At 32.2% G+C, this 72,089-nt stretch overlaps 3 protein-coding genes, 2 long non-coding RNA genes, 1 other non-coding gene and 1 pseudogene across 6 annotated transcripts; 5 read left to right on the forward strand and 2 right to left on the reverse strand.

Moving 5' to 3' along the window:
- Positions 1 to 2,944: 2,944 nt before the first annotated feature.
- On the forward strand, positions 2,945 to 6,512 carry LOC107954162 (UDP-D-apiose/UDP-D-xylose synthase 2). The gene is made up of 9 exons (XM_041097577.1): positions 2,945 to 3,468; positions 3,792 to 3,884; positions 4,105 to 4,212; positions 5,052 to 5,166; positions 5,248 to 5,381; positions 5,504 to 5,605; positions 5,697 to 5,789; positions 5,904 to 6,039; positions 6,131 to 6,512. Exons 1-9 carry the CDS (start codon positions 3,199 to 3,201, stop codon positions 6,241 to 6,243), a joined length of 1,164 nt encoding a protein of 387 aa, XP_040953511.1. The 5' UTR covers positions 2,945 to 3,198; the 3' UTR covers positions 6,244 to 6,512.
- A 7,998-nt stretch (positions 6,513 to 14,510) lies between these two features.
- Positions 14,511 to 16,038, reverse strand: LOC107956650 (uncharacterized). The gene is made up of 4 exons (XR_001700185.2): positions 15,954 to 16,038; positions 15,395 to 15,479; positions 14,940 to 15,224; positions 14,511 to 14,719 (listed from the first exon to the last, which is right to left on the reverse strand). It is a non-coding gene; the product is annotated as an uncharacterized lncRNA (long non-coding RNA).
- Positions 16,039 to 24,766: 8,728 nt separating this feature from the next.
- On the forward strand, positions 24,767 to 28,343 carry LOC107954160 (BTB/POZ domain-containing protein At3g44820). Its single transcript, XM_016889639.2, has 4 exons — positions 24,767 to 25,546; positions 25,875 to 25,944; positions 26,403 to 27,611; positions 27,692 to 28,343. The coding sequence occupies exons 1-4, from the start codon at positions 25,500 to 25,502 to the stop codon at positions 28,262 to 28,264; spliced, it is 1,899 nt and encodes a 632-aa protein (XP_016745128.2). The 5' UTR covers positions 24,767 to 25,499; the 3' UTR covers positions 28,265 to 28,343.
- LOC121219426 (uncharacterized) lies at positions 26,198 to 28,573 on the reverse strand. The gene is made up of 2 exons (XR_005916161.1): positions 28,406 to 28,573; positions 26,198 to 28,255 (listed from the first exon to the last, which is right to left on the reverse strand). It is a non-coding gene; the product is annotated as an uncharacterized lncRNA (long non-coding RNA).
- A 324-nt stretch (positions 28,574 to 28,897) lies between these two features.
- On the forward strand, positions 28,898 to 28,979 carry TRNAS-GCU (transfer RNA serine (anticodon GCU)). Its single transcript has one exon. It is a non-coding gene; the product is annotated as a tRNA-Ser (tRNA).
- Positions 28,980 to 48,635: 19,656 nt separating this feature from the next.
- Positions 48,636 to 50,841, forward strand: LOC107956649 (AT-hook motif nuclear-localized protein 7). Its single transcript, XM_016892237.2, has 6 exons — positions 48,636 to 48,711; positions 48,828 to 49,167; positions 49,371 to 49,435; positions 49,529 to 49,660; positions 49,819 to 49,986; positions 50,127 to 50,841. The coding sequence occupies exons 2-6, from the start codon at positions 48,849 to 48,851 to the stop codon at positions 50,535 to 50,537; spliced, it is 1,095 nt and encodes a 364-aa protein (XP_016747726.1). The 5' UTR covers positions 48,636 to 48,711; positions 48,828 to 48,848; the 3' UTR covers positions 50,538 to 50,841.
- Positions 50,842 to 56,711: 5,870 nt separating this feature from the next.
- LOC121219142 (splicing factor U2af small subunit B-like) lies at positions 56,712 to 64,102 on the forward strand (annotated as a pseudogene).
- The last annotated feature ends 7,987 nt before the right edge of the window (positions 64,103 to 72,089 follow it).

The raw sequence follows: 72,089 nt of genomic DNA on the forward strand, positions 1-72,089 counted from the left end.
TACACTGAATTCTTGTGGAAAATTTTAGAGAAAAGAGATGAGAGGGTAGCAGCTTATAGAGCAAAAATCATAGACTTCAGGAAGGGGAAGAGAAATCTGCCCTGGGTTTTGCATCAAATTTTGGCATTAAAGTGAAAGCTGGAGTAGCGCGAGCTTCTTGCAGTTCTGCCTTTATTTTCTGATTTGAACTTTATGATTTGTAAACTTGAATGATGATGTTAAATGGTTTTATTTTGGATTTGAATGTCCAATCCATGAGCTAAATCTCATTGGGTTAGAATTATTTAGGTGAATTTTTACTATATATCTTTAATGCCCATGGTCTGATTGAGTAGATTACTGTTTCATTCAGTTTGTGATTATTTTAAATGCATGCATGTAAGCTCTAGACATAGATGATTGTGTGGTATGTTGTTAGATTTGATTTAATTTTGAAAAGATTAAATAACTTGGATTCTTATCTGTTGATACAGGCGAGTATTCAAAAGATAATTTGCAGCACTCTAGACGTAGAAGTTGCGAGCTGTACAGGAAAAGAAAGAACAGTCTAGATATCATTCTTGAGTTGAATGGTCAAGATTTTTCCATGGCATTATTATGATATAAAAATAAAACCTGAGTAATTCTAACATTTATCATTCAACAATACAAATCGTCCCCACTTATTTTCTTTGAGAATTGCCACAACATTTCAATTGTCCTAGCATCTTTCATTCATAATTGATTTTATTATTCCATTCATTAATTCTCTTCATCAATTTGTCATCTGTTTCTTTTGCATAGTTTAGTTAGTGAAATTCATAGTAATAGCATAACCATTTTTAAATCATTTCCGATCCTTGTGGAGACAATACTCTCTCATCACTTTATTACTTGATTCAATGTGTATACTTGCACATTCGCATTACACATTCACACGCGACACGTGTCCATGTTATATATTATAAAAATAATGAACATATTTATAAAAAAATATATAATTTTTGTCATAACTTATTTACAAAAAAAATAACTTTCTAAAATTATGACAAAAATTATATTATTTATAAAATAATGTTACTTTATAAAACTTTTTTTTATAAATGTTATATATTATAAATTTTATATTATTTTTAACATTATTTGTCACACCTAAATTTTTTGATAAAAAACTTGGACATATTGGATTGGCGACCTTGAGTTATTTTATATGTTTTAATTAGATCCTACAAAATCTTGTGTGTATCGAATTGTAAAATTTGGTGGATGAATTGGGAATTAATGATGATATTCAATTTCTTGAGAGGCCTGTTGAGAAATAATGGATTGTTTTCAATATTTTATTTTAATCTTGAATTAGTGCTTGCATGAAAAGGGTTGAACGGTCAATAAGAGAATGACTATTTAAGGAGGGAAAGAAATGGGGTGAACACATTTTTCTTTTCCTTCTCGCAACTTCTTTTCAATTATCATCTTCTCTCTGGATTTTTTTGGAACAAGAGATAGATGAATGAAGGGATCAAGCTACATGTTAGAAATGGAAAAAAATATATGTATTCATAGCAAAGTAGTTAAATCAAATGCGAATTTTGTGAATTGGTAACGTTCCTATACTTTTCCGTGTCTTGTGATTTTGAAAGAAAGAAATAGACTACGACATCCGACTAAATGTTGGTTGTGGATTGTAAGGAAAGAAGCATGTTAAGTAAAGAATTTACTCTAGATGTTGTTAGAATTCGATTGCCTTACTCATAAATGTCTCATGGTTGGTCCTATATGGTTGTTATTGTTTAGTCGGCGAAGATGGAGAATGGCCAAACGACAAGGGGAAAGTCAAGCTAGTAGGTGATGAGTCCTTAAGGTGTTTTGCCGGTGAGTTCCTAAACTCAAATCTTCAGTGTTTGTCTTATATACCTTTTTACTGTGTTGTTTTGGTTATGTGTTATGCTTATGAGGAAGTGATACATTGTCATGGTAAAGTTACCAAAATTGTGGATGTATGTTACGAGATAATGTGCATGTTGTTGTAAGCTCAAGTTTTAGTGTATGATGATATCTAATTTGTCTGCCAGTTACCTTGCATATCTGTGGTTTTGATAAGTTTTCTGTTGATGCATGCTTAATTGGTGTTCAAATGCATGCCCTATTATAAGCATAAGTTTGTTGTATTGATAAGTAGTTTCTGGGTAAATTACTATTTAGGATATATTGCTGAATGCTTGATATATGTTATTTTGATTAAAATAAATGATGTGGAGTAAAGAGGGATGTAATGATGGATGAATGAATAAGATGTCATGTTGTGCACATTCTACCACATAAGTCTAGTGAATCGTCATAGCTTGAATATGCCTATGGCCATGGGACTTGCATACATACATGAGGCTTAGCGCCTAAGACATATACAAATAAGTACGAGATATAATTAGTTTGTTTGATAATAGTAAATTTAGATTTTTTACAAAAAAATTAAAATAAAAGTTAAAAGATAAAATTTGAATATTATTATTTTTAATAAAATGAAGAAATAACTTGTTTTAAAAATAAGATTTGAAAAATAAAACGAATTTAATATTCTTCACATTAAGTGATAAGTAGCTATTTACTTATCATATCCAACATTTTTTGTTGAAAATTTTATGTTAAGTAAAAAGCTAATAAGATTATCAAACACAAATAATAATAAAAGAAGTAGTAAATGTTGAAAATTTTATTTTCAATGAAATAAAAATTTATTTTGAATGTCTTATCAAAACAACCTAAGTTAACAAAAAATGTGATTCATGCTATACTAATACTTTGAGAGCTCAATTATAATATTTTAAAGTTTATAGATAAATTCAAAACATGAGTGATAGTTTGGGGATGTTTGATGAAATTAACCTAAAAGATTCCCAAAACCTTTTACTAAGTAACTAAAATGATTATAATTTATGAAATTTCCCACATGCTCCCTTCTCAATCGAGTACATGCAGTGGCTATACTCGCGAGAGTAGGTTTAATACGGTCCCCTCATTTAATGTAGCACTGTAGAAGGGTCTCTCTCTGCTTCTCATTTCCCTCCATTCCCCATATATACAAGAGGCCTGGCCATTTTTCCCCTCTCCTCTCCTCTCCATCTTCAAATTTCTCTCTCTTTCTATATTTTTTCTTTCTGCTAATAATTACTTTTGTCACCAGCGGCGTCGGAAGACAGGAAAACACCGGTGTTGTTTGAAATGGCAGCTTCGAGAATGGATCTGGACGGGAGACCAATAAAGCCAATTACGATATGCATGATTGGAGCGGGAGGCTTCATTGGCTCTCACCTCTGCGAGAAATTAATGTCGGAAACGCCGCACAAGGTGCTCGCCTTGGACGTTTACAATGACAAGATTAAGCACCTCCTCGAGCCTGACTCTCTCCCTTGGGCTGGCCGTATCCAGTTCCACCGACTTAACATCAAGCACGATTCTAGGCTTGAAGGCCTCATCAAGATGGCAGATCTCGTAATTTCTTCCATTTCTTGCTATTTTCTTACTTTCTCAAAAACAATTGCTGGAGATCAAGGATTTTTTTTCTCTTTATTTCTGTCTAAAATGCTTTCATGTTTTTGTTTGTTCGTTTCTTTAGTGTTTTCTTTGGATTTAATTTCTTAGATCTGGTTAAATTCTGTGTAACTTTAATTTTTTTGTTGAGCTAATTTATCTCATTGTGTTCTCTAGGATTTAGTTTTTTTTTACTGATTTGTTAGTTTTTTTTATATTAAAAGAACTTTTTTACTTGATTTATGTTGACTAATTTAGTTGTTATTGTTTTTGCGACAATACAGACGATAAATCTTGCGGCGATCTGTACTCCGGCAGATTATAATACACGCCCGCTCGATACGATTTACAGCAATTTTATTGATGCACTTCCTGTGGTAAGCAGTTCTTTTATAACGGTTTCATTCTTTCATTCTTTTTTTTTTTTCATTTTAGTTGCTTGATATTGATGAGCTGAGAGATCTGATAAGCGTCTCTTTTTATAACGGTTTTTTTTTTATATTGATGCGAGTGAGGAGGGATTTGATAGTTATTGATGCTTTCGAGATCGAAATTGAAATTAATGTTGTCTTTTTATGTGGATTTATGGTTTGGTAGGTGAAATACTGTTCAGAGAACAACAAGCGTCTCATTCATTTCTCGACTTGTGAAGTGTATGGTAAAACCATCCAAAGCTTTCTGCCTAAAGATTCTCCTCTCCGTCAGGTAACCTTTCGCTGTCTCTATTCTTCATCACTTATATTGAGTATCCTCAAAAGGAAGAAGCTATATCTATAATTTGTTTTTTAACTGGGTGACATGTATGGTATAGTGATATGTTGGTGGTATACATATATTTGAGCTTTTAATATTTTCTGGAAGTTTTTTCTCCTATAGTCAACAAACATCACAAAGGCTTGGGGTTGGAAGGGTGAGGGCGAGGTTATGTTGTTGATGTAATAACAATTTATTGTAGTAGTAAAATGAGTGGTTCATAGCAAGATATGCGGCTTTTATAAATTAGATTTCATTTGAAGTTTTTAGAAAGTTGTCTTTCCTTGCTGGTGGACCTGTTAAATGCTGAATAATAGGCTAGAAAAGCCTCAAGCCTTGCGAATTATTTATCCCATTCCAATTGTTGATATGCCTGTTTTAGGCTGCTAATTTTTGTTGAATATAAATTGTGTTTTCCTTTTTTTTGTTAGTCGTGTTTACTGTACAACTTTAGCTCTAGGAAGATATCTTGCATCGGTTTTAGTTGTAATTGTAGTATATATGCAGGCGTTTTATAAGCTCTTTTGTTTATCCAGTTGCTTCACGTGGGAAATGTTAAAACTAGGTCGTTTACTATTTGAATTTTGTTCTTAAGCAAGCTGTATTCCTTTGTGCACAGATTTTATGCTTCTCTTAATTCACAGAGATGCTGAAATTGGTTTGATGATGTTTCTCATTTTGTTTCTTTGTGGTCTTGGTCCTTTTTCCCTTTTGTATTTTGAGTTGACACTATTGTGTTCTTTGTTTATGAAGTTTAGAATCTTTGTCACTCTCTGCAATTCATGTTATAGGATCCTGCCTACTATGTTCTTAAGGAAGATGTCTCGCCCTGCATTTTTGGCTCTATTGAGAAGCAGAGGTGGTCGTATGCATGTGCGAAGCAGTTGATTGAGAGGCTCATTTATGGTTAGCATCATTTTTAATGATCTGGCCCCTGTTGAGATGCTTTGAACAGGATTTACTGACTTCTCTTCTTATTTATCCCAGCTGAGGGAGCAGAGAATGGCCTCGAGTTCACCATTGTGAGGCCATTTAACTGGATTGGACCAAGGATGGACTTCATTCCCGGCATTGATGGTCCAAGTGAGGGAGTTCCAAGAGTTCTAGCGTGCTTTAGTAATGTATGTCGAACTTGTTTCACGGTTGTAGAGAATATCCTAGAGGCCGTCTAGAATCACTTTTTGATGTTATGACAATCTTAGCTCTAATGGTTTTTTTTTTGGGGGGGGGGGTGGGGGGGCAGAATCTCCTTCGCCGTGAGCCACTTAAGCTTGTTGATGGTGGCCAATCTCAGAGAACTTTTGTTTACATAAAGGATGCTATTGAAGCTGTTCTGTTGATGATTGTCTGTATTAACTCTCCTCTCTCCCTTTTCCTCATCCCCATATCGGCTCAACTACAGAAAGTAACTAAGCTAAGTGGTATCTTCTTTACAGGAAAACCCAGGCAGGGCCAATGGTCACATTTTCAATGTGGGTAACCCGAACAATGAAGTTACAGTTAGGCAACTTGCTGAAATGATGACTAAGGTGAAGGACATGATTGATGCTATATAGTTTATTTAATTCATATCTTCATTAATATGTTTATGGTGATTGATCATCACACACGGTTTGTAACTGTATATGTTTCGGATTCCTCAGGTCTATACCAAGGTTAGTGGAGAATCTGCACTGGAGACTCCAACAATTGACGTCAGCTCCAAGGAATTTTATGGCGAGGGATACGATGATAGTGACAAGAGAATTCCAGACATGACCATAATAAATAAACAACTTGGTATTCTCTTGCTTCCTTCCTTGCTTATATTCTCACTATCTTTAATTTCAAATGTTGGAGCATCTGATTTAAAGTAATAACGTCGCATTAGGTTGGAACCCCAAGACATCGCTTTGGGACTTGCTTGAATCTACACTGACCTACCAACACAGGACTTATGCTGAAGCTATTAAGAAGTCGATGGCAAAACCTACTTCATCCTAAGTAAGCAAACGAACAAACAAAAATTTTAAAGATTTGCCTAAGCAAGGACTCGCATAAAATGTGCTTTATTCGCAAATGTTTCAATTTCTTTTATACTTTCATTTAGGAAGTCTTAAATATATACATATCCAGTTGTTTTTTTTTGTTATATGCCAAATATTATTTGTTGTCTTTCCTTGTGTTGATAGCTCACTGTTAGCTATGTTCTCAGTATGGAATTATGTGGAGACATTATTAGATTTCTATTAGGGAACGATATTTTTTTATTACATTATATTTATTCCAATAGTGTATTGGGATTTGGCACGTTGAGAGGGGGGGGGGTACTAGGGGCTTATCCTACATGTTGTCTCTCGGCTCTCGTGGGTTGTCTTACACTCTATTATTATTTTTATATAACGTAATTTTATTGTTAAATTGTTTTGCCTTATCCATTTAATCACATTACCTGTTTATTTTAAATAATTGGTTTGCTTTTATATATTTTAAAAAACGGTAAGCTAAGGAACATGAAATTTTGGGTTTTTTTTTTTCTATTTAACTGGAAGAACGAAATACATATTATGATTAATTAGTTAGATTTTCAGAAGTAAAAAAATTAACTTGGGCCAATGAGGCTTTGGTTTGATGGTTAAGGTGGAAGTCCTGAGTCTGTGAGACTGCGCGCATTTGCAAACTTCACTTTGTGTGGGTTTTCTCATATTTTTCATTCGGTGCTTTGTGCTGAGTTGATTTTACACGTGTGGGTTTTTGTATTTGTTCTTTGCACAGCACATTGTGCACGAATTATGCTGTCTAAAAAAATATGAACTTGTGGGTTTTTTTTCGTATATATGAAATGTAAAATTTTATTGAAATAGCTTTGAGTATGAAATTATTTATTAAAACGTACGGAGTTTAACAGTGCTTAGGGTGAATTGACTTTCATGGAAGTTAGTTACTGAAATTATCGACTTTGAAGTGGGTTTCTATAGGTGTCAATTTCACTATTCTTTTTCCTTTTCAATTTTCATGCACTTTCGCGTGAAGCTTGTATTTTGTTGATCGGTCAACACACAGGTTCTTTGTAGAGTGATATTTGAAATTTTATACAGAGATTCTTGAATTGATTAGAAGCATTAACTGAAATAAAAATCATTCGGAATTGAAAAGGAAATTCTCTTTTGTTTCTTAAAATAATAAGAGCTATTATATAACTCTGCATTACAAACTAGAAACTGCGTCATCTTCTTACAGTACCTTATAGTTTCTTGGAGTTTGTTGTGTTAGTTGCCAAGTTAATTTTTATGGGAACTCTTTGAGTTGCGTGGTTTCATAGTAACACTCTTATTTTGATAAACACTCGCTCTTTGTAAGTAATTTATTATTCTTTAATTTTTGGGTAAAAATATCGTGGAGAAAAACCGTTCATTGCTACGAGAAATGTTCAGGTGCCAAGAAATCCGTTTTTCGTAGAAAGAGGTTGTTGGAATATTGTTTAGTTTAGCCTAGATATAAAATCTCAAGTTTCTTTCATTCTAGTTTCAGGGTTTTGTCCAAAGCCTCGATTATAGTGTTTGACATTGAAGGAAGAAAGAAAAAAGCTTTTACTTCGTTTTTTTTTTTAAATTTTTTGTGCTCGATGTTTATTACTAAGCTCGTTCAAAATTTGTCTTCTTTATCTTTTTTTTTTCTTTATTTCTTTGGTTTTGTTCAAAAACTAGGGTATTTTTGGGAAAAGATTCGTTTTCTTGGTTTCCCGGTTTCTATTTGTTTTATGGTAATAGATTGCTGGGATTAGATGCCTGAGTTTTATGGGTGAATATGAGGTTTTCTTGGTTTTTTGGGCAAGCATCAATAAGGATGGTAAAATCCGAATCATCTTCATTTTGAATGTAACAGATTTTTTTTAAAAAAAAAACAGTGGATGCGGAAGTGGGGTAAGGTGGATCTTTTCTTTTGGACAGGGTATAGATTTATTATGGTTATTGTTTGTCCCGTTCCATCCTACTATATAAATTTATCATTTATCTTTGTATATAAATAAATATTAAAAGGGTAAAAATGTAGTAACGTGAATTTTTTATATATTTTATGTTACTTTTTTTTTGAAAAATTATGTTTAAATATTTATTTGACTTTAAAAAAATTAAAAATATATAAAAATAAATAGTAAAAAATTAAATTGAGGTAGAGTGAGATAGAATGAGGTAAGGATGGATGCATTCAAAACCTATGGAGGTAATAGTAGTTTTTAAGATTTTACATCCATAGTTGAGTGTTGAAGCATTACCATTCTTAAGGATAAGATAGAATAGATAAATGACAGAAAATAAGAAAAGAAAAGAAAAAGAAAGCAAAAAAAAAAGTGAAAGAAAATGAGAAAATGAGAAAATATAAAAGAAAAAAGAATTGGATTATTTGTATTTTTGGAATAAAATCTGTGAGTTTATATTTTTATTTTATCATTTTTTATTCATTTTTTAAAATTATTTTTTAAAATTAAAAGGAATAAAAGAAAAAAAATTGTGAAAAGAAAAGAATAAATGAAAAAAAAAACAAAAAAAGAGCCTAAAAAGTATTGTCCATTTTTCAGCCATGCATTAGTAAATTTTGTGGCATCATGTGAAAGGAGTTCAGATCTCATATTTGGAAAAAAAAAATTCTTATTTAAGTTTTTTTATAAAATGGATCTAGATCGGGTTGTTAATAGGGCACGTTGGACTTTTAATAATCATCTTTTGGTGTTCTATAGGCTACAGGTAGGGGAAGATCCGGTTAAGGCACCATTACGATTCTCTACTTTTTGGGTGCAAATACATGACCTACTGTTGGGTTCGTTTTCAAAATCTGTTGCTAAGCAATGGAGTGATTTTGTTGGAGAATTTTTGGAGTATGATTCTAAAAGTTTGAGTAAGGGCTTACAAAGTGATGATCACTAAACTAACTATAAATATGATAAAGGCAAGTACACCTATCGAACAATAGTATAGCTATGGTGAGTAGAGAATATCGTATCCACAAGGATTAAAAGTATTAGTAATTATTATTTTTCTATTATTTAGCCGACAAATTGGAGTGATGTGTTTTAATCTAAATTTACTAATCTAAGAACGCAATAGAGAACGAATCAAAGAAATAATCGAATATTAACCAATGAGATAGACAATACCCAGGAAAGAGTCCACCTAAACTTCACCTATTATTTTGAATCTAAATTAAATGATTTATTTACTTGTGTCTTGATTAGAGGTGATCATGGGTTGGGTTACCTGGCCCGGCCCGATGGCTTGCCCGAAAAATGGGAGGGTTCGGGTAAAAATATAGGCTCGAAATATAGGTTTGGGCAAAAAAATGAGGCCCGGGCCCGGCCCGAATTATATATTAAATATATATTTTTGTTTTTAATTATATATTAAATATATATTTTTATTTTTAATCAAATATACTTTTTATTAAATATATATATTTTTTAGACTTTTAATTCGAATTATATATTAAATATATATATTTATTTTTAATCAAATATGGGCCGGGCCGGGTCAGGCTCGGGCTTAGCAATTTTCTTTCGGGCCGGGCTTGGACAAATTTTTAGGCCTATATTTTGGACCAGGTCAGGCTTGGGCCTAGAAAATGGGCTTAAAATTTTGTCTTGGCCCGACCCGAACTCGACCCGGCCCGGCCTATGATCACCTCTAGTCTTGATCTGTAGAAATCTCTAAATTACGTTAATATCTCTTTCGAAAGTAAGAACAATTGACTTTAGGTTGATTAATTGAAATATCTTTCTAATTAAAACCCTTATCGTCGCATTAACTCGATATTTGAATTCCCCTATTAGATTTGGCTATAATCCGATAGATTAATATCGTTCTATTTTTAGGATTGCATGTAACTCCACTCAATTATGCTAGACCTACTCTTAAATAGGGCCTTTTTCTCCACTGAATTAAGCAGATTAAACATGAATTAATATCCCAAAAATATTAAAACAAAAAATAATGATACATAATTGAGAACAAGAATCAAGTATTTATCGCGTAAAAACAGAAATTAAATGAAATGATTCATCATAGGTTTCATCATTCCTAGGTATCTAGGGAATTAGTTCATTATCTTGAATAGAAACATCTCAAAGTCAGAATAACCACAAGACATAAAAAAACTCAATAAAACTTCGGAAGAAATTAAAAGGAGATATTTGATCTTGATGGGGATTCGTTTTTGAATTGATTCCGATGGTGTTCTTCGAGTGTTTTCTTCGATATTCTCTGATGACCCTTTTATGTCTTCTTCTAATGGGTATTTATAGACTTTAGAATGCTCAAAAAGTCTAAAAATTAGATTTTTTTTCGTGTATTTAGGAAGCAGGGTGCAAAATCGACACGGGCTGGCACATGGGCGTGTGTCTAACCCGTGTGGCTTAAATAAGTGTGTACCCAACTCATGTGGCTCTTGAAAATAGCTTCATTTGTCTGATTTTAGCTCGTTTTTCGCTCCCAAATACTCTCTTAAGTGTAGAAACATGAATTTAAAATATTAAGAGCATCAAATTCACTAATTTGCATAATTAACCATCCAAAAACGCATTAAGAATGAGATTAAAATATGTTACTTTTATAGCTTATCGTAAAGTTTTATACAAATTCAAGTTTTGTTGGATATGAGAAGGCCTTTGAAACGAAGAAAGAAGATCATGTGTGTGTCCAGTTCTTGTACTTTTGTGTTTTTTAAGTATGAACAGTTGACTTTGTTTTGTTTTTATTGTGGGCGGTTAGGGCATAGTGATTCTTTTTGCCAAATTAGAATGTCAAAAGAAGAAGAAAATATGGAAATGGGATGGGACCTGTCGATACGAGCACAATCAAAGAGAGAGGTGGCGATGAATAGCTTTTGGTTAAGAGAAGATGGTGAAGAGTGGCCTCAAGGATGTAATGTGGAAAGAGGAAACGGGAAGAGTGGGAGGTAGGGATTAGGTTTGAAAATATACCCTATTTTAGGGGTTAATTTGGATGGGGATGGTAGTGATAATTTTGGTATGGTTGGTAACACGGTTAAGATTAGGGACGGGTTAATATTGATCATGATAGTGAAGAGAACCCAATTGAGGGAGGGGAGGGGAAAAACGCCCAATGAATGATACTTAGAGTCACAATGTTCCTAAAGTGATAGATTCATTGGTACCTATAGAGGATCATCCAGTGGAAATGACTCTTTTTATATTAATGGCTGCTAAGGGGCATGCCGACCGATCACAATAAAAATATTTTGTTGGAATGCCTGTGGTTTGGGGAGGCCACAGGCTGTAAGGAGACTTCTGCATTTGTTGAAGATGTATAATCTTCAAATTGTTTTCTTTATGGAGACTAAATTAAGTTCAAGAAGAATGGAGAATTTTTGTTGAAGATTTGGTTTTTGAATGAGTTTGATGTCGAAGCTGAAGAATCTAAAAGGGGTTTGAGTTTAGCTTGGAGAGGTGATTGTACGATTACTTTGAGGAGTTTTTCGAAACATCATATTGATACTGAAGTTAGGGAGGATGGTGAGGAGGGGAAATTTTGGATATTTATGGGGCCCTAGATTCGCTGTGTAGAAAAGAGACTTGTAATTTTCTAAGGCTTTTAGGTCAATCACATAATCTTTCTTGGATTGTGGGGGATGATTTCAATGAAATTTTGTACTCTTTTGAAAAGAAAGGGTGGTGCCAAGGAAGGAAAGGAGAATAGAAGCTTTCATAAAGGTTATTTCTAATTGTCAACTCATAGATGTGGGATATTTAGGGCCGTGGGATACTTGGGGCAGGGGTAACCTTTCGGAAACAAATATCAGAAAAAGGTTAGATAAGAGGTAGCGAATGAAATATGGATGACTATGTTTTCAAATACGGTGGTACGTCATCGCCCACATTCTTTTTCTTATCATTATCCTTTTTTTCTATAGCCTAAGTGAGATGCCTATGATCCTTGATCTAAACATTTTCAGTTCGAGGCTTGGTGGGTGATGGAAGGGTCTTTCGAGGAGGAGGTGAAATGTCTTTGGGAGGGGGAAGATGATGATATTCTATCTAAGTTAGAACGCGTTCGGCTTGGCTTAGGGAGGTAGGCAGCAGTGGAATGAAGAAGGAAGGTAGGTATTAAAAAAATTGACAAGAAAGCTTGGGGATTTAATGGTGGGGGAAAGAAATGACGAAAATCTTTCGGAACTAGTCGACACCAAGGTTAAATTGAATTTAGAGATCGATAAGGATGAACAGTTTTGGGAGCAGAGAGCTAAGGCGAATTGGTTGCGATTAGGGGATAAAAACATGACTTTTTTCCATAATTTTATGTACAGAGAATAGGATTGAGCAAGATTGTCGGTCTACAAGATGGGGATGGTTGCATTACGAGAGATGAGGCTGAGATAGAGGGCATTACTTGTAATAATTTCCAATCCCTTTTTGAGTCAAAGGGGATTGGAGATATAAATCATATCTTATCTTGGGTAAGAAGATGTATTTCTAATGAGGTAAATGGTTTGTTGATAGAACAGTACACAATGAAAGAAGTATTGGAGGCATTGAATGCTATGGGTCCAACAAAGGCGTCGGGGGATGATGGTTTTCTAACTCTTTTCTATCAAAGGTGTTGGCATATTTTTGGAAAGGACATTACTTCTTTCTGTTTGGAGGTTCTAAATGAAGGTAAATCTCTAGTTTCATTAAATGTTACAAATATTATTCTCATTCCAAAAATTCCTTGCTCGATGAATCTAACGAATTTTAGGCCAATAAGTTTATGCACAATTTTTTATAAGATGGTTGCTAAGATGGTAGCTAACCAATTTCAAAGGGTGTTTGAGGATTGCATTGATAGGGCCCAAAGTGCCTTCGTGCCAAGTAGATTGATATCATATAATGTTTTATTAGCTTATGAGATTTTACACTCTTTTCGACAAAAAAGAGTGAGGAATAAGGGATTTATGGCACTCAAACTTGACATGAGCAAAGCTTATGATCAAGTGGAGTGGGGTTTTTTGAAAATTATGATGGAACGAATGGGTTTTGCTAGTAGATGGGTGGAAACAATTATGAGATGTATTTCATTGGTTTCATAGTTGATGGTTTTAAATGGGAAAGTAGGGGGAAGTTTGAGCCGAGTAAGGGACTTCGACAAGGTGACCCTTTAAGCCCGTTTCTCTTTTTGGTTTGCAGCGAATAGTTATCTACGCTTATGAGATTGGCTTTAAACTAATGAGTAATTAAGAGAGGTGTAACACCCCTAACCCGTATTTATCGTCGAATTAGGGTTACGATGCATTACCAGACAAAACCACAATTCAGAATAGTCTCTTTCTCTCTCTATTTTTTTTAAAACTCCGATATTAAATATCAACCCAAAATTTTTTTATAAACCACATGTTCAAGTAAACTAATGTACCATATAAATTAATGTTCAAACCACATAACCCTAATATTAATGGCATTTGTATAGTTAATACATATCCCAACATTTATAGTTACATTTCATACATTGAAAATATATTACTATAATTATTACATAAATTGAAATTCAAATATAACATTTTATACTTCTGTTCAAGCACCTAAACAAAACCAATTGCAGCATAATGCAATAATACGGTATAATCTCATATGCACTTTAGTAATATTAAGGTATGGTCGAATATACTAATGATGTATATATATGTAATATGCGCATTTTTGTCTAAAAAAATTAAAAGGGAATCACATTAGTCAATTTAATACAGATAACATTCCTTTGCACACCTAATTCGCATATATATATACCTAATCTCATATTTCATTCTATTAACTGGTCATTGAATCAATCACACCAATATAAAATAAAAAATTGACTAAAATCAGCCACATACCAAAACCGAATCTACAAGCACCCATATATGTTTACATATAATAGTACTAACATCAACTTGATATTGCTAACTATTTATCAAAAGCTATCCAACATGTTTAATTATAATTCTCTTTTACCATTGAAATTCTTACCTAAACAATCAACCAAGAGAATTATATTACATGTCCATTTCTTACCAAACAATCAACCAAACATTTATAATGCATGTTCATTTATTACCAAAACAATCAATCAAACAATTATAATGCATGTTCATTTCTTACCATTTAACAACTACACTTATATGACTAAATATTCAAGCATAGTATATGTATATGCTTGTTACCACGAAACCGATATTAGCCAAACCACAATTGATCAAAACATACTCATTATCAAATTATATATATATCCATACATATCAAGCATATATACCATGATTGAAAATGCATTAACTTAAACATCATCTCTAGCCATTTTCGCATGGCTTAATATATACATACAACTCAAAATCAAACCTAGCATAACAAGCCTATACATGCCATAAGTTCAGATTTTAAAATTTTAAAAGTACCGAATATCAGTCGATAGTGTGATAATGATTCTTGATGATCTCCGAGCTTGTAATTAACTTTCAAAATCTATAAAACAGTGGATGAACAAACACACCGTAAGTTGAAATAACTTAGTAAGTCATAAGCAAATACCTTTCAAAATACATATATAAATTATACAAATAAATCGAATCCTACTAAGATTGTACATGTACATATATACTCATATTTAAACGGTTCATTCATCTTTCATGTTATATATATAAAGCTTACCTTTACTAAAAAACTTGGTATAACTCAAACATACCTGAATTTTCTTAATTCAAGCCCACATTCGATTTTTGTGTTACACAAATACTTCTTATACCATTCAGTTTCGAGAAAGATACTCAGACAGCTCAAAAATTTCATACAAAGCCAACGTCCCAAACGTGGTCTTACATATAATCAAATAACGATGCCACCGTCCCAGAAAAGGTCTTACACGTAATCATATATGGCGCCAAAGTCCCAGACTTGGTCTTACACGTAAACCTTAAATTGATGCCAACGTCCCAGACGTGGTCTTACACGAATTCACATTTCAACATTCCTGTTATTCATATGATTTTTGAATAACGTAATTCAATCAAATTAAACTTGTAAATAATCTTTCTATGTAAAATACAAATCGACAATGTAGTATACAAACTCATATTTCTACTCGAATATGTATCAAATAAGTATATTAATTAAAACTCAATTATTTACTTACGAACTTACCTCGGACAAAGACGAACAAAACGGAACGACTACTCGACCACTTTTGATTTCCCTCGTTCCAAATCTGATTTCTGCTTTTCTTGATCTAATTCAATACAAATTTAACTTATTTAACCATATATTCATTCAAATTTACTTAAAATCTCATAAATGGGAAAATTGCATTTTAGCTCCTAAAATTTCACATTCTTTTCAATTTAGTCCCTATTTCCAAAAATCATAAAATACACAAAATTCTTCAAAACTATGCCTTAGATGAATCTCCCTATAGTCCATAGCAACCCATATTTTTCATTTATTTCACATTTAAGCCCCTAAATTTTCAAATTTCACAAATAAATCCCTAATTTGGATTTTTTATCAAAATCACTTAATTAAACATGAAAATCAAACATCAAAGATTTATTTTTCATCATCAAACAACAATTTCATCACATTATCAACAATGGAAATTTTCAAATTCATCAACAACTCTAGAAATTAACACATGGGCTATGTAATATACTAAGTAATGATCTCAAAAACGTAAAAATTATCAAAAACTGAGTAAAACTCATACCTAATTTGAACTTCCAAAGTGCCGAACCTAAGTTTATTTTCTTTCTTCTTTTATTTTTGATGTTTCGGCTATGGATGAACTATGCATGGCTTATTTTGTTTTTCATATACTTTTATTATATGCTATTTTATTATTTACTATTTTAACCTTAATTATAAAACATAATAATAAACTAATATATGTCCATAATGGTCCACTCAAGATACTAATGGTTTAATAACATTATAAGGACATCCTATTTAACAAACCATAGCAAATAAACACCTTTAACATATAAAATGCCTCTTTTACTTTTTATTCGATTTAGCCTTTTTTTCCAAATTAAGCACTCAAACAGATAAATTAAATTACGAAAATTTCACACATGTTAATTCACATACTATAAGCACGAAAAATAATATTAAAATATTTTTTTGACTCGAATTTGTGGTCCCGAAACCACTATCCGACTAGGGTCTAAACTGGGCTGTTACAGGAGGCAAGTCTAGTAGGAGGGGCCCGTAGATAATGCACCTTTTATTTGTGGATGATATGTGCATTTTGGGGAAGCTACTGATAGAGAGGCAAATTCATTGAAACGAATTTTGTAGGAGTATGAAGTATGTTCAGGGAAATACATTAATTATGATAATTTGTTGTGTTATAGCTCGAACACTTCAAAAGAGGATCGGACTCGAGTTTCTAGTTTTTTGGGGGTTCAAAAATTAAATGAAATTGAAAGGTATTTGGGGCTTTCAAATATAGTGGGGCGAAGAAAGAGAGTTGCATTTCAAGCCTTAAAGGATCACGTTCAAAAGAAAATTGATAATTGGAGTATACGACTTTTGTCGCAAGGTGGTAAGGAGGTTTTCGTTAAAGTGATATTACAAGCTAACCTAGCCTATTCAATGTCTTGTTTTTTGTTGCCTAAATCTTTGTGTCGTGAGTTGGAAGGTATAATGGCAATGTTTTGGTGGCAAAAAATTCATGGCAGGAAAGGTATTCATTGGTGTCAATGGTCTAGTTTGTGTGAGCTTAAAGAGAATGGCAGTTTAAGATTTCAATGTCTGATTTCTTTTAATGTTGTTTCGCTTGCCAAGCAGGGTTGGTGTATTATTACTAATTCGAACTTGTTATTAAGCCAGTCCTAAAAGCTAAATACTTTCCGCGTTATGACTTTTTGCAAGCACGATTAGGTAATTTACCTTTTTTTACCTGGAAAAGCATTTGGTCAACAAAGGGTCTATTGTAAGATGGCCTCTATTGGAGGGTTGGTATAGGAGACCGAATCTCTATTCGTGAGGATGCTTGGTTGGCATGGGCTGAAAATTTCATAATATATGGTAATATCAACAACAATAATATTGAAAAGGTTTATGATTTGATTGACCATTCTCAAAGGAAATGAAAGGTGGGTTTGATAAGGGATACCTTTGAGGGTAATGTTGCGAACAAAATTCTAAGAATCCCTTTAGCCAGGTCGGAGCATGAGGATATGGTTGTGTGGAGAGGCGAACCTTCAGGTGTTTTCTCGGTGAGAAGTGATTATAAGTTGCTTCTTGATGGTGGTTGTGATAATCTTAAAAAAAAAAGCCTAAAAAAATCTACTTCATATAATTAAGGAAATTTTTTAGCTTAGTGCGGAGAAACCCTTGAACTTATAATCAATAAGACAATCATGTGCCATATGCCACTATTTAATTGGTAAATGTGTCACGTGATCATCTTTTTTAACGGTGTTAAATTTAAGCACCATTATGAGTAAAGGAATAAAACTTCAAGTATTAAATTGGACATTTTAAAAATAGAAGTATCATATTAGAACAAACCTTAAAGTACAGGGGGTCATTCATGCCATTATTCTTATATGAAGTGTTTAAGATTTATTAACAAGTGTTGAGTACAATAGTAATGCACATTGAATTCTTAAAGGGAGGCGTATGTTTGAACATTGAAAACAATATTGTTGAGAGGGACAGTCACGAACCCCGAATATAAACAGTAAAATAGACATAGAGAATATAAAAAATGCTAAAGATTTAAAAATCCTTGGATTTCATGATCCTTCAAAAGATCCCAAAATGAAATACGCCATGGACCTCGGGTATATATTCCATATTAATTCCCAAATAACCTTTTGTTCCCTGTTTGAGAACTTGGATTTGAATTTCAATTATCATATAAATGGTAAGAATGAAGTGGAAAAACTAGTCTAGATTCAATATAGCAAATATTAGACAAGTATAAAAACATAGATTTATCAAATCCAAAAATATTTTAAGGATTTCAAATTCTTTGCTAAACAAGCTTCTAATAAACCCATAGATTATATTTCTAAATTATTTACTACTCTATTTATACTATTTTTTGAAATTCAAATTTAAATTCTGAAATATTTAGTTCACAAACGCAACCTTAACAATTTCAATTCCACTATATTATTCGCATTAATTTTATAATAATAAATTGATTCAAAAATTATTTAAATGATTTTAAATGAACATTTCAAGTTATTTATTTTAAAAAGGAAAAAAGGTTTATCATTGCCCATAGGTCAAATCTCAACTTATTTAAAAAGAAAAAAGAAGGTAGCTGTGGGTTAAGCTAAGCGAAAGTGTGAGTTTTGAATAACGTTTAATGGAAGGAAGAGGTTGAAGATGAGTGACACCAGCAATGGTTCATGGGTGTCTGTCTGTTGCTTACTTACATTACTACATTTTCACGTTTTCTGCTGGGACCTTCCCTATTTTATTAATATCCTTCTAAATCTAAACCAAACACTTCCAAATAAAATTTCTTGATTAAATACTTCATTAGTGTTGATTCAAAATCTTACATGCAAGTATACGTATCGTTTCAAGTAGTATAAAATATCGACATCTCAAAACGAAATACCAATCATTAAATGTTACTCTAAAAGTTATCCAAATTAACCAATAATAAATTTTTCTACCTAATTTAAAAGTAAATAAAAATAAGCCATGAAAATTAAATAAAATAAACAATCAATAGTAAAACCTTAAGATTACAATTTCATCGTATGTGTTAGCTAATTGATCTGTCTCCACCCAATTTATTCTAATAGAGTTGATTATTAATTTGGGGAGTTAAAATTCTCTTAATTTTCTTCCGCGCAATTAAAGAAGTAATTTAACCCACTATTGAGCTATTTTCCTATGCCAATAATGTAGATCAAATTGATTAAGAACTATCCCAATTATGGCTACCCAAGATAATTAGGTATTCCTATCCTAATTACAAATCACGGATTGACCCATCTAATTAAAACTAATAGTTATCCATTCTAGACCTAAAACAAAAAGTCATCTTCTGAATTCTTTAGGTTTTGTCAAACTAATAGTTGGTTGAACTATTCTCAAAGAAGAACAAAATTGAATAAATAATCTAAACTCTATCAACAATAAAAAGAGATAAAAATAGATACATTCAACTAACTAAGCATGAAATCCATTGTAACCCTAGAAAAGATATTTAGTTCATGGAGAATTTGGAAACATCTTAAAAGTAAAACAATAACTAGACATAATAAAAGGAAACAAGAAGGAAAAACAGTTTATAAACTTCATCTTCTCATTAAAATCTTTCGATTCTTGATGCTTGAAAGCTTGAGTGGCTTTTCCTCTTTTTTCTCTTCTCTCCTCCTTTTTTTATTTCCCCTTTTATAACCTTCAAAAATAGCAACTTTTAAAAAATATGAAGTATATGCGCTACTCCAACGAAAAATCTTTGCATTGGAGTTTTGTGGAGCAGAAAGTTGTATGTTTCCTTTCGTTGGGGTAGACATTTTCCGTTGGAATGAAAATCTGTTTTTGTCAAGCTATTCTTTCTCATGCTTTGTTGGACCTACCTTGGATAAGAACAGATATATAATTAACACACCGAAAATTAATTTGATTTAACACTATAATATATAATTAACTTAAAACATGAATGAAATAAAATTTCTAAAATCTAACAAAATTAACTTATAAAAATAACTAAAAATCCTAAGATCCTACTAAAATAAAAAAAAAACAAATAACTCTCAGATATTAGAATTATCAACTAACTTGAAACCTTATCTAATATTTGGTAGGACTTGGGCAAAAATATTATACCTGAAAAATAGGCTTAGACAGAAAAAGAAGGAGTCATGTTTGAAATACTAATCAAGTTCAAGCTCTCACATTTAAGATTCGAGTCCAACTCAACTAATTTTCTAACTATGTAAGATATTATTTTATTTTTATATGTCACGATTCCTAGTTTTTATTTTTTGATACAATGCCTAGAACTACCCATAGCTCCTTCCCAACCCTTAAATAAGAGGGTAATATACTTCAGTGCACTTGAACCTATGTTCTCTTATACTGGCAACAATACCGATGCCAATTGAGGTAAGACTCAATCAACAATTATTAAGTATTGAATTAAAAATAACATTTTTTTATTTAAAGAATATAAAAGAATAATATAAGTAGGCTTAAAACTAGCTTAAATTAATTATGAGCGATGCTATAATATAATTTGAGGCATATATTCCAAGTGGAGTCAAATTTAAATAAATATAAAATCTAATTCGTACATTAACATCAAAGTCTGGGATAATATTAGGTGGAAAATGACTGGGACCATGTTTTTTTTTTCTACTTGGAAAGCGATTTCTTCTCCATGGGACATTATCTATTTTGGCCTCTTTTTTCTAATTTAATAAAATAAAATATTATGAAATGATAACTTATTTTTCGAGGCCGACTAAAACATTGACCTAAGATGAGAATAAAAAAGGGTTGGTGGGTTCTCAGTTCTCACTCCTCCCAAAAGGAAGAAATAAAGGTTGAAAAAAGCAGCAATTTAGTTCGTTGACTCAAAAGTTTCCTTTTTCTCTATTTAATTAATTTTTTGGTTAATTCTTCCCCTCAATCCCTATACTTCTCATACATTTTAAATTTAGTCTCTCTATTTTTAATTTCAACAATAGAACATGTGTTACCTATGATTTTAGGTGTTTTTTTTAATTCATGAAATCACGTAATCATGTAAAATAATATTATCCAACCTAATTAAAATATGTTAACTATTTTTATTATTAAAAATGTTATAACAGTAAAAAAGACTTATGAATGAAATTCTTTTTTTTTGTGCTTCTAGCTGTTGATTCAATGAAAGAATCATTTCAATATCAGTAAGAGTGTAACTCAAAATTCAATACTTTAAATAATAGAAAAAAAGGTTAAATTAATATGAATACAAATTGTTTAATAAATATTTTTAATATTCATATTTTAATAAATGTAATCACTTTCTTTTTCATTATTTTTAAGGATATATAGTAGCAAACATGTACATTTATATATTACTTATTAATATGCAAATTGAAGCTATTATGAGATAGAAAATGATATATAAATAATTTTAAATATATATTATAAATTAAAATAATATCCACATACATGAACACACTACCATACAGGTGTTTTGCAAGTCACCACCCAGATTCCTAGCCTACTCATATATTAATATACCATAAAAAATTTCGTCTTTTCATGCTGAAAAAACAAAGTTGCTGATTCTGTCTTTTTATGAACATCTCACCTGTTCTGTAATGATTTTAAAGCTAATTCCAAAAACTCTGCAAATTTGTATTTGAGGAGCGATAGAGTTGTTGTAAAGCCAAATTTTGGGGGTCAACAAAGTTACAAACGGCAATAAGTTTATGACCTTTGAGTTTTGCCCTATGTCACATAGTTTAAAACAGGACCACTGCTCCCCATAGAATGTTGTGTTTGAAGACAATTTGATACATACATGTTTACCAAAATTTTACTGTAAGAATATAATTTATTTAGCGGCGGCCTTGACTCTTTCAAAGAGGGGAAATTCTTTCTTTAGTCCCTTTAAGATTGCACAATTTACAGTTTAATCACAACTAGAAAAGAATTCTACAAGGTCCATCTTTATGAATGATTTGACGAAAGATGCAACAATAAAGGGACAGTTGCATGTTATATAAATATTATCATACTGTTTTTTTTTTCTAAGAAATTAGGTAATAATATTTCAGTTGAGCCATCTTTTCTTTGCCCCACTGATAAAAATAATAATGGTTAAATGCTAAAAGAAAACACATTAGATAAAAAGGACTTTTAGTCATGTGTCAAATGCCTCTTTCTTTACATTGATTTATATTAAGGTGTGGGAGGTTGAGACATTTAAATAATTGCTTGTTTCAAACAGAGCATGTGAGTTACGATTAAATTTTGTTAGCAAAAACAACCCGTCTTTGTCTCTCATAATTTTGGACAACCACACTGGCAATCACAACACTTCCATTGCATTTGTTATGAAGAACATAAATACACTGATTTCTCACATGACCAAATTTTTGTAAATTTATAGTTTTTTTTATTTAAATCATTATAAATATTGATATAATAGACAAGAAAAATAAAAATAATTGAAGTAGCATCTCAACCTAAATATATATAAATATATTAGTAAATAAAGGGGTTTTTTTTTTAAAATGAAGCACCTAAATTGAACTGTTGCAACTAAACTAGGTTGAAATGACATATACCAAGATCCTTTAGATCACTTTGGATAGACTGTGTGTTTAAAAACAATGGTGGGGTGAGATTGAATAATGTAACGATACTATAATATGAGCAAAAAATAAAACAAAACACGTCGCATTAAAAATAAACACCCATTCAAAAAAACCTTTACCTATTTCTTTTACTATCATTGTAGATACTATCGATTAATGCATTTTTCGTAAAACATAAAGAAAGAAATATGGGTTAAAAAGCAATTTTGACTGCCTTTTTTAATGGTAGGTCATTCAAATTAACCATTTGGGAGGTTTAATAAGTATCATACTTTATGAATTTATGAGAGATGTTGGATGAATTTGAAAATTATTGAAAATTCGATGCTTAAATTAATAAATTATTTAAATAGTAAGCTTACTTTTTTTGTTTTTAATTGGGTTCAGCACTATAATTGGTCATAATTTATTTAAGTCTACCTTTCTAATACATTATTAATGCATGAAGATGAAGTCATTAAATGGGATTAATTTGCAATATTATGTCATTTATTCTCAAGTTGTTGGAGAAAAAGGACATTTCTGCCTTTGGGTTTGCCTAAATGCCTTTACAAATTATTTTATAATTAATTGATTGTTTTTTAGGGAGGGTTAATATTTTTTTTAATAATTGATTGTGATAATTTAATAGTTTTTGTAAGTGTAGTTTAGGTTCGAGTCGCGCTAATCGTGTTGTTCTTAGGACTTTGTTCTCTTCTTATAATTCATAAAAGAAAATCTAATTTTTTTTAGTAAACTATATCCATGGTAACTTAACTATAAAAAAGTTTACATCCTGGTCACTCAATTATGTAAAGTTATAATTTGATCACTCAACTATTCAAAATTGATCATTTAAGTCATCCCTCCATTAACTTGCTAACAAACGTTAACGCAGGTAGTCAATTTACCGTTCCTTCATATATTTGGGTAAGTTACACCGTTAATCACCCAACTATTAGCCAATTATCGTTTTGGTCATCGATGCATGAAAACTTGCAAAATAATCACTAACGAATTGATGGCATAACACATTAGCTTATAGGTTTAATAGTTAATTTGATCATTGAGTTATAACTAAAATATCAATTTGGTACTAAAATATCAACATGACAAGAACATAATTTTTGTTTTTTGCTAGATGGATCATCTAATTTATGTCATATCTTTGTAGTTTTTCATTATGCTACTATTACTATCATGCTTACAACATTTGAAAACTTACCTAGATCGAGAAGAATGCCTTTTAATGAGAAAGGTATAATGATAGAATGTGTTGAATGACGTTAGAGAAATTATTTGATCAATTAGCTTAGAAGCTTGTTATTTTCACAAGTGTTAGAAGAAAGGGAAAAAAAATTAATTTATGCTATAGATGCCTATTTTGATGATATTTATTTATCTCTAATGAATTTTTAGAATTTATGTTTGTTTATAATTATTTATTTATCATATGTAAAGCATCAAATATATGTTTTTCCTAAATTAATAATGCAAATCACATCAAAAGGAAAACAATGATGCCAATGGTTTAGGTTTAGATTATGAAATGATATTTTCAAACAATTCTCAAGCATGGATAAATTGTGAATTGTAGCAGTTAATAGAAAAATACCATTTTTTTTGAAATTCTATGAATATTTTAATTTTCAAGAATTTTTCATATAATTATTGTTTTAGGAAAGAAAAATTATGAAATTTCATATATTTTAAGAATTTTTTGGATTTGATTTGAATTTTTGTTAAAAAATGTAGAAGTATTAAAATGATACTTTAATTATAGTCTAGGGACCACATTAACTATTAAGCTTATGAATTAATATGTCACCTCATTAGTGCATTATTGAGATAACATACGAGTGATTAAAATGTTTCAAATTGATAATATTAGTGATTGTTTTGTAATTTTTTATAATTAAGTGATCAAAATAAAAATTTATTAATAATTAGGTGACTAAATTTGAGGAACACTGACTTAATGGCCATGTTGATTTAAACAATCAAAATCAAATAATATAATTGGTGGATCAATGTGTAAATTTAAGAATAATGAAGTGACCATGGCTGCAATTTACCCTACAATGTTGAGAGTTCCGACATAGGACGCTGTGTCACGTCCTTTCCGGTTATTTACGGTTTAAACTTAAATACATCCAGCTTCATAAATCATGAAATGAAATAAAAACTCAACAAAAAGGAAGAAAAAGAAAACCACCATTCTCATCACCACGCGTTTTATGTTATGATGATGATTTGAAGTTCGCAAGCAATGCTTTAGACCCCAAAATGAAGAAAGTCTGACAGACATAAAACCCATAGTATCTTTTTTTTAATTTAAACTTTTCTCACTTATCATTTGCCTTGTTTCTTGGCCGGCTAAAGCCACACCCACACCCCCTTCCCATCTCCCAATCACTTGCCTTTTGTTTTTCACTTTGACCCACCTTTTATTTCCCATTATAAAATATCATATATAGAAAGAGAGGGGTATTCCATATGCCCCCCCGCTGCTTGGTTGTTTTCCTGTCGTGATCTGTGCATGCTTTTTTTCTGAAACATTAAATACATTTCTCTATTTATTCTCCTTTTTTTTCGACTGACGATAACTTGGGTATTTTTTTTAAACTGTGTTTTGCATGGTTGTTTTTATAATGCTTCTTTTTTAAGAGTTTAGTAGTAAATTAGTAATATATATGGTCCATGGAAATGGAGTTGCGGCTTTTGTTGGAGGAAGACAAGGCATTTGGAGTTTTATTTTCTTAGCTGTAAAGTTCCACTGTTGCCCACACGCCCCCATTTAGCCTTTGTCCCCTTGGCTCTTCTCTCTGCTTCTTTTTTAATGTTTAAGAATAATTATACTGATTTGCTTTTGATTTTAAAATTTTGATATTTGGGTTTTTTGTTTTCCCTTTTGTGGGGGGAAGGCATTTATTATAAGATCCCAATTCAAAGTTGGGCGTGTTTCCCTTTCTCTCTCAGTCATGGCACCTGCCAAGGTTTCTGGGTTTTACAAACATGGAAATGACTGGTAAGCTCCAACACTTAAAACTCTGCTACACTTGTATCTCTCTAATCCATATCGTAATTGAAGTATGTTGACAGTTCTTTGCTCTATTTTCCTTTCTGGGTTGTCTTCTTTTTGTTCAATTTTGAGACTAAATTGGAAATATTACTGCCTTTTTCTTTTCCCCTCCAATTTCGTTATTGAATAATAAATATAAGCTCTGTATCTTTTGATCGAATTATGCTTTTCTTTTTCCCTTTGTTTTGGATTCATAGAAGAGAGACAACAGGTTGGGGCTATCTAATGGAGTTAAAGAATTATTCTCATAGTGTAGTTTCTATTGGTTTTGCAGGTTTTTTAATGCGGGGTTGCCAAGTGATTTAACCATTATAGTGGATGGTGTGAACTTCCATCTTCATAAGGTAAGTCATTTTTCAGTTTCCACTCCCATCTGAGGTGTTTTTGGTGTTTGGTCTTGAGACTATTTTTCTTACCTTGATATTTGAATTGCAATGATCAACATAATGTATAATTTTGTTGTTAACTGATTATTGATTCCTGGACTTTTTGGTGAAAAGATTATAATTTTTCTATAGTTTCTGTGATCATGTAGAGGCATTTTATTGTTGTTTTCGTCCTTTAAATAATTGAACTACATGATAGTTAAAGACTGTATGCAGATGGAGGAGTTTAGATTTCTATTGAATGAAAAAGAAGAAACAGATAGACTGTGTAAACTAGAACTGAATTTAGATGAACACTTTATCAGATGATTTAACCCTGCAGTTTAGGCAACTTCCTTGCATTATAGATAGTGTAATGTGGCTTCATCATGTTACTGATTAACCGTGTTATGCTTTATGATCATGTATGACTGCAGTTTCCTCTCATGTCGAAATGTGGGAAGATCGCTTCCATCTTTGAAGAACTAAAGAGTACCCACGATAAGACTTTTACCACAAAGCTTGAAGAATTCCCTGGTGGCCCAGACGCTTTTTTGTTTGCAGCAAAATTTTGCTATGGCATTCGAGTGGAATTTACAGCAAGAAATATAATAATGGTCTACTGTGCCGCTGACTTCCTTGAGATGACGGATGAGTATGGGGAAGATAATTTACTTTTGAAGTCTGAGAACTTCCTCCACAAAAATGTACTTCGCAACTGGAAGGATTGTATATTGGCTTTACAAAGTTGCGAGTCATGCATGCCGAGGGCAGAAAAGCTCTACATATTAAAGAAATGTTTGAATGCTGTATCCATGATGGTTTGTACGGATCCTAGTTTGTTCGGTTGGCCTATGGTGATGTACGGTAGCCTACAGAGCCCTGGTGGAAGCATTCTATGGAATGGAATAAACACTGGGGCGAGAATAAGAAGTGCAGAATCTGATTGGTGGTTTGAAGACATCTCATATTTCAGTGTAGGTTTATTTGAAAGACTCATTAAAACAATGGAAGGAAGGGGTATAAGATGTGAACTTCTAGCAGGTGCCATAATGTACTATGCAAGAAAGTATCTACCAGGTCTGGGCCGATGGCAGAGCGTGCAGGGTGGCAAAGCCAGGACAGTTGCAAGTTTTAGCCTGACTCCCGTCGCTGTTGATCAGAAAGTTTTATTGGAAAGCATTGAAATGCTTCTTCCAAAAAAGAAGGGCAAGTCCTTCTGCCGGTTTTTACTTGGACTTCTTCGTGTTGCATCGATATTAGGTGTCAATCAAACATGCCAGGATTCTTTGGAGAGGAGAATTGGAATGCAATTGGAACTGGCTAGCCTCGATGGTCTTTTGATTCCTTCATACTCAGATTCTGATACCCTATATAATACTGATTGTGTTGAACGGATCGTCCATCATTTTGTGTCCTTGGAGTCAGGGTTAACATTATTTTCACCACCATCATTAGACCTAGAGTCATCACCATCATCTGAACCCTTAAGAAAAGTTGCCAGGTTAATGGATAGTTATATTGCAGAAGTTGCTTCTGATGTAAATTTGAAACCCGGAAAGTTACGTACTCTTGCAGAGGTCCTTCCAGAATCTTCAAGACCTTTGCATGATGGGCTATACAGAGCACTGGACATTTATTTCAAGGTTTAAATCTACTAAACCTACTTTTATTTAGATGGAGTATATTGGTTTCAAGGTTTGTAATTATTACTACCGTTTTGCAGGCGCATCCTTGGCTTTCAGATGGAGAGAAGGAAAAACTTTGCAATATCATCGACTACCAGAAACTTTCCGTTGATGCTTGTGCCCATGCTTCCCAAAATGAAAGACTGCCACTCAGAGTCATTCTGCAAGTCTTGTTCTTTGAGCAGATGCATTTAAGAATGGCTTTAGCCGGCTGTCTCAATGTCTTGGAAGCTGAAAGTGCCCCTACAGGTCAAGGGGAGATAGCTGGTAATGCGACAGCTGGCCAGATCGTGCAAAGAGATGGATGGGTGACAGTTGTACGTGAAAACCGAGTTTTAAAGGTGGATATGGAAAAAATGAGGTCTCGAGTAGGAGAGCTTGAAGAGGAATTCAGTAAAATAAAGCAAGAGATGAAAAGGGTGACAAAATCACATAGCTCACTCAGTTCACCCCGTGTAGTTGCCCGGAAATTTGGATGCAAGCTCCTTGCAAAATCCTCAGATGCTCAAACAGATGTTGCTGGAAGCACGGGACCAACTCCAAGACCATCAGTCGAGAAGGCTTGTTCTTCTCGTAATTCCAGGCATCGGAAAAGTTTCTCCCTGTTTTGATAGTTAACACACATGGAAACTAACATCAATGTTTCGACATAGAAACAGCGGTCCAAAGAAACAAAAAAGAAAAGAAAGATTGTGTTTTGTTGTTGTATAGGAAATATAGTTTTTGTGAAAAGAAAAAGAGATTCATATCACCTACAGTTTTGGTGTCACACATTTTTCTAATTATGAAATCTTTACCATTCATGATTTTGGGCATATAAATTACATGAATGGTTAAGATCTCATGTGATGTAGTAGGAGTGTAGGAAAGAAGATTGTTGGTGACATGAACCTTAAGCATCACTTGTTGAAATAAATGTTAATAGAGAGAGAATAGGGTTGGTGGAATCATATTTGTTTCTGGTTGTAGAGGGTATCCATCATATCGTTGTTTGTAATCTTCATCTTTGCTTATGTTTGGATTTACTTCCACGCTACACTTCTGTAAATCAAGTTGTAAGTTTGTTTAAACATTTATTATTAAATAAAGTCAAGTTATTGTTGTCCTAAACTTCGCATCATTTGATTTCTATGTCCATGTTTGTTGAAAATATTACTCTTATCTTATGTTAAACGTCATTTTGATTTATAGGTCAAGTTTTCTATACCTTTAATAAATGTTAATTTCTGCTCCTAATATCAATAGTCGCTTTGGCCGAGTGGTTAAGGCGTGTGCCTGCTAAGTACATGGGTTTCACCCGCGAGAGTTCGAATCTCTCAGGCGACGTTTTTAGTTTTTCTAATATTTGTTTGCTTGTTGAATTTGAGGAAAATTATTTTGGTGGAGTTTTTTTGGGTGTTTATTTTATTTAATTTTTTTGAAATTCTTTTCTGGGTGTTTATGAGTTTTTTTTATAGAAATATAGTAAAATATTAAAAAATATATTTAAAAAAATGAGACATATAACAATATTTTAAGATTACTTGTAAAATAAAAAAATTACTAATGTACCAAATACTAACTCTTCAATCTATTGGTGTAAAATTATTTTTATATTTAAAAATCAAATTATTATATTTATATTTATATTTAAATGCCTCATTTAATTGGTGCTACCCATAAATTAAGCTTGAATTTATTTGAGAAATGACTAAAAAATAATAATTTTTACAAATTTTATTATTATGAGGATGTTTATAACTTTTCCATATTTTATGTAAAATTAATAAAAATCCACAATAGGATTTGAATGTAACAATATAATTTTTAAAATTTTAATTTTACTATTTCAATCAAAATTACTTACATAAAATTTTATTAAATATATATATTTTTTTCCAGATCATGAGTATGCCTTCATCTAATGCTTGTTAAATGTTTCAAAGAAAATTAAGCCTAAAAAAATATGAATAAAGGTTTTTCTATTTTTAGGTAAATTATACCGATGGTTGCATTAACGGTTCAAAGTACGAATATCTATATGAAATCACTCATTTTTTAACTTGCTAACGATGTCAACGAAAGTTGTTAATTAACTATTTCTCAAATATTCTTTGGTGTCACTCAATTATTAATTACTTTTTATTTTGATTACTCAACTATGAAAAATTATAAAATGATATTAATGAACTAATGACATAGTAAACTAACTCATAGGCTTAATAACTAATTTGTTCCCTAAACTATAATTAAAAAAATTTAATTTGTTACTTTTAGAATTTTTTTAATGACAAATCCAAAAAAATCTAAAATTATTAGAAAATTTTAAAAAAAGCTTGAAGTTTTATAATTTTTTTTTCTAAAATTATGAAAAAGAATCTTTAAAATTATAATTAAGAAAAAAATTCATAAAATTCTAAAAATTTCAAAAAAAAAAAGAAAAGAAAAGAAAACCTAAAATTCCATTGTTCGACTGTAAGACTCTCCTCTGCATGAACTTTTCCTTTGCTTCACTAGACGACAAACAAAGCAAATCTAGGTTCTTTCTTTTTGCTACATTTCGAAAGCAAGTTAAAGATGGTGAACATAATAGGGCCACCGTTTCTATCTTTGTAGTTTTCCATCGTGTTATTATTACTATCATGTTAAGAATGTTTGAGAACTCACTTATTCTTGGAAGAATGCCATTGAAGGAGGAAGGCAGCATGTTAGAATGTCTTCAATCATGCCAAAGAAACTTTTTGGATAATTGACTCAAACGCGCTTGTTATCTTCACAAGTATTAAGAGAAAAGGAGGGAAAATGAAAACAACAAAAACAAAAACATATTATGCTATATATGCTTATTTTGCTGATATTTATTTATCGATAATTATTTTTAAAAACTCGTGTTTGTTTCTTAATTAAGTGATTTATCATATATAAATTGGTCGTAAAGTATCAAATATGAGTTTTTGCTAAATTAATCATGTAAAGCACATCGCTAACAATCTGACAAAAATATTTATATTATAACATGAAAATTTGGGTTCTATCCTTACCTACCCAACTCCTATCCTCAATTATCAAAGAAATAAAAATGCAAAACCCATCAAGGGAAATAATTCTTATATAGGGTAATTGTGGAAACTATAAGCTGTTGACAAGTTTTCTTTATTATTATTATATATTTTGTTGAAAATTTAGGTAATTTTAAAGAGTTGTTAATTTTTTTTAGATTTTTTGGGATTTTTTTTGGATTTTCAATTAAGAAAATTAATTGTATCAAATTATTATTTTAGTTATAGGTTAGGTAAAAGTGTCATAGTAGTCCTTATAATATGCATTGGATTGTATTTTAGTCCTTTTATTGAAAATTCAACTAACTAGTGTGACGGGACTAGACTTTCAGTCTCGCAATCCATGCAGCCTTAGGTAGTTTCTTTGACTCAAATATGCCTAAGTCAGCCTAGCTCCCACAAGGTAAGGATTCTCGCAGAATTCCTCTGAAGCACTAATTTATATAGCAGAAGCAACTCAAGCCAAAAGAATGCGCAAAAGAACAATAGCCATAGAAAAATAATGCACGAGAGGTGTTTGAGTAAATGTTCTCAAAGAATAATATTACTCAAGGAATTCAAGATACAATAGGTGATTTACAACTAAAGAGGAGTCTTTCTATTTCTAGTTGAGCTCCCTCAAATCCAATGGTTTAGCTAAATTTACATCGACGGATGAGATAAAAACTATCCCTACAATTAAGAGATTTACAAGATTTACACAATCAAATCAGATCTAATCTTACTATCACAGGGCTAGAATTTTAGTCTCACAATCCGTGTGGCCTTAGGCGATTCTTTCGACTCAAATCAGCCTAAGTCAGCCTAACTCCCCCAAAATGAGGGTTCTCGTAGAATTCCTCCAATGCATCAATTTATATCGTGAAAACAACTCAAGTCAAAAGATTGCTTAAAAGAATAGAATAGCCATAGAAAAACAATGCACGAGAGGTTTTTAAGTAAATGCTCTCAAAGAATTCTATTACTTTAAGAATTCAAGATACAATGGATGATTTACAGCTGAGAGGGAGGCTCTCTATTTATAGTTGAGCTCCCCTGAATCCAATAGTCTAGCTAAGTTTACATCGATGAACGAGATGAAACCTATCCCTACAATTAAGGGATTTATAAGATTTACACAATCAAATTAAATAAAATCTTATTAGATTTTATTTTCCTCAATCTTCTAAGATTAGTTCCCCTATTTATTAAGGTAGCCTAATTTCCCATATTTGTCTCACTGGGCCACCAAGGCTTCAAGTAGATAGGCTTCTTCACTTGTTCTTTGAATCGGGCCAGCTCTTGCGGGTTAAGTAATCCCCATTTAATCAATAAACCCCATGGTATGCATTTTGTGTAATCGTCACAAGCTTTGCACCTTGGCCTGTGACATTCTCCCCCGCTCATTCTCGCAATGCCCTCGTTGTGCCTTCGGAATGACACTGATTTAATTCATCTTGGAACTTTCTCGTCGCCTTAACTCTTTCCCGACTAGTCTCACTATCAGGTAGTCTTGCCCCTTGGAACATTCACCTCGACTTCTGTCGCCTCTTAACTCAAATCTTTTCACTCGTCCGTACATCTCGTTTGCAAGAAGTTGCCATTCTCACATGCCCATATTGTGACTTGCCTTGATCAATATCCACTTGATCCACACAACTGGATTTTCGCATGCCCACATTGAACATTATGTTAACCTTGATTTTTCCCAACAACTCCGGTCTGTACACCTCTCGACTTCCCCGCTTCAGAACTCTGAAAGGGTCCCTATGTTCTCTCCAAGCCAACAAGCCAGAATGTAAAACACTATCAAAGTGTTCAAAATGTACCTTACTCGCAGCATTTACTCGTCTCAACTGTCCAGTTTGTATTACCATTTTGCCCTCAATGTTTGATGCACAACCCACATTTCTCCTAGGTGGTAGCTCCAATGATAGCTCAGTAGGCTTCATATCGATTTCATGCCTTACTAGCATTTCCACAGGTACTTCCTTAGCAATTCGATCTACCGAGTCAATATTATTCTCATACGAAACATCCTCGAGTAGCTGGATTACCGACAACACCTTGGTTCTAACATTCATATCTCAATTAACTAGTATAACAATTTGTGACAACGGACCATCAATGATATGAATGCAATCGGCAAAAAGAAAAACAATCGCCTTAATCCTGTCAATGAAGTTTAAGCCAAACACAAAATCGTAATCATCTAACTGGATTACCTTAAAATCTTTCTTGCCCTTCCATTCATCGATTTGTAGCTCCACTCCTTGAGCTACTCCCACAGTTGGGGCCTATTTAGAATTTATCGTCTTGATCTTCTTATTTGATTTCCTAATTAAGAGACCAAGTTTGCTAGTAGCTTTTTTTTGACATAAATAAGTCATATGCTCTCGTATCAATAAAAGGACTCCTCTTCTAGCTTGCAATGTTGATGTCCACAAACATCAACCCTACCTACTTATTACTCCTTTTGCAGGCACGAGTACCATTGAATTAAGCATTAATGTTTTCTTCTCATCGAGCTTCACTTTCTTTCCCTCACTGATCGCGGATTGCTTGGATCGTTCTGGATAGTCCCGCAACTTATGTAGCCCATAACACAAGAAGCACTTCACTGGCTTCTTATCGCTCTCATTAGCCCTCTTGGCTTCTAATCTACTTGCAATCGAACTAAGCTTCATGGGCGTTTCTTTCAGTTCATCATCCCTTCTAATAACAGAAAACACTAATTTCTTTAGAAAATTCTACACCATATGTGGTCATCGACAAAGGAAGCATTTTATCTTGTTCTCCTTGTCCTTCGGTTGTTGGGTCTTCGCTTCCCATTTTGTACTTCCCCATTGACACTATTATCGTCGTTATACCCCTCTTTATCTTTCTTATGGTCTCCCTTACCATTGCCCTTCCCATTGGGTTTGGAAGACTCGAACTTATCTTTCCTCGGATCAAGCTCTATAAAGGATTCTATCTCAGCCATGGCTACAGTAAGCTTGGTGATACCTTGCCGATGCAACTAATGTTTTGCCCACGACTTCAACCCATCTCCGAACCAATAGAATGGTTCTTTCTCACTCAAGTTAGAGATTTGAAGCATCAACTCACTGAACGTTTGAACATACTCCTGAACAGTGTCTTGTTGAGTAAGACGATGCAACTTGGCCTGAGCCTCCTTCTTTGCATACTGTGGGTAAAACTGTTTCTTCAACTTTATTTGGAACTTCTCCTAAGTCTCAATCGTGTTCCCACCACGCTTCTCATCCATGGACCTAGGACGCCACCACAAGAGAGTAACATTAGTAAAATAAATTGAAGTAGTGTTTACCTTAACAACATCATCCTCGATCTCCCACAAGAAGTTGTCCACTTCCCTTACGGACCTGCACCCTTAAACTTCTTTGGTTTAGGAACATCCATTGCTATTGCTTTTGCTTCGAAGCTAACATCCCATTACTCAAAGCATCCTTACAAATCATAAGCTCCCTCTTAAGCTTTGCGATCTCCTCTTTAAAGTTTGACACCATAGCCTCAAGAGCATTATCTCTTCTCATTAGCTTAATCGGTAATGGAATTGGGCACCCTTTTCATCTTTTCCACATTGGAACCAAGGGACTCCAACACAAAATCTTTGAGCTGCTCCTCCATTGAGTCAAACTCACCTGTGCGTCCTTTGACAAACTCGAATGTCTCCCTCATGTCCCCTATAAACTCATCGAGATTGACCACTCGTCCTTCTAAAGTTGACAACATGTCCCTCGAACAACTTACTTTTTTTTTTGCTTCTCACAGGTCTCTATTGCCTCATTCTAATCGACAACTTCTTTCGACATTTCGAACAGTGCCTTCACCACCTTAGCCCTGATACCAACTATTACAGGGCTAGAACTTTAGTCTAGCTATCCATGTAGCCTTAGGCGATTTCTTCGACTCAAATATGCCTAAGTTAGCCTAACTCCCACAAAATAAGGATTCTCGCAGATTTCCTCCAAGTCACCAATTTATATAACGGAAACAACTCGAGTCAAAAGATTGCTCAAAAGAACAAAATAGCCACAAAAAAGTAATGCACGAGAGGTGTTTGAGTAAGTGCTCTCAAAGAATTCTAGTACTCTAAAAATTTAGGATATAATGGATGATTTACAACCGAGGGGGAGGCTCTCTATTTATAGTTGTGCTCTCCTAAATCCAACGGTCTAGCTAAATTTACATCGACAGGCGAGATGAAGCCTATCCCTACAATTAAGGGATTTACAAGATTTACACAATCAAATCAAATCAAATCTTATCAGATTTTATTCTCTTCTATTTTCTAAGATTAGTCTCCCTATTTACCAAGGTAGCCTAATTTCTCATGTTTGTCTCACTAGGCTACGAAGGCTTCAAGTAGATAGGCTTCGTCACTTGTTCTTCAAATCGGGCCAACTCTTGTGGGTCAAATGATCCTCATTTAATCGATAGACCCCCATGGGACGTATTTTGTGCAATGGTCACGAGCTTTGCACCTTGGCCTATGACACTAGTCTCTACACGTTGGATGAATGTGCAAAATAGTTTATCTGTTAAATATGTGTTGCTAAATGCTTATTTTAGAGTTTTATATAAAGCATAATAATAAATTTAACCCTCGATATTTACACATTTATTCAAATTAGCTTATATTCTTTTATTTGGAATAAATTGATCCTTAACCTTTTATTGTTGATGTGACATTATTTTATTTTATATGCCAAGTCAATAAATAATTTAAATTTTTTTGAAATTTCAAAATTTCAAAAATTATAATTTCAAAAATTTTGAAAAAGAGTATTCAAAAATTTAAAAATAAAACCTAAAAATAAAATAAAAATTAAAAAATTACAAAATTTGAAACAATAATACAAGAAAAATTATATTTATTAAGGGTAAACTACTCATGTAGTCACCCAACTCTTGGTAAGTTTCTTTTTTGGTCATCCAACTATGAAAAGTTACAAAACAATCACCCAACTTTTCAATTTTTTCTTCTTTTTTTTTGGTCATAAGTGATGGAAAGATGACGTGGTAGCTTTTAAAATTGACATAATAACCCTCAACATTTATACATTGTGTTAGTTTAGTCTTGATTCTAAAAAAATTTAACCCTCAACATTTACACATTGTACAATTTGGTCTTTTTTTTTCAACTTTGCTTTTTTATGACCCTTTGACCTAGAAAGCTAAAAGAAACAAATCTATAAACTAAGTTTGATCGAAAATATACCAAAAATGAAAACACTTAAGATAATATTTGTCATCTTTTCTCATTCTTTTAAAATCAGCCCTCAATGTCACAAATAAAAGTAAAATTGCAAAAAATGACCAAATTGCACAATGTGTAAATGTTGAGGGTTAATAAAATTGCAAAAGATGACCAAATTGCACAATGTGTAAATGTTGAGGGTTAATTTTTTTGGAATCAAGACTAAATTGATACAATATATAAATGTTGAGGGTTACAGTTGCTATTATATCAATTTTGAAAGCTGTCAAGTTATCTTTCTGTTAGTAATTTCATGGCTGGTGACCAAAAAAGAAAAATTCAAATAACTAGGTGACCAGAAATGAAAAAATTGAATAATTGAATGACCATTTTATAAATTTTCATAATTGACTGATAAAAAATATAATAATAATTAGATAATCACTAATGCAATTTATTTTTTAAATACATGACAAGTTGGCACCCCCAATGTTGGTTTTATCATTCCATTTTCTTACCTTTTGCGATCTTGGCACTAGGGGTGAGCAAAATCCGATTGGATTCGGAAAAACTCGATAAAAATTTTAAATTTTAAATTAAATAGTTTGAGTTATTTGAGTTAATCAAGTTATTCGGATCAACTTGAATAAAAAATTAAGTTTTTCAGTTTAACTCAAATCTGAATTACACAATTCGAGTTATCCGAAAATCCGAATAAGAAAAGGTAAAACTACGCTGTTTTGATAAATGTTTACTTTTTTAAAAGTTAAAAGTTAAAATCATAAAGTTAAAAGGCAAAATTATGTCATTTTGATAATGTTTACCCATTAAGTTAAAAAGCAAAATCATTATATTATTTATGTAGCTAAATAATCTTGTACTTCGTCTAGTAGTTAAAAAATCGGTCCATGTAAATACAACATTGAGTATAAATAATAGGATTCATTAACTCGACTTGACTCGAAATTTTTTGACTCGATTTGATTCGATTTGAAAAAAATTCAAATTGAGTTCAATTGCTAAAATAAGATTCATCAACTCAACTAACTCAAAATTTTTTAACTCAATTCGACTAGACTCGACTCAATCGAATATTAACCTACAAACAAGATGAAAGAGTGTTTCCCTGCAGAAAAATCCAAATCCAACAGGCGCATCCAGTGGCATCAATATTCGACATCTTAATCAACTTAAAAATCTCTCTCTCTCTCTCTCATTTTTAAAGGAATTTTCAAATGAAATTTATCCACTTCAAGATAAAGGCAAAAGGAAATCATGATCATATTGCAAGAATTAAATGAAGATAAAACGTAACATTTACGATTAGCTAATATAATATTTGATATATGAATTTAATTCTTTTTCTTAATTTAATATTTAAATTTTTTATTTAATTTGGTATATAAATTTAATTCTTTTTTAATTTGACACTTAAACTTTTTTTTTGTCTAATGTGGTACCTATACTCATCAAATCTTATATAAATTATTCAAATACTAATAATGTTGTTTTTTACGAGGTAATACAAATAATCAATATATGATAGACGTGTAATATATGACATTATTTTTTTATGTTTTAAATGTTCAATTTCTTTTTGTTTAATTTGATTTGATTTAATTTTTAATTTAGCATAATAAATTTCTTTTATTTAAGGCTTTAGAACTCTTATTTTCTTCTTCAATATCTATTCGCTAAGCATAGCTCAAAGCATAATTTTTTAACACAAATTTCCTCTAATACTGATGATATTTTTGTAAAATTAAGAGCTTTGTGACGCCAAGCCATACTTTAAGTATGTGTTCCTTCTTGAACCGTTCCTACCATTAACAATGAAAGTAATCTCAATCCCAATGAAAGGTAAAATTCGAGCATATTATTTAGTGAAACAAAGAAAGCTCCAAATGAATGTAATCATTTTGCCATTGAATTCCATGTTACCTATCATATGTCGGTCTTACATTAGTTATTTTTGTCCCCTCATAAAAAACTAACACTGTCAATATTGTGTTTCGAGTAATTTGAATAAAATTTGACAAGTTTAGGTGCCAAATTAGGTAAAAAAATAGATACCAAATTAGAAAAAAAATGTTAAATCATGTACCAAATTAGATCAAAAAAAGCTTAGTTACCAAATTTATGTATTAAGAAAAAAATGTCATGTCAACAGTGAAAGGTTGAGGGCCCATTTACTTCAAATAAAAGAGTAGAGACTAAATTGAAAAAATGTGTAAAAATTGAGGCTAAATTTGTTATTATGCCATATATAAAAAATGATAAAATAAGTATTTAACGGCATAATTTTAATGGATGAACTATTTTACTCTTCTATTTAACGTGCAACTCCAATTTATCTATTTTTAGTAGAAAAATCAAAATGCAATCATGGATATAGTACAAGGACTGTCATAGTAATTTTACCTATAATTCAAGAATCAATTTAGCTGTTAAGTTTAAAAATTAATATGCCACGTCATCAGTTCATTAATAAATTAAAAAACGAGGGACCAAAACATTACAAGTCTATAACAATAGTGATCATTTTTTAAATTCTCATAGTTGGAATTGAGGAATAATTACTTAACCCCCATGTTGAGGTGTATTAACAAGTTAATGGAGAAGTGCCTTAAATAATCAACTTTAAATAATTAAATGTTTAAATTATAATATTTATAATTAAATGACGAAAGTGTATATTTACTAATAATGGAGTTAACTTATCTTCCTTTGAAAATTTTAGTTTCTTTTTTGATTCCATATGTCAAAACATGCTTTCAATTGATTTTGTGTCAGCTTTGTTGTTCATGTTGAGGGTTGTTTTCTTCCTTCATTAATGCTTGCTTGGTCCTACCAACTTTTTTTTTTAAAAATATCTTTTAAAAGTAAACCCAAAAGATAAAAAAGGAAAAGGTTATTTTTAGGCAAGCATTACAAAATGGGTTGAAATGGAAGCACAAAGTTGCACATTTTCTTCCATCCATTTGAATCAATTGGTTGAATTCAACTTAATTAATGCCAATATCCCATCTCTTCATTTCAACAAAAGGAAATATATATTGTTGAATAAATTAAAATATTAAAAATTTAATATTTTTGTTGAGGGATTAATATTTTCGAGAAAAGTTTTCAAAATATCATCTGTCGGGTAGTCGATTGAGTCCCAACAATGTTAAGGTATATCTCTCAATATGGGTTTTGCCCTCATACTTTGTCGAGAGTCAACATGCCTTAAGAGGTTGCCTGAAGAGGCTTGATTTACAAAGCCGAGAACACCTCAATTGGTGGAGATATGACTTGCAAGGCTCAAAGGAAACATGTTAATATAACACTTATACTTGCAAGTATTGTCCCTCGGTGGGGGTTTACAATGTTGCTTGAGGAGGCCTAGTTAGGGGTGTTCAAACTTCAATTAAAACCGAATTAACCAACCGAACCGATCTAATTTAGTTAATTGATTGGTGGTCGAACTTAGTTCGGTCAGAGGTCGGTTAATGGTTTATTGGAATTTCGGTTATCGGTTAATTACGTTCGAAATCAGGTAATTAATTGAATTAAATCATTAATATTATGTGTTAATTATGTGTTAATTTCAAGACTTATGTAGTGTTTCAAGACATAAAATATCGATTAATTCTATTAACTTTCAAGATAAAAACATATATTTCGGTTAATTTCAATGTGTTTTTTTGATATGTTTTATACTTGTTTTAACCAAAAGACAAAAACATATGAATTTCGGTTAATACAGTTAACCGAAATATTTCAGCTCGGTCAACGGTTAAAGGATTATACAGTTCGGTTAATTTGGTTAATGCTAGTTCAGTTCGATTATTTACCGAACCGATCGTTTGAACAACCTTAGGCCTAGTTCATAAACCGGAAGCACCTTAATTGGCGGAGATACGACTTGTAAGGCTCAAGAGAAATGTGTCAATATAGTGCGTAACAACAATTATGGAAGTCACTTGTGTGCAGGGAGACTAAAACTACCAAACCTAAGGCATATAAGCAATATACTTGAAATTATAGTACCACTCGAGTTACATCTTCATGCAACCTCTTAAGAAACTTTAACTCTCGACAGGATACAAGGGATAGAACCCAACCACAAGGACAATACTTTAACATTGTTGAGTGTTTGATTAGCTGCCTAATGAATGATACTTTAAAATTTTCTATTCTTTATTTTTTTTTTAAAAAAGAAACTTAAATAAGCATCTACTCTTTTATTTTCATCCTTGAAAGTATTAATTTTAACTACCAATAAAAATACTTTTAAATATTCAAATTCCCAACATTTTGAAATATTAAACTAATAATATTTGTCTATTTATTTATATATGTATTATTAGATTATTTTTAAGATATTTTCATATTAAAATCTATCCTATTTTTATTTCACTTTACGACTCCAAAATTTTGAAGTAGAATAAAAATGAAACTACCATTATGGGATCTCAATTTCTGATTACGGCCCAAAAAGTAAAACATATAATGAAACAATTGTAAAATACATTGAGATTGAAAAACAAGTGCAAAACATTATTTTATATACAATATTGAGTTGAAGATAGGAATGCCAAACTTATGCTATTTAATAAGAAATTTAACTATCACTTCATATAAATTAAGATAAATGTAAAATTTTTTTAAAGATATATATCGAGTATATTTAATTTTTGTGAATAAAATATCTTATTAATTAAAAAAGAAATATAAGGTTTATTTGAAATGAATGTACTAATTTAGAGATATTTTTTTAGTTTTTACATAAAAATTGTAATTTTTATTACTTATTAAATTATCTTTTTATAAAATGTATTTTGCAAAAAAATGTTTTTAAAGTTTATCTGGACACTTATGAGTGTTAATTAGTGTTAAATTTTTGCAATCTAAGTTTTTTTTTTGCGCCTAATGGAATTAAAGGAATGATTATTGAAATATTAAAAGTATTTCGATACCTATGAGTGATGATTTTCCAATAAATTACTTAAAATTTGAACTGTAACAATAAAATTTAATTTTATTAAGGTTTGGATAATATTTAAATGAAATTTGATATCTATGAATGTTGAGTTTAGTTTTAAAAATTAAAAATACCTATGTAACTGTATATTTGAAGATTGAGAGGGTTATTTAAATGGAGTGAGTGTTGAGTTTTATGAAATCCTGGTTAGGTAATTTAATTGACTGGATAATTGATTTAGTATAAGGATTACATTGTAAAGGTAGTAAAAGTTGATTCTTATGGATTTCTATTTATTAATGATAATAAATTATCGATTAAGGCCTAGAATGATAATTTAGCCATTTCCTTTATAGGAAGTGGTCGGTTAAGTGTTGGCATTATTTAGAATCTTTTTAATTTTATATAATAATTGGATTATATATATATTGGGGCATAGTGGATGGAGTAGGGAAAAACTCATTTTCTTTCATCTTCTTCATCACCATCTTTCTTTCTTGTTGAGATAGGGAAATTCAGCCAAGTTTGTGCTATTGCATGGTGAGCTAATTTGAGCTTGTTTTACATGGATTTTTTGTTTTTGGGATCATTGTACTTCAATCTAGCTAACAGTTGTGTCTATTTCTAAAACTGTTAAGGAATCATGAGATTTCCATTGTTGAATGCATGAAATTGTGGTGTTAAATAATTAGGCTAGAGGAAAGGTTATAAAAAAGGACCACTTTGTAAAATGAAAATTTGTTAGTTTTGAATATCAAGACTTAAGTGTAAACATTTTGAAATCAGTTTGAGATTTCTATAAACGTTGGTATAATAGGGCTTGACTGTATAATGTGTGAGGTTTAAAGGAATTGCGAGCGACTGAATTGAATTGACTCATATGCATACTAAGCTAAGGAATGATATTTGGTTTATTGCAAATTTAATCGTTCAAGTAATCGGTGGTAACATTCCGTAGCTTGGGTTCGGCAATTGGATAGGGTGAGGGGTGTTACAATACCATCCTACATATAAGTTTTTTTTAATTCTACTTCTCGATTTTTCTCCATAATGTTTATCCCTTTATTGAGATCCGAAGAAGGACGCTTGGGTCATAATGCAACAACAATGGAGTGTTCTCTAGTAGCACTACTTGAAAGTAATATGGAAATTAATCCGCCTAACAACATAATCACTCCTCACTTAAGATACTCTAGTTTCTATCATGCTAGCTAATTAGGAAATTTACTTTTGTTTCGTCCTTCATCTTTTCTCTAGTTAAATGATGGAGATTAGAGACCCATAATTTTCATCTTCCATTCAACAAAGGGATAAATAATGCTAGAAGATATAGCATTACTAACAGACCTTTTAATGGATGGGCATCTAGTACCGGTAAATTCTAAGTTTAATCTAGCACATATCATTGTTGCATCATTTGAAACAAGTACCAACTATGTTAGACTAGTTAAACTAACAATTCAAGCGTCTCTTACAAAATGCCATACTTGAAGATATTCAACATAATGTTAGAGCTTATATACTTTAGTTGATTGGAGGTGTCCTGATGCCAAAAAGGTCCAGCAACTTAGTTCATACAATGTATCTCCCATTGTTAAATAAGTTTGAAATTGATGGAACATACAATTAGGGGTTTGCAATTTTAGCATGCCTATATTGGGCATCACGTAAGGCATGTAGAATAGTGGAAATCAAAATAAATGGCTACCTTATTATTTTGCAATTGTTGGGGGTGATATCAACTTCCATGGATAGCACATTTACCTTCTCAAGATCATACCCTCTTGTTAGAAGGTAAAATTGGTGGTATATCTTATAAATGCATTACATTATAAATGTTTGATATCAATATTAATATTGTATATTTAAAAGTGGTCCCAACATCGCAACCGTAGAACTCAAAGGAGGGAGAAATCTACGACCTCATGGTAGAGGTCGAGGCGTAGTCAAATATGTTGAATTTAAGCAATAAGGCCAAGGTCAAGGAAGATGTGGTGGTTAAGCCAAAGGGGGAGGTCAAGGTAGAGTCATTCCTATTGAAGACTCCATAGATCTTATACTTGTTGAACCTAAGGAAGGTCCTAACTTTGCATATTTGAGGTTGATCTTGGATTTGCCTAAATCATGGATGAAAATCTAATCCACCAACTAGACAAGCAATGGATTTTTTTTTATTTTTTATACTTCAAGTAAATAATTATCACATGTATATTAAGGTTTAAGATGCAATAATTACTGTTAACGCAATGAATATTAATTTTTATATTTTAATTAGATAAATATAAACATTTTTTTGTTTGAAGAGAGATGCACCAATTGATTTGATTCAAATTCATCCTTTTTTGGTACAATTCTATTAAATTATTTTGATTCATTTTTACCATTATATTACAAGTCCAATTTAATTTAATTTGTACAATTCATTTTCATTCATTTGATTTCAGTTTGTGTTTATGTTGCTAAAACATTGGAGAAATAATGAGTCACAAAGTGGATTCAATATTGTATGTATATAAAATATCCAATTGGAGAAAAATTATTTAAAATTTTACATCACATTGCATGTCAACAAATCTAATTAGTTAGTAAACATAACATTATGCAATGAAAAAAATTAAAACAATCCATTCCCTTATTAAACAGAAATTATCTACCCATCGATTGATTCAGGCGACTGATATACATACAACCATTGATGTCAAGGGTCATCCATACCGCCACAGTTACAAAACTCTAGAGTGTAGGTGCACGAAAAGCCTTAACTCATTTCTCTTATCCTTTAACATTTGATTGCTCAGTGACTTTTGATGGTCCTAGGAACAATGTGCAGCCACCAAAAGTTGTAATCCTAAATGTTTACAAGTTAGATTGTTCATCTATCCCAATTGTCCAATATTTAAAAATATTTAAAGGCACGTTTGAGAAACAACTTAGCGATTGGATTTGAGCGTAATTGTTTGTAATTACACACTTGCAGCATGTTTGAGTAACCATTGTTATTAGTGGGTCATATTGAATTAGGTGTAATTGGAGCACCCAATTACGCATTTCAATTCTTAGGGGGAGGGTGAGAATTAGAGTAGTTACACAAATAATTGCTAATAACTACACTCAAATCCAATTACCATATGTCTTTCCAAACATGTTTGTACATTATTTGAGTTTAAAATGTTGTTTTTATACAATAATAATAGTATTTTATTTTTAAATATATTTAAAAATATAATTATATGTTATTTTTCCAAATTTTTAAATAATTTAAAACTTTTATTGATGATAGATAAATTCTTATATGTTTTGACATATTAAATAATTAACTACATTACATAGTATTTATTATATATTATTTATGCTAAATTTAACTAAATTAGGTAGTATTTACTATTAATTATTTTTACTTGATTAATGATCAATCGATGATAACAATGGGTAAATGTTTAATATTCGAGAGAGAATAACTTAACAATATGGAATGCTAGAGTAATTAGATAAAATTGCTTATGATGTTTATCTTTCTTGTTAATTTTATTAGTAAATGTATTATCAAATACAATTTTGAGACTATCGTATTGTATACGATGTTTTGATTTTAGGCTTTGTAATGACAAGAGTGTGTAATTATTACCCTAATAAGTATAATTTTATTCGTTTATTCTTTGGTGTCTAAACTATGGATGGCAAAATTTGAATCACTCAATGATTTCGAATTGATCTGCTTCAAATGGAATAGATTTTTTTTTGAAAAGTGGATGTGGGATTGGACGGGTGGATTTGTTCTTTTGGATAGTGGGTGTGGAGCAATTATATTATTTGCTTACCTCACTATATAAAACTACCACTTTATCCTTATATATATAACTATTAAAGGATAAAAATGTAATAATGTATTATAGAAAAAATTCATCAATTTTACGTTTAAATATTTTTCTAAGATTTATATTTAAATATTTACTTAACTTTAAAAATATTGAATATATTAAAGATAAGTAACAAAAATTAAATTGGAGTGAACTAAGGTGGGGTAAGGCCAGGATGGATGCATCTAACATCCATGAAAGTGGTAATGATTTTCAAAATTATACATCCACAGTGGAGCAAAGTGAATGGTGGAACAAAAGCGGTGATATATTTAAACCACGTTTGATTGGGGGAATAGGGATTTGGTTCAGGGCTTATTCAAATTTAAGCAATATTTGCTTTATTTGGTTCAATTTTTATTGTCGAATCTCATTTCACGCGGGCCTCTATTACGGGTGAGCATTGAATACCCATTCAATAGATAGGACTCTGAATTGGCTATTCTTTGTCGTCCGTAATAGTCTTCTACTTTTGAAGGTAAAAATCTCCTTTCATTTGCCTTTTTCATTTTCTTTGGATGCTCATGTTACGGTGAGTAATAAAGTTGGAGACAAAATCTATCACCATTATCGAGTAATTTGCTCTTGATTTTCTTTGTATTTCATATTTTTTGTTTGAATCTTAGGCCACCTTGCTTTAGTTGATTGAATTCTCTACCTTTTTCTATTTTTTTATATTCTATTGTAGAACTTTTCCATGAAATTCACACCTTAAAGGCTCATTTGGAAGGTGAAAAATATGATTTCAAAATTACTGCATTGGTGCACTTATTTCCATATTTGTTTTTGTTTTTGTTGTAGCTTGTATATTGATGTAAACGTATATTGATGTAATTTCTGTAGGATCTATATTGTTCTGGTGGTGACACTTATAACTTTAACTTGGATGCCTAAGATATACTTTAATAATTGCCTGCGATATTGTCCTAGCTACTCTGCAAGGTTTATACTGATTCTTTATTGAAAATAATGGTATCTTTATTTCTTCTCTTATGGGTATATTTTTCTTTTATAGCAATAATTTAATTAAGAACATAAGCTTGAATTTTGTGCACTACTATATAGCCGGGTCATAGTTAGTATATCTTGTTTCCATGAACATCATATTGTAAGTTTTATGTATTTATGGTTTAAATTTATGCATCACATTCTGTTTTGAGATTAATTTATACTATGATTTGAATATATGTAACACTTTAATATCTTGCAGTAATGGCTCGTTTGCCTTTAATAGTACAAAGTGAAAGGCGAAAAAGAATTGGTCTTGCATTGACAGTATGATTGCAGATGTTTACAGTTGCGAGTTGGTTCTTAGTTATGTTGGGTGGCGTCTCTAGCCTACATACTAATAAACTAATGATTAGATCATATATTTTATATTTTTATGCACAACGAGATTATGTGAAAAAACTTGTACACGCTAGTGACAAGACTTGTATTGAACAAGTTAGGATGAATAGAGTTACTTTTTTAAAACTATGTGAGATGTTACAAACTTTAGGAGGATTGAAGTCGTCAAAGAACATGCTTGTTGATGAGCAAGTGGCAATGTTCTTGCATAACATTTCTCATCACCTTAAAAACCGAGTTGTCAAACATCACTTTAATAGGTTCGTGGAAACAGTTAGCAGATCATTTCACAATGTTTTAAATGTTGTCATACACTTATAAGATGTGTTATTTAAAAAGGCAAAGCCAATTACAGCTAATTCTACAGATCCAAGGTGGAAATGGTTCAAGGTATTAGAGTGGGTTTCAAATATAACTTATACATAATTCACTTGACTATGATTTAAATATAGTATCCTAACCCAATATTTTTGAACTATTTTTGTAAAATTACTTAGGTGCCTTGGATGGAACTCACATCAAGATTAGGGTTCCAAAAGTTGATAAACCTAGGTATCAAATGCAAAAATGTGACATAGCAACAAATATGTTGGGTTTTGTACACCTGATATGCAATTTGTTTATGTTCTTCTTGGTTGGGAAGATTTCGTTGCTGATGGATGAGTTCTTCGAGATGCCATTAGTAGGAGACATGAACTAAAAGTTCCTCATGGTAACATGCATAATTGGAGGAATTTGAATTAATTTTTAAGATCATATTTCTTTGGGGGAAGTTATTGAAGATAAATAGTTTTTTATAGGCTGTTATTATCTAGTTGATGCTGGTTACACAAATTGTGAGAGCTTTCTTACTCCTTTTAGGGGACAAAGATATTATTTAAATGAATGGTGTCAGGGTCACCAACCAAGTACTCCGGAAGAATTTTTCAATATGAAACATGCTTCAGTGTGCAATGCTATTGAAAGATGCTTTGGGTTTTTAAAATTTAGATGGGGAATACTTAAGAGTCCAACATTTTATCCTGTGAGGGTGCACAATAAAATCATTATTACATGTTGTTTGCTCCATAATTTTATTCGAACCTATATGAGTCTTGATCCTATTGAAACGGAGTTGGGAACATGATTACCTAGTAATGTGATAGAGGACGATGAACCGAATATCGTAAATATTCATCCATCGGATGCATGGGCTACTTGGAGGATGAAAGTAGCTAATCAAATGTTCTATGAATGACAAGCATCTAGAAATTAGTTAGGTTTATTAAAACATAGAAGACTAATTTGTTTATGTTATTTCATGTATCTAGTTTATGAAACCTTGGTGTTGTTTGTATCGTCTTTATGTATTGTACTGGAAATGTTGAATGATAGCTTTAATTAAATTGATGTATGAATATTATGTTTGGATGTAAAATATAATTCTCAAGCTATTTATTACTTCTAATATTTTGTTTTTTTTAGTTTAAAAGATAATTAAATTATTTGTTTCGCTAATGATATTCTAACACATTAAAAATGCATTGCAGTTTAAAAATAATAAAGTAGACTATATATTAATTTTCTAATATTATTTATTATTAATTTATATTTTAATAATAATTATATTAAGAATGTTATTAAATTATATTTAACAATAATCCTATTAAAATTTCATAAAAATAACAATAATCATCTACTTAAAATTCTTTTGCTAAAAGTGCTATGGTCATTTCAACTTTTTTCATATGCTATTATAACTTTTATTTCATTCAACCAAATATAAAAATATTATTACAATTCTATTTCATTTTATTTAACCAAACAATTAAATTACTGACTACAACTCTATTTCATTTCAATAAATCGATACGCTACGTTTCTTTCCTAATTCAAACACACCCACCATTTTCAGGGTGTTTAAAAAGGAAATTGGAAAAAAAAAAAGCAACCTAGAAAATTTGAAGCATTTATTTCAGCATTTAAGGCTTGATTTGGTCTGACATAAACTTTTTTCTTTTATTGTGTATATTTGATCATGTGATGTTAGAAAAGAGAAATGATGATAATAGAATTCATGTTATTTAAGTAATAGCTGAGTGTCTAAACTATTATTTCAATTAAGTCTTAACAGATAATGTATATCATATAAAAAATATTTTAAATAATTTCTTTTAAAAACATAATATGAATAGTTTTGTAAACAATAAATGGATTGTCGTGTATCTTACGAAATAAATCCAAATCTTAAATTTTGTAATTACCATAAATGTAACAAATTACTTTTTAAATCTTGGGAAGAAACAAATTTAAAATAAAAATTCTAAAAACAACTAACACCGACTATTACTAAATAAATTTCCAATATCAATTAATATATTTGGAAATGATATCACAAAATTACAAAAAAAATCTAGTAAAATCATTTTTAAATTTGTTCATAAAGAAAAAAAAGATAACCTTCCATTAATTAGTAAATAAAATTAATTATATTATAACAATTTTATTTCTTACTCACTCTTAAAAAAAATCTAATAAATAATAAAAACCTACCAAATATAAATATGTATAAACTTATTACATTCTCCCCATCTTTTTCTCCCTTGTTCTTTTTGATGATATAAAAATACTGCAAACACTGCACAAAAATCTCTCCCCGTCATCTTTTGTAAGTTCGTTTTCTCAGTAAAACCCTTTTTAAATTTTCATATCTTTACGTTCTTTTCAATGTTATTTTCTTTCTTTTTGTGCTTTAATTTTTTTTTTTTTTTTTCTTTTCTCCAGCTTTTGCATTGAAAACAGTTCATGGAAGAGAAAACAGTGGCTCTCTCTCCCGACTCTGCTGCTAATGCTAATCACCAAACCCAAAACAAGTCATCAATGGATCCACCGGAAGTTCAAGCGAATGCTTTAGGGCCCGGGGAAGGGTCAGGTTGGACTGCAACCAGTAAAGAAATCGTTAACAAGAGAGGAAGGGGGAGGCCAAGGAAGTACGAGCATGGTATTCCAATCATTAATGGCTCATTGGAAGCTTTCCCACTACCAACGGCGGCCTATTGTTCGACAAAAAGACCTCGGGGACGGCCTAAGGGTACTGGCAAGTTTCAGGGTTTGGCTTCTTTTGGTGAGTTGTTGTTGGTATAAGAATGATATAGTTAAGGCTTAGTTAATGCTAGACTTTGTAATTACGTATCTTTTTATCATTATTTTGCTTTTATAGCTTTTTGTTTTTGTAACGTTAGATTCATGTTTGGCATGTTATAAAAGCTTATGATTTTGCAATATTGCTGTATTTTTTTTATGGATACTTGAACTTGTTTCATTAAGGTGAATATATGGACACTGCTGGAGGAAGCTTTACACCTCATGTACTGCCAGTGTACGAAGGAGAGGTAATTGTTATATAAAAAAAGGAACTTAGTTTCTGAGTTTTCAGTTAATATGCCCTTCAAGAAGTTGTTCTAAATTCTCTGTTGCTGAAGCAGGACCTTGCTAATACGATAGTATCATTTTGTGGAAGGGCTTCTCGTTCAGTTTGTGTTCTTACTGCTAGTGGTGCTGTCTCCAGTGTCACCCTATGTGCGCCTGGTTCTTCTGTTGGTACTCTGACATATGAGGTGTAGTCGATTTGATCTTTCACATATTTTATTACATTTCATGCTATATGCATTCATACATATATTTATACATAATCCAAAGCAAGAATTTGCTGTTTCTGAACCGGCATTCAACAAGAAGGGCTGAATAGAACACTAAATTTTACTTATTAATGCAGGGACGCTTTGAAATTCTTACTCTCAGTGGTTCCTCTGTTGTGTCCGGTGAACCGGGGACTCGTCGGAGAACCGGTCTTTTGAGTGTTTCATTGGCTAATCCTCATGGACGAGTTTTTGGTGGAAGTGTTGAAGGTCCACTGATTGCAGCTGGCCCTGGACCTATCCAAGTATGACCCTATAGTTCTCTTAACCTCAATGTTTACCCGAGTCTTACGGATATATAGATATAGATATTCGTGACAGCTAATTGTTATCACTATATCGATCTTCTGATTGTACTCATTTGGTGTTCTCTTTGTGTTATCAGCTAATTGTTGCCAGTTTCAAGCAAAACATCGGTCGGGAAATCCGAAGGAAGTATTGTGGAGGAACTTCAGCATCAGCCAAAATTTTTGCCAGTTCAGAAATGGTGAATGCTCCCATTAATCAAGTTTCTGCAATGGCAGAAGACCATGAGAAGTGTACTTCACCACCCCCAGTAGCAGTTATTATGAAAGCAGATAGCCTGAAATCCAATACCATTGTAGCTGAAAACAATAACATCAACCCCACTTCACTACAAAGTATTGATCCAAACAACTTGCAGAAAGCAGAGAATTTGATAGCTGAAAACCATGACTTTAGCTCTCAAAAAATGGCAGGTTCAAACAACTTGCAGACCTCACCAGTCCAACAGCCCGTATCTGATGAAATGATGATTGATAACTCCGGACACTAAAGATGTCTGTGAGATGCATGCAAAGGAGTATGATTAGTGACATACACAGGCCTTTTTTCCATGGACTATGGTTCTTAATAAACTAAATTTGGGAAGTATATTGTTGTTGTTTAAGTAGCATGTAGTTTTATTTAGATTAACCCACTGGCTGAGGCTTATTTAGTAATGAGCTGAGATCAAACATCTGGTCCCAACTTTTATCGACTCTCTCATGTTGTATCTCTTATGCTCATGGGATAAAAGAACGGATAATTTTGTGTTGTTGAATATTTGATCTACTAGCAATTTCCCATTTCATCATCAATATATAACGTGATGTTTACCGTTGTTACGCCCGTATTGGATGGGCGACAGTTTTTGCTGCCATTGGAGGGTCTATAGGTGGTAATCTTATACCATTGACAATAGCAAATGGAAAGCTTGCGGAATTGGGTATGGAGGTGGGTTTATTTATTTATTTACTTTGAAAATCCAGTGATTGTGTTGGAACTAAGAACAAAGATGAATGAAAAATGACAGAAGCTTGAGCTTGAAGGCTCGATGGCTTAATGAGCAAACAAATTTAGTTGAGAACTTTGAGCAGACTACTAGAGTAATAAATCAGAAAAATGAAGAAGAATTCTAATTAATTTCATTAACTTTGAATTGAGGCATAATACTAATACATATACCAGTCAGTAAGCTGGTCAACATGAAACAAAGTTACCTAAACATCTACCTCACTCCACTAAGTAGCATTGTAACTTGTTAAACAAAACTTGCACACTTGGTAAAGTTGATTTATCAGCTCAAACATCAACAAATTACAAAATATCATTTGAAAGTAACAAAATGAACAGCAGCATGAACTTCAGCTACAATTGCTTGGCTCGGGTAGCTTTTCTGCTTCTTGTCTACATGCAGGCCAGCTTCAACACTCCTCCTTGGCTTGTATGATGCAAACTCCCATTTTGGCTCTCCAGCACTTGAACCTTGACACACAAAGAGGTTTTGTCAAGATCAAGCTGATCTTCAGAACTGCAATGAATCAATTTCACCTTTTGAGTTTGTTCCATTTCCCTAACAAAATGAAACTTAATATTGAAGTGTTTTGTTCTCTCATGGAACACTAGATTCTTTGTAATTGCAACAGCAGATTCGTTGTCACATTTAATCTCTGTTGCTTCCTTTTGGTGAAGATTCAAGTCTTTCATGATCTTTCTTAACCAAATGGCTTGGTTAACAGCACTAGCAGCCGCTACATACTCAGCTTCAGCAGTTAATTGAGCAACAACACTTTGTTTCTTTGAACTCCAACAAAAACTGGCTGAACTAAGAGTAAACAGATACCCTGAGGTGCTCTTCATATCATCCACTGATCTAGCCCAATCACTATCAGCATAACCAAGTAATTTCATCCTATCAACCTTGGTAAACATCGTTCCAAAGCTCAGTGTACCTTTGATATCTTAGAACTCTTTTGGCAGCTTGTAAATGCTTCATATTGTAGCAATGCATGAATCTAGATAGCAGGCTTATAGCAAACATAATGTTTAGTCTAGTGGCAGTCAAATAAAGCAGACATCCAATCAAACTCCTATAGGTTGATTCACAAACCTTCTCGAAATCACCTTGGCTCGACAGCTTCTCTCCAACAGCAACTGGTGTGCTTGTTGCCTTGCAGTTCAACATGGAGAATTTGTTCAGAATCTTCAAGGTAAGTTCTTTCTGACTTAGGAAGATCCCTTGCTGAGTTTGAGACACTTCCATGCCAAGGAAGTAAGACATTTTTCCCAAATCAAACATCTCAAACATTTTCTCCATTTTACCTTTGAAATCAGCGAGCATTGCATAATTTTCTCTTGTAACCAACAGGTTATCAACATACAGGGACACTATGAGTTGTGTTTTATTACCTTTCTTCTTCACATGCAAGGTTGGCTCACTGATGCTTCTCTCAAACCCCAAGCTAGCTAGGTAGCTATCTATTCTGTCATACCAGGCTCTTGGTGCTTGTTTTAAGCCATACAAGGCTTTCTTCAGCTTGTAAACACTATCTTCCTTGCCTGCTACTTTAAAACCTTTAGGCTGTTCAACATATATTTCCTTATCAAGAAAATCATTGAAGAAGGCTGACTTTACATCGAGTTGATGTATCTTCCATTGCTTCTGTGCAGCCAAAGCAACCAACAACCTAATTGTATCAAGCCTGACCACTGGTGCAAATGTCTCAAAGTAGTCAATGTCATACTTCAACTGAATCCCTTCACTACCAGCCTTGCTTTTAGCTTGTTCAAAGTTCCATTAACATTATGCTTGGCTTAAAACACCTACTTCACTCCTATGACCTTCATGTTGGCTGGTCTTGCAACTAGCTCCCAGGTCTGGTTCTTGTCAATCATGCTAATTTCATCGAGCATAGCCTGTTTCCGTCCTTGTTGAGCTTTAGCTTCTTCAAAGCAGCTTGGTTCAATAGCAGCCACTTCAGCCCTTTCATATATCGCACTCAAAGGTCTAGTTCCCCTGACTGGCTCATGGTCAATGTCCATTTCAGAACCATTTTGATCAGCTTCAGTTTGATCCATCATTAGATCTTCAACAGCACATTCTGGTTCATTTTTATCCCAGTTCCAACTTGATTTCTCATCAAAGACTACATCTCTGCTTACAAAAACCCTATTAGATGAAGGATCCAAAATCCTATAGCCTTTCTTTACATTGCTATAGCCCACTAGGATGCCAGGTTGAGCCTTCTTGGCCAACTTATCTCTTTTTACTGTTGGGACATGTGCATAGCATATGCATCCAAAGACCCTCAAGTGAGCAACTGATGGTTTAAACCCAAACCAAGCCTCGAATGGAGTTTTATGAACCAATACCTTGGTTGGTAGTCTATTTTGAAGATACACAACAGTGTTAACTGCCTCAGCCCACAAGGTCTTGGGCAAATTCCTTTCAAATAATAGACATCTTGCTATATCCATCAAGCTTCTATTCTTTCTTTTACAAACACCATTCTGTTGAGGTGTGTAGGTGTTGGTGAGTTGGTGCTTAATACCTGTTTCATCACAAAAGCCCTGAAACATAGCTGAGGTATACTCTGTCCCATTATCCGACCTCAATGTCTTCAATTTGCAACTTGTTTCTATTTCTGCTGCAGCCTTGAACTTCCAAAATACTGAGGCCACTTCTGATTTGTGCTTTAGGAAGTAAATCTAACAATACCTCGAGTAATCATCAATGAACAAAATAAATACCTACTGCCATTTAAGGACATGGTTTTCATAAGGCCACACACATCAGTGTGGACTAGTTACAACTTTTAGAACCTATCCAAGCATTATTTGAAGGAAATGGCAGTCTGACTTACTTTCCTAGCTGACACACCTCACAAACATCTTCTTTCTCAACTGATTTGAAGAAGTTTTCAACCAAGTCTTCTTTGGTTAGCTGAGCCAGTGACTTGTAGTTGACATGGCCTAGCCTCTTGTGCTATAGCTTGGATTCATCTAAAACAGCTGCGTAGGTACTGTCTGAGCTCTTGTTTCAGTCTACTACAAAGCTTCTGTCAATCATGGTCACTGACATGAGTTTAGATCCACTTGAATCACTGATCAGGCATTCTTTGCCTTTGAACACTGTTGAATATCCCTTTTTTTAGCAACTGAGCTATACTGAGTAGATTTCTGTTAATTTCAAGCACAAATAAGACATTCGAGACAAGTTTGTTACCTGTAGGAGTGTCTATCAGCACATCTCCTTTTCCTTCTACTTTGATGAAGTGTGCATTTCCAACTTTCACCCTTGTTTTGAAACTTTTATCAATTTTCTTGAAGATAGAAGAATTAGGGGTCTCGTGGTTTGTGCAACCACTGTTTATCAGCCATCCTTTTGTGGCTTTTTCTTTGGCAGGTGAGCAAGAGACTGCAAAGACTTGTTCTTCCTGGTCACTGCCTTCTTCTACCACTTGAGCTTCAGCTCTTGGCTGTTGAGGTTGGTTTTGCCTCAGCTTGCCTTTGTTTCTGCAAACTTTCTCAGCATGGTCCATCTTTTTACAGACTTTACATTGCACATCATGCCTGAACCAACAGTTTGCTTCTGGATGACTGAGCCTTTTGCAATGTGGGCAATGTGGATACCTTCTTCTTGCTCCATCTCTTCTAGGCTTGTCAGACCGGGCCTTCTTCCTTTTGTAGCCAGAAGAGCTCGAGGCAGGTCTGCTCTTGGCTTGGAAGGCACCTTCTTGATGCTCATCTTGCCTGTTGGCTCTTATTTGCTCTTGAGAATAAAGAGCATTGATCAGTTTAGTCAAAGAAATGCTAGTCAGATCTCTCAAGTCTTCAAGGGAAGAAATCTTAGCTTCATATCTCTGAAGAAAATTTGAGATAACCTTCTCTACAATTATTGCTTCACTAAACTGGCCCCCAAGCAATATGATGTTGTTCACAACAACCATGACTCTGTCTGAATATTGCTTCACTGTTTCTTCTTCCTTCATTTTCAAATTTTTAAAGTCCCTTCTCAAATTCAAGAGTTGTTGCCGTCTTGTTCTTTCAGCCCCTTGAAACTCCTCCTTGAGTTTATCTTAGGCCTGTTTTGGAGACTCACAAGCCATGGTCCTTGTGAAAATCACATCAGACACACTGTTTTGGATACACGACATAGCCTTGTGTCTCTTGGTTCTTTCATCTGTATGCTACTTGATCTGAGCCACTTTGAGATTGGCTCTTAGAGGTGCAGGTTCAACATCGGAGTTAACAACCTCCCACAAGTCAAATGCTTACAAGTAGGTTTTCATTTTCATTACCCAAATGTGGTAGCCTTCACCATTGAACACTGGTGGTGGAGCTGGAGAGAATCCGGATGAAGACATGATTTTTAGACTTGAAGAATGACAAGTCCACTAGGAAATAAACTCTTGATACCAATTGTTGGAACTAAGAACAAAGATGAATGAAAAATGACAGAAGCTTGAGCTTGAAGGCTCGATGGCTTGATGAGCAAACAAGAAATTCAATTGAGAACTTTGAGCAGATTACTTGAGTAATAAATCAAAAAAATGAAGAAGAATTCTAAATAATTTCATTAACTTTGAATTGAGGCATAATGCCAATACATATACTAGTCAGTAAGCTAGTCAACATGAAACAAAGTTACCTAAAAATCTACCTAACTCCACTAAGTAGCATTGTAACTTGTTAAACAAAACTTACACACTTGGTAAAGCTGATTTATCAGCTCAAACATCAACAAATTACATCAAGTACATTAACAACTTAGTTCTAATTTAACTAAGTTACAAAATATCATTTGAAAGTAACAAAATGAATAGCAGCATAAACTTCAGCTGCAACTAGTTGGCTCATCCAGCTTCTCTGCTTCTTGTTTGCATGTAGGCCAACTTCAATAGATTGCTTTTTCATTAATTTTGTATGATTAGACTATGAGATTTATCTGTCCTTTATGAATACAACAGGCTATTATTTCTTATCAAATGAAAACGATAAGGAAATAAATGAAAGTAAATTCTTCTTTCTTATCAAACATAAACAAGGTGCTAATCGTTGATTAGTTTAGTTTTTTTATTTTATTAAAATCAATTTTTTTCCATTAAATCCCTTTGATATTTTTTGAAATAATACGTAATATTTCATTGGCTAATCCTCATGGATGAGTTTTTGGTGGACGAGTTTGAAGCATGGTGGGTGTTCAGCCTCAAAGACATACATTATTTTAAAATGTGTTTAATTGTAGTTGTAGAGACTTTTTATCCATAATTTTTATTTAATTTTATTATAACATATATAAATATTTTATTTATTTATAAACAATAAATTAGAATTGATTCAATAAAAAGAAATAAAAAAAAGTTTTTGGACCATACTCCAACCTCAATGTCCATGAAACATATTAATGGGCTTGTTTAAGCAACATTAAATTTGGGATAGCCAAAGCCCATCAAAGTAATCTATATTAGTATATCCAATCCATCATCCTTTGGAAACATCTAGAAAGAAAAGGGCATTGTGATTCGGCGGTCACAATCACATCACACAAACTCCAATACCATTATAAACCCTTCCATTTCTCTCCCTGGCGTCCAATAATCCCCACATGCACATACTTTTCCCCTTCAAATTTAAAAACAAAAGAGATCCTTTAAGAGACAAAGGAAGAAAGAGAGAGGAATCAACAATGGCAGAGCACTTAACGTCCATATTTGGTACGAAAAAGGATAGAGTGAACTACCCCTTCTATTTCAAGATTAGCACCTGTCGCCAGTCCTACTATCCTCCTCTCCAATATGTACCAGTGCCTTGATACGGTCAACCCCGGCATTAATGCCTATGGTAACCCTATCGACCCCTGTAAGATCTAATAACATTTCGAGGTATTTCTCTTTAACTTTTTTTTAAAAAAAAACCTATGTTTTAGTGATGTGTTAGGGCTTTATGATTTAATCAAAATTTAGATTTGCTTCTAATATCAACAAGAAACTTAGTATTAGATGTTGAAGTTTAATGTTAATTTTTGCAGAGATTTTATGAGAATTTATTTGATTAACACTCTTCACTCGAAATGAACTTATACATCTTGAGCAAGAGATGTCACATTTGGACACTAAGACTGATTTAATTTGAGCATCAATTTAGACTTTACTTTAACATAAATGAATCTTTTGAAGTTATTTAAGTCATTTTTAGGCTTATTTTAAAGTTTAGTTACAAACGAAATCGTTTGAGGTTTATTCGGGTCAAAACAAGGTAAACAATGTCATGTTGCAACATTGGAAAGTGGTTTCATGACAATGATTAATGTCATGAAACTGGAAATCGATTACTTAAATAGGGTCAATGTCACAACATTGGGAAATGGGAGTCACGACACATACTGATGTCGCGACATCAAAGGCAGATTACCTGGAACATGTCTAAAACATTTAAAACCAAGTTTGAACTATCATCAACCATTCTATAACACATCTAAATAATTTTAGGACTCAAAATATGTCAAATTATCATTTAAAAACTTCATATAACACTAGTATATCCATCTAAGGAAGATTATCTCAAGATATAAAATTACATTAAGCATGCATGACATAGTTTTGGAACCTCTTAGTTATGTTATAACAAAAATTCACGTGGTTCTAATCCAATGTACATGTCACTCTGTTACCAATAATTAAACTTCCATATACTTTAGTCATTGTTTGATGATAAGATGAGGATGAAGATGGCCACTTCAAATTTTGCCTTCAAAATGAACTTTACCTACGCATTCAAAACAAATGCGTTAAGCTTGTGAAAACTTTGTAAGTAATCAAGATTTCATATCTTACCTTTGAATCCAAGAATTAAACCAAAGATAAAGTACATAATAGCAATAAGGATAACTAACACACTTTCACTTACCATACTTCCATCATTCACTTATTTTTATCATTATTATTTTATACCACTCACATTGCCCCTTATAGACTCGAGTGAACAAGAAGGATATATGGAATATAATCACGAAGTACATGAGCATGTAAGTGCTTGATTATTATGAACACTTAGAGCATGTTTGGTTGGGTGTATTGGCATCGCCAATACACCCCTAATCGGTCGGCCCCACTTAATACCCCTTTAATCCATTGTTTGGTTCAGTGTATTGTTATTACAGGTCTAATCCATTACAGACCTAATCCCCAAAATCCACCGATTTCTATTCTGGATGAAAAGCTCTGTTTTGCTGTGTATTAAGTTCTCCTCATTTCTTCTACCCTGTTTTACCCTCCTAATTGCTTCTTCTGATTTTTCTGATTCCATAACTTTTTCCTTCCTTTCGGCCGCCACAACTGCTTCTTCTTCATCACTCATTAGCAGACTGCTTCTTCTTCTTCATCCGCTCGACCCTGTTGTTGTTTCATGGTGGTAACCGCTTGATTCTCAACTTATTGGCTCTCCAACAATGGGAATAAAGACTCCAAACTTCGCCACTTTACTGGAAATAATATTCGGTGAAAGTTGTTTGGTTCTCTTAAAGAAGTCGCAAGCGGCAACGATATTCATTTCAATGCATTAGATGCTTTTTCCGGTTGGAAGCATGAAGGTTTGCCTCCTGTTGAAGTTCCTTCTGCTGCTCAATGGAAATTCAGAAGGTAAAAAGAAATGTCGATTATTTTATTTAACGTTTTTGGTGATTTAAATTCAGTTTTACGATCATTTAGTTTGATTTTATTTTACTTTTGAATATTAAACTAAAAGTGAAGCAAAAATGATTGTTTGGATGTTTCAGTAAACCGTTCCGGCAGGTGATATTGGACTATGACTGTGGAAGTGACATGGTTGAGCTTGATTCAAACAAGGTATATTTTCTTTTAAGGGAGCTGCTAGAATTAGGCTTTTGTTCTATGTCATGCATTAGCAATTTTTGTTTGAGAATTTAGAGACTAGGAAATTTTGCAAAGGTTTATTTTTGTGTCCCAAGATATTTAGGATAGTGATTGATGATGATTTTGTTGTCATTTTAAATTGTAATCAGAACCCAAGGGAAGAAATTTCAGAGGGGAGCTCAGGCCTCTATTGGGAGGATTGCACACTGCGGCTTGATGTCGCTGCGCTCACATGAAAAGAACCAATTCTTTTTTGCGATGAGGTTAGCGTCTTAAACTATAAACATGGTATGAAAGACGATACATTTTATTTTGTATGCTTTTCTTAACATTCTTAAGTTTGCATTTAGGGAAGTATTCATGTTTGTTACGCAGGTAGTTTTGTATGAAGATGAATTGACGGATAATTAGGTGTCACTTCTAACTGTGAAAGTGGTAACTTAGACAAGTTTTGGTTTTTTCAATGGGTATAATCTTGGAAAGGTTAGAATGGAAGGCAGCTGATTGCATTATTTTCTTTTGTCTAAAGAGTCATGCCAAGTTCTTGGTTTCTTTTACAATTTTGGGTAAGTGGGTGACTACCAAATGCTTTTGATTATACAAATCTATGTGGTTGACATTTTCTTAACCATCTCTTCATTTTTTCACTCTGTATCCTGAAAGAAATGCTAATTTCAGGTTCACCTGGTTGCTTGACAAACTCTTAATACATAAGCCACTGCACTCTTTTTCTCTCCTGAATTGAGTGAATCAATCTTTATCTACTGTAAGTATATAATCATTGACTTCCTCTCTGGTTTTTCGTGTTTGCCTATGCCACACTAGCATGTTCACTTTTATATGTGTTTACTTGGGAATATTATCTGTCATACTTGTTAATTTCCTTGTAAGTTAAAGTGACAAATCTTATTTCCTTGTTACTGCAACTTTAAAATGTACCATTTCAAGTAGCTACTCTCCCCTTCTCCTTTTGGTGTGATTAGGGGTCAGAAAGATTGTTTTTTTCTTATAACCTAGGCTTTTATGTTGATGTAAGACTAGGTGGTTGGTATTTTCTGTGCATTGTCTTTTAGAATTATATAACGTTGATCTCTAGTGGTCTCAATGTCAAGGTTGTGACCAATGCAAGACAAAATTTATCTAACATTATAGATGTGCTTTTCAGTGACAGGGTTTAATGAATTGTAGTATAAGTAAACCAAAACCTAGAGTTTAAGCTTTGACTTTTGAAATTTGCTACTATCAGGGGAACGAAGACAACAAAGAGTGTAGAGGGAATAAATGGCAGATTCCCTTCTGCTGAAAACGAGGAACAAGTAAGCTTTTAATTTCTTCTGCTGAATGCTTGCTTTATATTGTAGTTGAACTAAGATCTTGAGGCAGTACTGCAACTTGTCAACAAATATGCCTTCTGGTTTTTGGTGCTTTAGAGGAAACATGTGCTCTTGGCAATTTAGCCTTCCTGGAAAGGTAAATTACTTTTGATTCATTGTGATTTTTTAGCAACCTTACCTCATGGCCTTCTTTTTCCTGATTTATCAATGCATCATATAAATCCAGAATTGGCAGAGATTGTTTTTTCCCTTAACTTGTGGAATGGACACATGAAGTTGGAGGTTATTTTCATGAAGTGAAGAATTGGTTTCATGGAAGGCCAATTGGAGTTGAGAGCAGGGTGAAAGAGATATTGTATCGGCTTGAATTTCTTCTATTGAATGCTTGCTTTATATTTTTAGTTGAAGTGAGATATTGAGGCAGTACTTCCATTTAATTCAGAATTGTTGTAAATTCAATCGAGTTGTTGATGATAATTCGATATGGTTATGTTTTTTTTTTTATTTTTAGAGTTCAATTCTTACTCACTTATTAAATTTTATTAGTTATAATTATTTTAAATTTTATTAAATCATATATTTTAATTAAAATATATTTAATATTAATTATTTCAAATTATCTTTTATAGTATAATATATTATGATTTGAGTAAATTCATATAAGAATATTAATTATTAAGAATTTTATTAAATTATATATTTAATTAAAATATATTTAATAATAATTATGTTAAATTATCTTTTATAGTATTATATATTATGATTTGAGTAAATTCATATAAGAATATTAATTATTAAGAATTTTATTAAATTATATATTTTAATTATAATATATTTAATAATAATTATGTTAATTTATATTTTATAGTATCATATATTATGATTTGAGTAAATTCATATAAGAATATTAATTATTAAGAATTTTATTAAATTATATATTTTAATTAAAATATATTTAATAATAATTATGTTTAAATATGATTAAATTATTTATTATTGATAATAATAATCTTATTAAAATTTAAATAACAATAATCATTTACCAAAACAAATTTATGCTAAGGGTATTCTAGTCATTTTAGTTTTTTCCATTATGCTATTACACCTCTATTCCATTCAACCAAACACAAGATTACTATTACGCCTCTATTCCATTACATTCAACCAAACAGTTGATTTGCTATTACACCTCTATTCCATTACACCTTTAATCCAATACACCTCTAATCCAATACAGCGAACCAAACGTGCCTTAATATAGTGTTAGAACACAAGCACTGAAATGCTAAATTCATAAACGCATTAAGGAACTCTTAATGGCCTGCCATCTATATCCCATAAGTATATAAGGGTTTTAATATTATTATAAGTCTAATATTTATCACAAGCACAATCAAGTTTCATAATTTCATAATCACACATAACTTTTTAATATTTTACAATTTAATTTTTTTGTCTACACACTTAATCACATCAACAATAACCACAATCATTTACTACTTTCTTGAATTATTCACACATTCATTAAGTTACAAGTACTTAATTCATTACAATAGCATGTTCTTTAATTCACCATTTTAATAAAATCTAATTAGGTAAGAAAGAATTCTAAAGTACTTACAAATTTTAATTAGATTATACTTCTTTCAAGCTTTGTCCACTTGTTTCCCTTTGTCTACTCTTCTTCTATCTTTTTCATTGTCTTTCTCTTCATTTTACATCAATTTCATAAAATATGATAAATCAATACACTTGATTCATCACTTTCATGCTCAAGTATTTGAAATAAACATGATACTGTTGCTAAATCATGAAAATCTTATCTTAGATCTTTAGTTTCTCACATAGTCTAGATTCTCTCTTTAAATATGAACCCACCACTTCTATTCAAAAATATAAGCTTTCTATGTTGTGGGTAACTTGATTTAGCTAAGGTTTCTATACAAATTTGATGATTTCAAGCTTGGAAGGGCCTTTAATGATGATAGAGGACTAGATTGTAAAAGAAAAAAAAAGTTGCTTTCTCCCCATATTGGTTGTAACATGTAGGAGAAGAAAATGATAATGATGGTGAATCTTCTCCTTCTTTCTTTTAAAATATCATCATTATTATAATAATAAAATATAATAATACTAATATTAATAATAATAAAATATAAAATTGTAACTTATTCACAAAAATCTAACCATCATCATTATTCATTATATCTTGATAAAATTACTCTCCGTATCTTAACATATTTCGTCATTAATTTAATTTAATCCTTTTTACTTTTCATTTCTCACTTTGACCCCAACACCTTGTAAAACCTTACAATTTAGTCTATATCCCAGATTAATATTTCTCAATACATTAGTCTTTTAAATTTTCTCCGATCTCCTACTACCCTCTCCAATAAAACTTATAAATCAAATTTTAGTTCTTCTGAGAAATTTGATTCGTAATTGCTCAAATTAATATTGTTACGACCAAGAGATTTTCAAGGATGTTATAGGAACTAAGCAAGTATGTTGAAATTGAGAGTCTGAACTTATGGGACAACTTGGCTGATCATATGGTAACATTTTTTTCCTTTGAAGTTGTGTCCTTTTCATTTTCTTTTCCTTTTTTTTGTAATTTCATATTATTCTTCAATTTTGTGGATAGGAGGATAATATGTATGTGTAATTTAGAGAGGAAGAACATGATGGAAATGCGCTTAAGAATTTTACTGGAAGATTTTATGCAGGTTTGACTTCTGCTTTTGTATTACTATATGTATATATGTTTTGTTGGGTTAGGATATGAATTACAACACATTCTAGTGTGGCTAAGGTAGGGTTAGCAGTTTTTGACAATTTCAGATGAACACTTAACAAATAAATGGTTTTCTACAGTTAATTAATTGTGTCAGTGTCCTTGTAACAAAAGCATCATGTTTATTACGAAAGTTATTGTTAATTGATTTAAATATCGTTAAATATGACACAATTAACTGATTTAGACATGATCTATTTAAATTTTAACACCAATAATAAGTTGTTTTTATATATCAATAATGCAATAAATAAGTTTAAATGGTCTAGATAGCCAACCTGTTAACACAATTCATTAAAAATGTACAAACGAGTTGTATAGTAGTTAGATAGGTCAACCTGTACGAAATATGAATGAGCCTAATAGGTTCAACAAAAAACAAACTTAAACATTGTATAGTGGTCGGGTTTAGGCTACATTATTATTCTTTTGTATTATTTCCTACCTCTTAGTAATTCTGGAATTATAATAGATGATTGTGTTCTTACATTATCTTTTTGGTAGTTCTAATAAATGGTTGCCTTATTAATTTGCCCTTTTTCTATTAGGCTCTATTTTGCTAATCATTTCGGAAGTGTATTTCCACACTTGCTTCTATCATTAAATTGTATTATGCTTTTTGATGCAAGGTAGCGTATCATTGTTGACTTCTTACCTGTGACAGGCTTCTGTGGAGCCACCTGCAGGCAGTATGACGAGAACACTTGTAATCATGGTGGATATTGTAATTTTATGCACCTTTATAGAATCAGTCGGTGAGATGTTTCTCCAAATAAAAGTTAGTTGTATATTCTTATTGTTTAATAGGTCTTATTTATTCATTGCATTCATCTTCATTAAGGAGATAATACGCTAGTTTTTCGGTAGGTCTAGAAGGAGGCGAAGTCATAGCCGAAGCAAAAGTAGACGCTTTCGTAGGTTTCGTACTAACTGTGAGGAGCACTCTTATGGTGGACATGGTCATAGTAAAAGGTATGATGATAGGGACAATTATCATGAAGGCCGAAGAAAAAGGAATAAAGTACAAGTCCTGGCCATCGGAGAGGACAAAGTAGAAGCCCTAGAGGAAAAATGAATCGTAGCTCAATCCGTAAGGCAGGGAGGAGAAACGTGCTAAGATTGAGCAATCGAACTGGGAAAGGGATCAACAAGAAATGCTAAAATTATTGATAAAGATGTTGCCAATGATAACATTGAGAATCGTAACAATAGATATGTATAAAATAATGATAAGCACTACCAACAACAATAGGAGTAGCCTCCGCTTGTGGTAGCACTCTAATCTAAATTAACTCATTCTGTCTGGTTTGTCTCTCAAGCTTTTTATAAATAATTTTCATGTTCTTATTGAGTATAACAACAAATATTTCTACCAAGAGTATGCATTCAATAAATAGCTTACAACTAATTTTCCACTATGCAAGTGGTGTGCAAGTTCACAATTCTTTGATATGAACTGATTTTTTCCCCTTTAAGTTCATGCTTGTTGCAACTATTGTCATGGTGTTTGACTGCATTACTATTTGAAAAGTTTTAAACACGGTCTTCTTTTGTTCAGTTGTCCTATAAATTATATTGTTTCCCACACTATTTTAGCAACAAATTTTTCTTTACCATACCATATTTTCCCTCACTATCTATTTCTTCTCCATTGCTCTGGTCTTTTCAAATTTTGTAGAAGATTTTTAGGGATGTTGAGAAATGAGGTTTTAACTTAATAAACAAATCAAAATACATTTTACTTTGTTTTACTCCTCCTTGAAGAGCATGTTTAGGCCGTCTTCTCCATTGCTTTTGTCATTTCAAATTTTGTATAAGATATTTAGGATTGTTGAGAAGTGAGGTTTTAACTTATTAAGCAAATCAAAGTAAGTTTTACTCCCCCTAAATCTCATGTTCAGGTCTTGATCTCCTGTGTTCTTGGAATTTTTTTTTACTATTGTTGTTCATTCCATTTTTAGTGGGGAATGCAAGATCATAATGTGTAAATTTAAGTCAAGTCTTTGGAAAGCAATCTTGTGCTCTAAATTTTTAGCTTAATCTTCAGGGTTAGATAAATGTATGCATTCATTTAAAGTGTTATCTCTGTGTGTCTAATAATATTACAGTCGGGTACCTTATGACAATTACACCTTCAAAATATTGAACGATCAAAATATTCGAATATTGTTTATAAAGTAAGGCTTAAAGAATAAGCCCTAAATAAATAAGGTGCTAGATATGATTAAGTGCTTAAAGTCTATATAATGCACCCATGGGAAAAGTCTTTGTTAAGGTGAGCTTGGTGGTTTGGCAGGCTCTCTTACAGGGTGTACACCGCCCTAGCTGATAGACGTTAAAGTTTATTCCTTAGCATTAAGTCTTTAGCTTGAAAGAACTGTTGGTTATATTAATATTTTACAGTTTTGGTTAAACCTTTTAGTCGGTCTAAAAAGGACTAGTTAGAATGAGACAAGGTTTCTGAAATTGAAAAGACATGCATTTAAGATGAGAGAGAAAGTTATTAGTCACGGGCATCGAAGGAAGGGTAGTGGATAAAATAAAACTTCCCCATTAAGTTTTCCTTTTGTGTGCTCTTACATAAAGCTAACATATGCTTCCTAAGCAACTTTATGCTTTCTTTGGCAAACCTTAATTTCTCTCCAAATTTTCTCTGCATTTTTCCCGAGAAAAAAAAAACTCTAACACTAAGACTTACCTGAAGGATTGGATTCAATGTATTCAGCTAACTCCTTCGTCATTAAGTACTTACACAAGAAACTCCTGAAAGCTCCCGAGATAAAGGAAAAGGTCATGCTATCTAAACTTTTCTGCATCTATTTGTGAGTTCCTTCTTACTCTATGTGTGTATGTGTATGCTTTCGTTTATGTATTGTTTAAGGTAAGCATACCTATCTTGTGAAGATGAAATGCTTGTGCAAGTGAAGTAGAAGGTGTTGTTAATGGTCTGTTTTGGGTATATTTGTGTGAAAAATGTAAAGGCCTTTCTTTGTCTCCCCCTTCTCCCCCTACTTCTGAAATGAACCATATGGTTTGAAAGGAAAAAAAGAATGGAATCATGGAGATACCTTTAATTAAATGTGCATTGAACTGACAGATCGTGATACATGAAAATGGTTGTGTAGCCTCTGGTAGGGAAAGTGTTATTGGAAACCAGATTGGCAAGGCATGACAAAGAAAAAGAAAAGAATGAATGATATGAATCTAAATATGGACTAGGGTTCTAGATAACACAAAGAAGGTTGTCCGTATGACTGTATGGGCATAGTGTACACGCCAAATCAATTGCGTCTGGCGTATTGTTTGTCTGTGTTGGTATTTGCCAACTAGCGAATTGTGTGACTATGCTGAAATGGAAAGGCTTATTTGACTTGTCTAGGATTTTGAATTGTTTACCTTGAAACTTAGTAAGTTCTTTGAACTTACTTAATTACTTTTTTTTCTCAAGCCCACTGACGAAGCAAAGGAACCTCCAAAGTCTATGCTAGAAGATAAATCATCACCATGAGATTTCTAAGTATTTTTTATTTTATATGGCATGGGGGTGTTGTCATGAAGATGTCTTTTTGAATAATGAACTTTGTATATTTGAACTTATGTTTTTGAAACTGTAGATTTAAAAAGAATTCAACAAAGTTATTACGTTTCATAATAAGCCTAAATTTATACAACTTCGATTGATCAATGTTTCGCGCCTCTTATCTATAGATATATAAATAGATATGTTCATGAGTAATGGTGTAATATAATTTGTGGTTTGCGCCCAACATACTTTGAAGAAATAGTAATTTCAAAGCAATGACACGTCATTTTTGAATCCTCATTAAGGATCGGGTTTGAGGCGTAACAGTTTTTATAATATAACTACAAAAAGCATTTAAAGTTTCAAAAGTTATTTTCTTATAAATTTGGTTTGTCGGAATTCTCGGAAGAGTCTAATTATCAAATCTTTTGGTAACATTTTCATAAAGTTCTTCTTGTTCATTTACAATATTTTTTGAGGTTTGGTTAGACTCTTAAGATTGATTGGAGGTAAAGCTTGCAGAATAATTGGTTCTCTCAAGGAAATGAAATATCTCTTTGTTTTCATATTCCCTACAGTGGCTTCTACTATTAGGATTTTTGGAGTACTAAAATTGCTTACGGGGATACTCTATCATTAACACGCCTAACCCATGGTTAACTGGATTGTGTATCAATACTTAACAATAATAATACATTAATAAAGAGATCAATACTTAACAACAATAATAATAGATTAATAAAGATAGTTAAACCAGAACTTAAAAATATTAAAAATAAATTTAAAAATTTTCAAAATTTAGAATTACCTGTTCTTCCGGGCAAAATACCAATAAAAGCCCATTTTTAAAAAAATTACTTAAATGGGCATGGTAAAAAATTAATCACAAGAATGGTCCAATTCCCCGAAAACATGTCCACATCAGAGCGTTGTCAGGTGACGACGCAGGAAAACACTTCCTTGAGGAAGCGTTTTGCTCGCGCGTGTACAGTAGCAACGACTACTTTTTGACCGTTGGTAACCTCCCCAACGGTAAAAAAAACTATAAAACCCCCTTTCATTTTTTTCATACCTAAATCTTTTCTCTCAATTTCTCTCCAATATCCTCTCAAATTCCTCTCAATCTCCTCTTAAAAAAAGCTTTAATTTTATTTTTTTGAATTTTTTTAAATCATAAAAATTTGATCGTGTTAGCAATGGCCGGAGAATTAATTTGTCTCGATAACAAGCACATATCTGTCGAACAAATGAAAATGGTAAGTGTTAAATTTAATTTTTAAATATTATTTAAGATTTTTTTATTTATGCAATTTTAAATCATTTTTATTTTATTATTTCTTATAAAAGTCTGTAGATCGGATATTGCAATGTTATATCCGTAATATGCATGGTCCTTCATCACCGTTGGTAGAGAATTACCTGCGGGAAGCGGGTTTTTGGCACGTGACGACGGTAGGCTAGGGATGCAAGTTAGACCCGAAACTCATCAGTGTGTTGATTGAGAGGTGGAGACTCGAGACGCACACATTCCATCTTCCATGTGGAGAATGCACTATAACTTTGGAAGACGTAAATTTGCAATTGGGATTGCCGGTGGACGGGTACGCAGTCACCGGGTCTGTTTAACCTGGTGATTAGGGAGCGGTATGCTACGAGCTTTTGGGCGCTATTCCGGACAATATTAACAGAGGTCGGATCAAGATGGGCTGGTTACGAGACACATTCCCGGAGCCGAATGATGATTCTACCGAACTAGAAAGAATCTGATATGCTCGGGCATATAGTCTTCAGATAATTGGAGGTTATCTGATGCGGGACTTGTCACGGGACCTTGTACATCTAAGATGGCTGCTGAAACTCGTTGATTTTAGAGCAGCTGGTGAATTTAGTTAGGGGTCTGCCGTGTTGGCAACATTGTACCGAGAGATGTGCGGGCCGATGCGACCAAATAAAGCAAAAATCGGAGGTTGCCTATCACTACTGCAGTCATGGGCATGGTTTCGCTTTCCATTTTTACGTCCTCGAGTGGACCACCCATATACATTCTCACCCATATACCTCCAGCATCAAACATCGACCCACCGAGGTGCATGTCCCATCCACTGACAGAGTGTCGTGCAGGGGATGTGTAGTCCATAACGCTACCAAACATGGGTTGTTCCGTATTTTGTAACCCACTAACCAAGTGTCGAGCATGGGTCGTGTATACCTGTCGAACAACAGTCACAAGTGCATCATTTGGCGATGTAAATTGTACATATAACTCAATATAGGGTGCTCCACTAGCGAGATGAGTCTGCAGCATTACCTCCAAGCTACGAGCACCTTTTACGTCGAACGAGTCATATGTCACCAGATCAACAGAAGAACAAAACCGATACGTAATAGACAGAACTTTCATTGGTGTCGTTCCGAATATTTTACGCCTAATTCTTTTACGAAGTTCTATCAAATCTATGTTTTGGTTAAAAACTAGTCGCACTGTATTCTCTGATAAAAAAAACAACACCGTTCTCAGTGTGGCGAACCTCACCATCATAGTAAATAACAACACTAATACGTTCACTCATCTTCAATTTCTATCCTTCTTAGCCTCTCTAAATTTTTTTTGCTGTGACTTATGCAATCTGAGAAAAAATTTTGCCTCATTTATAGCCTCAGGCGAAACATGAGCTACTAAAGCAAAAGCGCATCCACGTGAAAGCTTCTTTCAGTACTTTTGCTGACAAAGCATCCTGTTTAAAGCGTTTTTGACACTATTTGCTCAGAAACGTCTACTCGCAATTATTTTTTCAAGAGCTACTATAGCAAAAGTGCGTCCACGTGGAAGCTTCTTTTAGTACTTTTGCTGACAAAGCATCCTGCTTAAAGCGTTTTTGACACTATTTGCTCAGAAACGTCTACTCGAAATTATTTTTTCAAGAGCTACTATAGCAAAAAAGCGTCCACGTGGGAGCTTTTTTAAATTAACACTAAACCCTAATATGATTTTTTAAAATTTTTTAATTAATTTACTCAAGTAACCCTAAACCCTAATTTAATTGATTTTTTCTTTAAAAACCATAAACACGAAACCTAATTCAATTTTGAAAAAAATTATAATTAATTTAATTAATAAACCCTAAACCTTAATCCCTTATTTATTTAATTTTTTCTTTTAAACCCTAAACCCTAAACTAAAAACCCAAAACCCTAACTATAGCAGGAGACATGGGCAAAACGCGTCCTTGAGGGCGCGCTTTCTGTCCACGTGGACAAAGCGCTCCCTTGAGGAAGCGTTTTCCTACCTCGTCACCTGACAACGCGCTGACGCGGACGCGTTTTCGGGGAAACAGGGCCATTCCGGTAATTAATTTTTTACCTAGTCCATTTCAATAATTTTTTTAAAAAAAGAGACTTTTATTTGTATTTTACCCTATTCTTCCACTCAAATATAAAAGAGTCCAAAAAAACGGGCCAAACATTTGTATCAATACTCAAAAAATTAACTGAACATTTGCATAAAAATTTAAGTTTTTAAAACATATAAATATATATTATATACAACAAACTATGGTGTAGTTTATTCGAAAATATTAAATATTTTTTGAAAGACAAAATATTAAATATTTAAAATAACTGTAACATGAATAAAAATTATATTTTTAAATTAAGCGGCACGTAAGATAAAATCATTGAAAATAATATATATATATATATATAATATGAAAAAACATAAAGTCTTCAAGGTTTTTTTTTACAAGCCATATCCCGAAGTTGTGCAGACTACGTTTAAAATCTTATTATAAAATTTAAAATAATACTTTAAAAATTAAATATTATTTTTATAAAATTAAAATTGAATCTTATAAAGATGTCATAAATTTTATAATATTATTGAATTAAAATTTATTATTATAAATATATAATGTTATAAATTATAGTTATTTGTAAACAATATTATAATATTAAAAATAATAATTTTATAAAAAATAAATAAATGGATGATTTGAAAAATGAAAAAACTTTTGGTCACATAAGACCATCTATCACGTCCATCAATAAATTTATTTTTAATTAAATTAAAAATGTAAAAAGAAAAAGAAAAGGCAAAATCAGTTTCACCAAACTGATTTCTTTCCTTTAACAAAACTTGTATTAGTTTGGTAAATATAGTAGAAAGTAGGCTTATTGCTACAATAAGCTTTTAGATTTTTTTAAAATATTCAATTAAATATTTTTAAATTTTTCATCCAATTCAACCCTTAAACTATTAATCTTAACAAAAAAGTTTTTTTAACCAATGTTGATCGTTAAAAACTAACAACAACATTAACGTGGTTGTTAATAGACGTTACATTAACCAACAAATGTTGATGTAGCGATTCACATTGACAACATTAAAAATTATTTTTAAAATAAGTATACAAAGAACTTGAACAAATAGTTGACCTACTGCATTTAAATTCGTACATCAATGTGTCCAGATTTATTGTGGAATTATAAAGAACATAAAAAAAATTATAAAAATGATTAGAAATTGATTAAAAATCTTAAAAAATAAAAAAATTTTAAAATAATAAAAAAGAGAGTAAAGTATTATTAAGAAATCTGATTTGGAAATTGTGGTCTAAATTAAAGGCAAAAAAAGGAAAAAGAAAAGACCTCATGTAGTGGTCTAACTAATCTTTAGCTTATGTAAACAAAAAGCAATAATGCAAACAAAATGGCTATCAAAATCATTCCAATCCAAAACACAAGTTAAAAGGACATGTTGCATCATATCATTGATCCATCGATCAATGTCCTGTTTTCTCTTCTATATAGCACGGCTTTTTTTGGTTGAAACAACAAACCTTTCCTTGTTCACCTCCCAAACCACATGGGAATTTTCATTGATTGGTATACCTATAAACAGAGAGTTACATTATGTTGCCCAACCATGGCTCCCACAACCAAAAGTAAATTCAGTGAATGAAGTTCCCGTAGTTTCTTTTGGGATCACAATTTTTGACTTCTTCTTCAACTTTCTATTCGAGAATCAAACATGTTTCTAGCCACAGATTAGGATATATGTTTATATTTAATCGCAACATTGAAACGTATTATATTAAAATATGTATATATTTTGAATACAAATTAAATATGCGAACCCATATGCAAAACCTTATAGGAATCAATATGTGATCCCTTTGTATATTTATACAAACCCCATATGAATATCTTGCGATGCAAACCCTACATATGCATATGCGAACATTACATATTTTAATATGCGAACCCTGTATATTTATCATACGAGCTCTAGACATGTATTTATGCAAACCGTACAAGTAGCAATATGCGAACCCTACATATTGTAATATGTGAACCCTGTTTGTTTATCATGCGAGCCCTATACATGTATTTATGCAAATCGTACAACTAGTAATATGCGAACCCTACATATTGTAATATGTGAACCCTGTTTGTTTATCATGCGAGCCCTGTATATGTATTTATGTGAACCCTACAAGTAGTAATATGCGAACCCCGTATGTTTAATTGTGTGAACCCTAAC

Source organism: Gossypium hirsutum, chromosome D07 (genome assembly GCF_007990345.1).
Source record: "Gossypium hirsutum isolate 1008001.06 chromosome D07, Gossypium_hirsutum_v2.1, whole genome shotgun sequence".
NCBI lineage: Eukaryota > Viridiplantae > Streptophyta > Magnoliopsida > Malvales > Malvaceae > Gossypium > Gossypium hirsutum.

Excerpts from the sequence above, each read along its gene's own strand:
- LOC107954162 (XM_041097577.1), top strand. The coding sequence starts at position 3,199 with ATGGCAGCTTCGAGAATGGATCTGGACGGGAGACCAATAAAGCCAATT. Across the intron at positions 5,606-5,696 it reads AAGCTGTTCTGTTGATGATT|GAAAACCCAGGCAGGGCCAA; the intron begins GTCTGTATTAAC and ends TCTTCTTTACAG. Across the intron at positions 6,040-6,130 it reads CATAATAAATAAACAACTTG|GTTGGAACCCCAAGACATCG; the intron begins GTATTCTCTTGC and ends ACGTCGCATTAG.
- LOC107954160 (XM_016889639.2), top strand. The coding sequence starts at position 25,500 with ATGGCACCTGCCAAGGTTTCTGGGTTTTACAAACATGGAAATGACTG. Across the intron at positions 25,945-26,402 it reads TGAACTTCCATCTTCATAAG|TTTCCTCTCATGTCGAAATG; the intron begins GTAAGTCATTTT and ends GTATGACTGCAG. Across the intron at positions 27,612-27,691 it reads CACTGGACATTTATTTCAAG|GCGCATCCTTGGCTTTCAGA; the intron begins GTTTAAATCTAC and ends ACCGTTTTGCAG.
- LOC107956649 (XM_016892237.2), top strand. The coding sequence starts at position 48,849 with ATGGAAGAGAAAACAGTGGCTCTCTCTCCCGACTCTGCTGCTAATGCT. Across the intron at positions 49,661-49,818 it reads TTGGTACTCTGACATATGAG|GGACGCTTTGAAATTCTTAC; the intron begins GTGTAGTCGATT and ends TTATTAATGCAG. Across the intron at positions 49,987-50,126 it reads CTGGCCCTGGACCTATCCAA|CTAATTGTTGCCAGTTTCAA; the intron begins GTATGACCCTAT and ends TTGTGTTATCAG.